Source organism: Calliphora vicina, chromosome 1, assembly GCF_958450345.1.
Source record: "Calliphora vicina chromosome 1, idCalVici1.1, whole genome shotgun sequence".
In the NCBI taxonomy this organism is placed as follows: domain Eukaryota; kingdom Metazoa; phylum Arthropoda; class Insecta; order Diptera; family Calliphoridae; genus Calliphora; species Calliphora vicina.
In genome coordinates this window covers 164,386,253-164,458,341 of record NC_088780.1, presented here as the reverse complement: position 1 = coordinate 164,458,341, position 72,089 = coordinate 164,386,253, and the positions used below count along the sequence as shown (strand labels likewise).

The following is a 72,089-nucleotide window of genomic DNA, read 5'->3' as shown; positions in this document are numbered from 1 at the left end:
CATCTTTTTTTATTCTCATACCATTGTGCGGCCCTCCGTATTTCTTTTTGGAGAATTGTTTATCCTTTGCAATTGTAAAGACGAACTATTAGAATTTGATCTGCACACAAACGATCTTCTAACTAAGAAAATTGTTTAGAAACTATGACTTCAGTTGAGCCATCACGGACCGATGATAATGACTAAAGTTTATCAATGGGTAAAGTTTATCGTTTCTAAAAAAAGCTCTGTAAAATTTCTATTTAATATCCTCACTTTTCCTTATTTCTCTACCTCTCACTGTTTTCATCATATCAAATAAATGCGAAAACATTTATTTGAACATTTCGTTTCTATTTTTTGCAGCCGCACACAAGCAAACCAGCAGAATAAAAGGGGGAAGTTAAAAAGTGATTTCTCATTTTCTTTTGACATGCAACACGAGGCAATTGAATAAATTTAAATTATTCATAACTTTACATTTAAGCTATTTTACTTATTAAGCAACGACTACAAACAATGGGGATTTTTAACTTTAATTACAAAAAGATTAATTACCAGCAAATTTATGAACAATGTTTACAAATTTGCAAAATGTCTTCAACTCAAATGCCATTCCTTACCACCATACAAAAGTGAATTGAAATGAAGACCGTTTTTTCGGCTTGAAATAATTTTTTTGTTTTAACAAAAATTAAAAAAATCTTCTGATACCTTTTTAAGTGTTCACCCCTCATCAAATTAAGTTTTCTGTTGTTGTATAATTTAAATATTCTCCAAATCACAAAATGAAAACGTCAAATTATATTATTGTTTAAACAGTAAATGTAGATAAAAGAAAACTTCCAAAATGACCCTTAAGTATTGTTGGCGAAGATTCTACCTCCCTTTTGAGGAAAAAATAAAAGAAATTTATAAATGTTTTTTTTTTATTTGTTTGTTTTGCCTTTTTTTATTATTTTCTTTTATATATTTCTTTTTTTTTGTGTGTTAAATATTAAATTTGTTTAACTGCAAAAGGTCAAATGGGAGTGGTAACACGTAGCTTAATATTGAAGAAGAAATGGAAATCTTTATAAGCTTTTTTTATTTATTTATTTATTCTTCGTTTTATTTTCAAGGATTTTCATTTTCATACATGAATATTTAACAGCATAAAGAATTTTTGCTTTTAAATGGCCAATGGAGGATTTAAATTAAATTCAATATTTTTAATCATAATTCAAAAGTTGGAATTGAAATCGAAAACAAAAGGAAAAGCTTTAATTAAGCAGTTCTAAGAAATAGTCCCGAACTAGTGATTTCACCCACTAAGTAGTTATTATGACTAAGTAGTTATTTTAACAGGGGTCAATTGACCATTTTTGATTACAATTAGACTGTCCGATAGCTGGTCCAAAGTAGTCAACGCATTGAATTCACATACTCGTTACATAGCGTCAGTTGCTTTACTAGTTACGGGTGCTAATTAACACCAAATAGTCATTTAAAAAGACATATCACAGACAGTCCAATAAACGATTGCTTGTAAACAACTGACAACTCTCCAATAGATTGCTTCTGGTGGGTAAAATAACTACTTTCTAAAGTGCAGTACAAAATAAACCTTTAAAGTGACTTCTCTATAGGTTACTAAGAGACACTAAAGTGACTGTTGTCTTCACGCTTTGTTACATGGGATATTAGTATACTTAAGCAAAAATAAACTGTACGAGAATCATATCAACACAATTTTTATAAAACCAGTTTGTACGAATTACTCACAAAGCAGTTTTAAAGTGACTACACTCTAGATTACTTAGAGACACTTAAGTGGTAATTGTCTTAACGCTAGATTACCTGGGATGTATAAAGTAACCAATTATCTTATCTCTGCACTACAAAGAGCACATACGTTTCAAATGACCCAAAATCTAGTCAGCCAAGAGATAAGACATTAGTGACAATTACTATCTATTTTGACTACTTACTTAACTGGTGGGATAAGACTGTTGAGATGAGTTCTTTTACATCAAAAATACAAAATCTGAATGCAAATTAATGCTTTTAAAAACTTAATCATTTAATCGATTCAAAATTCGGTCTTACACTATTTTTTTTGGATTCTGGAACACTTCTCTTGTCATTTCCATATTTTCATTATAAATTGTTGTAATGTGTTGAAATTATTATTTAAAAATCCTCTATTTTAAGTATATTAGTTGTTAGATAATTGAATACTCATATTTACATTTATTCCACTCGCATCAGGGTAGAGTAACCAACGAATAACCGAATCATTAAGTATAATTTGGTCATAAAAAATTGAAAATTTCCTTATGTTGACAGCCTAATGAGTTTGTATATGACATTTATTAATGTGTGTTTATTTTGTTCCAACTACTACTACTATGTATTGTATTATTAATATTTGTTGTTGGTTTATTTTTCCGAAAAAAAAATATTACAAAAAATGAGTAGAGAGTTTATTTACTTAACAAATAAACTGAAAAGTAACCACGGCATTAAATAGAATAATAACAATTAAATTTAAGTGGCAGACATTATGATTTTAGTTGTCGTTGTCGTTGCCGTTGGTTGACTACCACTGCCATATTTTGTTTAATTTTTATTAGTTCAGTTTTTTGTTGTTGTTTTGTATTGTATTTTTAATTTGTTTTCAGAGCATATGACAGTTGCTAGTCATTAGTATATTGTAGGTATAGTAAAAGCAAAAACAAAACTAACAAATTATAACTGTAGTAAACTGTAGGTTGTGATAAAAAGTACATCGAGCTCTGGAATGACAGTTATTTATGTATGGAGATTTTACTTGTAATCTCTTGTCCGCTACTCTAAATGTTTAAAAATATATTTTTTGTGTAAAAGCTAGGGTCATTCGAATATAAATTATTCGAATTATCGAGGAAAAACTAAATTTTTTATTCGAATAAATAAAATTTTTCAATATAGAATGAAAAATTATTCGATCAGTAATTGTCGTTTAATTGAATAAATTAGTTTTAAGTTAAAATTAAAACAAATAGTTTATTTTGACAAAACTATTTAAAAGAAACAATACAAATACATAGTTTATAATGTTATTCTAAGCTGATTACATTGGAAATTTTATTAGAAACTTTCTACATTCATTTTTCAATCATCTGATTAACATACCATGATCAGAACATTATGAAACTTAACTTAAAAACGAAAACCTTGTGTCAACTAAAGAACTAGGAGAGGTTAAAGTACCTGAAGTTGGAATGATTTTCCAATTAATAATAAACCATATAGATATAATTATAATCTATTTTAGTCAAACGCCTTAAAAATTTACTTTGGAATCTAAAGCCTTTCAGTCAACAATTACATTTGTTCAAATACATAAGAGAAAAATACAAAATATTCTCAAAAAACGAAAGAAATCCAATCAAAAGAAGTAAAATCGAAAAATATTGGGTGCATGAAATAATAATGCGGGATTTACTACAGATGGCCTATTTTTTGAACGCGGTTTTTAATAACCAGGGCAACCAAAAATATGCTCTAAAAAAAGAGTTTTATGCGCTAAAATATGCACTTAAAAACGAAAAATATGCTCTTAAAATATGAAAAATATGCACTTAAAAATAGTTGGTTATTGTTTGATTTCAAAATTTCATTAAAAATATATATATGAAGTAAATAAAATATTGAGCTCATAAATTAAAATTGGTTATTATAGGATTAAATATCGATTTTAGGGAATTTGGCACTACATGAAAATAGTTATATTGAATTCATTTTATTATATTTAGAAATAAATTACTTTGTGTTTACTTAAGTTCTAAAATTTTTTAACTAAATCTTTGTTTTAGATTTCCGAGTTTCTTAGACAATCATAATCAATTGATTTGTCTCATCTTTTAAACTGCTTAATACTTCAAACTTTTTTTTAGTAATTAGTGGCATAATATTTTACATTCTCAATCCATTCCCAATGTTTATAGGATCCCTACTGAGGATGTACCCAATAAGTTTCTCCAAATGCTTCTATTCTATATGAAGCTTTAAAAGCTTTTTTATCATTTGAATAATGTTTCAAAAACTCTGTGAATAGCGTGTAATTTTTTGGTAAAAAATTGCAAAGGATTTTGGAGCATTCATCATGTATCTAGATTAACATCTGAATTCGGCTTCTAAAATTTAAATAGAATTATAAAAGAGCCTTACAATAGTGGAATGATTAATTCTATTTAACACTGCGGCAATTAAAAAAACTTTTTGTTCAAGTTTTATCACTGGGACTCAAAATACCGTGACATTTCCTATGTTTCTTCCTTTCTCATCCATTGCATCGTTTATCGATAACCACGTATATTCTTTTTTAACGATTTCTTAATAATTTTTTTTACAAGTTGTGTAAATATATCAACGGGTTTTGAACGCGAGATTTTCGATAGATCTTAATATTCTCAACGTCTGTTGAATACTTGTTTTTTTTACATTAGTGGTAAACTATTAATGCCCAAACTGTCTCAAGCTGACTAAAATTCCTTCTTTTAAATGTATCCAACAATTTTTTAAGAAGTTGCCCATAATAACATACAATTTTGGAATTTTCTTTTAATTTTTTACGTATTTTTACTATTTGTTAAATTTTAATATTTGTGTATATATTTTTAATTTAATTGAAATATATGAAAACTAAGCTCCCTTAAATCAACGAAAACTCTGTGAATATAAGCGATTATGGGTACTCTATTTTTTATTTAAGTAACTTAGGCCAATTATCATTGGACCTTAACAAAATAGTAAAATATAGAAATGAAAAATTACAATACAAACAATAAAATTATATAAGGAAAATAAAATATTGAAAAATAAAAGAAAATATCCAACAAAAATATGCAGTTATGAGTTAAATATGCAAAAATATGCTATAAAACGCAAAATATGCCAAAATATGCAGTAAAGGGCAAAATATGCAAAAATATGCGCTAACAAATCGATGCCAAAATTCTTAAAATTGTCTGAAACGGATAAATACTAACTCATATGTTTATACGACGCACAGCAAAAAATATGATATTGCATATTTTTGGTTGCCCTGTTAATAACTTATGTATATGTCATTTTGAAGGGTATATATCTATCAAAAATGTTGTGCCAACAAAGCGTCATATGCGGAAGTTTTGCTTTACTTCTTTAATAAAAGTGGCGCTGAAGCACACCAATTGCTCATTTGCTTATGGTGAATGTGATCATCAGTTTCAACGTGCGAAAGATAGTTCGTGCGGTTCAGAAGTGGTGATTATGACACGGCAGACAAAGATCGCCCAGGCCAGCCAAAAAACTTTGAAGACCAATAACACTATACAACACCAAACAAAATTACGAGGTCCGACCAATAAATTTTGATAGAGGAGACAAAAAAGTTGAAAGTTTACATCTGAATTTCATTTGAGGGTGGGTTAAAGTTTCCCAACTCTGGTACCTTCTTATTGTTTATCGTCATAAGAAACCATGTGATCCTTACATTTTAGGTATAAAATGTGTTCAGCCAAGTTATGTAAAATGTTACGGAGAATATTTTTGTAGAATATTTTAACCCTCTAAATCCTCAAGGCATGGGTCTTTTTTGTCCTTCATTTAAAAATGAGCAAAAACACCATTACAACAGGGGTTTAAGGGGTTAAAATGTTCCGTAAAAATATTATCCGTAAAATTTTACTATAAGTCCCTAAATACACCAAAACGGAAAATTCAACCAGAAGGTCAGAAATAAGACACAACAAAAGAGAGCATTTATTAAAAAATCTACTATTTTTTTAATATTTAGGCCCTAATTTTGCAAATCACGTCACCAAAGTGATATTTATGTGGAAAGCAAAAGCAAAATTTTAAAAATTTGTTTTTGTTTTATATACACAATTTTCAAACTATGAAGGGCAAATCAACGCTTGAATTTTCGTGCGTTTGTTCTGTTAAGAATTTGTATATAAAACAAAAACAAATTTTTAAAATTTTGTTTTTGCTTTCCATATAAATATCACTTTGTGACGAGATTTACAAAATTAGGGCCTTAAATTGAAAATCGTTTATTTTTGGATCAATAACAAAAAAATTCGACTCCATTCGGTCCAAAATTAGACCTATATTTTTAAAATAGCGGGGCAAGGTATGGCCAAATTTTAAAATTTAAATTTTTAAATGCCTATAACTCGAAAATTAGAAGAGATAAATAGCATACGCAAGCATGTTTTTTGAAGATCTAGTCGAACGCTTTTCAAAAATATTAAAAATTTTAAAATCGTATGGGAAGCAGAAAAATGGCACGTGTTTAAAAATTGTACATGTCGAAGGTACCCTACTTTGAGCGCCCGTATCTACGCCCCTGGAGCATTTGTATGGCCCATTTTAATAACTTAAACTCGAATGCTCCTTGGCTACGTAAAATTTTATCCCGATCGGACCAGCAGTTTAGAAATGCCAGATATATTTCCAAAAAATTTCGATTCTGCTCCACTGTGCGCTCGGCCATATGTTGCAATATTTGTTAACAAGTACAGGCAAATCCCGGTATAACGAACGATATTTTGTCAGGCCCATTCGTTAAATTGAAAAATTCGTTATATCGAGATGGTTTTTTTTTTAATTTTGGACAACTTTTTCTATATTGGAATTTAACTAAGCATGAATATCGTCCAAATTTGTATATACATATTTAGTAGTTTTAACTAAATGTTCTTCTGGAGGATGGCTTGGTGCATTATACACGATTAATAAAAATAAAGCCTTCATTGTAAGGGATTTCGATTCGGAAAATGAAAATTAAACTCAGGGACAAACACTTTAAAAAAACAGATTTTGAAGATTCTAGATTCGACTTAATTTGTGTAAAGATAATTTACAGGAAACACTTAGACACGATAAAATGTTTTTTTTTCTTCAAAATACATGTTGAGAATTTCTAAAGTTTTCGCTTTTCTTTCAATGAAATTGTTCTACGGTTTCCCATATTTAATTCACGTGAATTATAGCCTGATTCACAATATCGAATGAATGATTTCGTTCGCATTCTAAGCGAAAGAAACCTAATTTTGGATTCCCTAACTTCATATTTATGTGAAGGAATCAGATTTCTTTCGCTTAGAATGCAAACGAAATCATTCATTCGATATTTTGAAAACAAGCAAATAAAACCACTATAGAAAAATTTACAGCACCTATTATTAACCAATGAAAAATTATTAACCACTGAAAACGGTACTGTAACGACTTATTTTCTTATTTTTATATTCTTTACAACTTTTGTTTTTTATACTTTTATATAAGGTTGTGAATGTTAAAAATTTGGTCGTTTGTTTGTTTGTTTTATCTCATCATTCGTTATATCGAGCATACAATTTTTGAAACGTTCGTTATATAAGGTGGTCAATGTTACGAATTCGATAATCAGTTTTTTTGGCTCGGTTAAAAATTTTAATAAATCCCGCATTTTTATGTCATACACCCAATATTCCTTATACATTTCCACCCGCTGGATCCGTGCCTGATAATCTGTTATATACTTACAAAAATCTTTGCTCCGGATTTAAACATATATAACACTCTAAAATTAAGATCAAATATTTAGATACACGCAGAGAAAAAATATAATTGGGCATGGTTACTGTAACCATTTAAATAGTGTTACAAGATTTTTAACAATATTATAGTCACAGTAACTATTTACATGATTGTGGTAACCATAATATGGTTAATTTATGATTCACATGATTGTATCAACCATATATATGGTTACAGTAAACAAATATATGTTTGTGGCAACCATATTTATGATGAATAATTTTATCATAATATGTTGTTCTCAGATTATGATAAGCCTTAAGCCGAGATCAACATAATATGATAAGTCCTTCATCATATGAATGGTTGTCACAAACATATATTTGTTTACTGTAACCATATATATGGTTGATACAATCATGTGAATCATAAATTAACCATATTATGGTTACCACAATCATGTAAATGGTTACTGTGACTATAATATAGTTAAAAAACTTACAATATTGAAATGGTTACAGTAACCATGCCCAAATATATTTTTTCTCTACGTGTATACACTTTCAAATATTCATTAATATTATTAAGCCTTTGTACGGCCCTAAAACGAGTCTCAGGTGTAACGTGTTACATTTTTAAAAAGGGTAATTTTCAATTTTATTTTCTTTTCATAACAGCTCCATGGTAATTTCCCCTTTTTTTTTGAAGACTTCTCCTAATGTGTCATGTGTTGTTCGTGCTCGTTGTCGTTCCCGTAAGTATATTTTTAACCATGTTAGAAAATTAGAATTTATGTTTTTCATTTTACTTTGTCCTCTTTAATATCGTAGCCAACAAAGTAAAATGGTTGACAATTTGTTTAATGTATTTGTTTTTGCTTTTAATGTTGTTGGTTTTATTTTTTTGAGCTTTCAACGTTATTTATTAGTATCATTTGTTTTTCAGCTGTCATTTAGAAAATCAAGCTTCTTTCACTCTACGTGACAGTTGGTTGAGTGATTTTAAGTTTTTTTTCTTGCTGTTGTTGTTGGCCATATTTTAGCTTTTTAGAATAATTATGACTTATAATTTAAATTAAATTTTATAAACAAATTAAATCTAATTGCTTTTAATATTAGAATGTTTACAGAAATGATTTATTACATTTATTTAATGGGATACATACATATGTATATAGTTTTTGCCAATATGTATGTATTTTATGTGAAATTCATTTATTCTATTAAATTTTAATAAAATGTTTCTTTGTATTAAAATTGCTTGTAACCTTAAACAAAATTGACAAGTATTAAGTAGAGCAATAGTAAAATAAAAAAGTAATTTATCATTTTAAATCCATTTCGTTTACATAAAAGAAAAACTACCTTATCTGTCCATCCATCCAATCTTTTGACCATAGTCCAAATCATATGAACAACCATAGCTATTGTATGTCCATCAAATTTCAACTTGGACACACGTGCTCTTGTTCATAAAGCAATATCATCTGATACATCTTTGGAGTGTGCTGCTACCTTTATTTAAATCTTCACCTACTCCTCCTTTTTTTCTTCTGTAGATTTTCGTTTGTGGATTCTGGTTAAAAAAGATATTCACTTTTAATTTATATTTTCCTCGTCATGTTAAAAAAGTCGAAAGCAAATAAAAGTAGAAAAAGTTTGTTCTTGTTTTTAACACATGTCTTCATTTTAACATACACAAAAGTTAATTCATCCATCCATCTATCCATTCATCCTTGATTGGTTAGTTTTCTTTCTTTCTTTATTTTTTGTGGCATTAAAATCAGCTCTTCTCCTCCTACTTGGCACATTCTTTGCAAAAGGATATGTGTCTGTGTTTGTGTTTTTGTACAACTTCTTTCAGATTACATTAAAAGGACATGTTTGTACATAAACAGATTAGTTTTACATGAAACTGTCCACAAGTTTGGTCAATAATCAATCAAATGCATTGATGAAGAATGATGTGGTTCTTTTAGTTTCTCTGATAGGAGTTTGGGTATGAGTTGAGATGTAAGCAGGTGAAAGGTATTGGCATGGTAGATTATTGAAGAAGCAAATGGAGATCTTTGATAATCCATTACCAATAATTAAAATTATTTCCTTAAATAATTGTTGAATATTTCAGGAATTCTTTCAGCTTGCCGACTCAAGCAAGTTACTTTAAATAACACCAATGAAAGAAGTCTTTAGTAGTGAAAATGGGAGATAATATAGAATGCATTACATCTAAAATTTAAAATAATTCCTTACAATCAAAATAGTTTGAAACTTTGTATTATTCGTCTTCTTTGGTTACCTATTAGGGTATTCATTCGATCCAATATTTCTTACGAATAATTATTCGAACAATTTAAAAATGGCCATTTTCGAATAACGAATAATTCGAACAATTTTATGTAGAATAATCGAATAAAACGAATAAATGTTCATATATATTTAAATTTATTAAATTGCTTAAAATTTTTCATAATTTCAAATTTAAATAAGTAATAATGACTCACAAAAATTGTATTGTTTCTAAAATTCTACAAAAAACTAAAGACAAAGGGACTTTCGATCACTGAGGATGAGTGTTCCGATAGCTCCTTCTATAAATATATAAATATTACTGCAAGAAGTTCCAATTCTAAAAACAAATCTACCAAATTTTTAACTTAGGACTTGATCCAATGAAAATAAAAGGTACGGAATAAAATATTTGTTATTTAGCTGGCGAAATATTAGAAGAATCGAAATTAATAATTAAAATATTAACTTAGATTAAAGTGGAGTTGAATGTGATGGAGAATGTGATTCTGAAATGGTCGTCGAAAGTGATATTGAGGATGATATTTATAATCCATGGTAGGCGTTCATATTGTTCAGGTTACGATGATTTTCGTCAAACAACCCGAATGTGAACAAAAGAGCGTAAAAATACACACAATGCGTTCAGTTTGTTGATGTTGTTGTGGATATTTTATTTTTTACCCAAAAGAGCACACAAATTAAATGCCTCTTTTTGCCTACCAATGTTTATAATGATTATATTGAAATAGATGAAGGCCATGATCTTAAAACAGTGATGTTCAAAAATAAAAATGAAGATGTATTGGTGAGAGAGCTACCCAGCAAACATAATGTCAAACACTTAAAATAATAACAAAATGAAGAAAGTTTAGATTTAGGATTTTTGTAAAATAAAACCAATTTATTAAATTAATGTAATTTAAATTTTAAGGAAATGAAAAAATATACATTGTAAGTCCGAAATTCACTTAAATTTTGTATTTATTTTTGACTTTGTTTTATTGTGTTCAATTGTAATTGAAACGCGTGTGTTTGCTATGCTTCGAACGAGAACAACCAACAACAATGCTTAATAAATTTCTGAAAAAAAATGACGATAGTCCGCCATATGTGTTTTCTTCGCATGCTCAGCGATGAATGAACAAAAGTATTTAAAAGAGCATAACAAATGTGTGTAAATTTTTCAAACAATTGTTGTATGGCGTGAACATTACTGTCTTAAAATATATGTATATAAGTGATAAACACAAATATTGCAAACTAACGTTTTGTTGCAAGAAAAGCATGGAGTTCGTCTTATACATGACATCTTTGTCAAACATGGTAATAAATTTTTCCGTATTTGTAAATGCGTCAATCATGCACTGCCTGACTTCAAATTAGCCACGTTCACTGACAATGATATCAAACTTAGGACAGCTTCCCTTTATTGTGTAATTCCCCAAGACCACTTTATTAAGCAAAGATTTGGCAACGTTGATAGAGCTTGATGTATAATACAAGTTTTTATAAATAATTTAGAAATAGTGAATAATTAATTTACTAAAGAATTAGTTACTCAATTTAAAACCCGAATTAATGAACGACATACAAAAGTTCATAATACGTTTATAATGTATTTGAATTTTTCCAAATTGTTTAAAGAATTGCTCCAAAACTAAAGGGTTTGCTAGTCAATGTTCGGGATTTAATATGATCAGAATATTTTTGATGAAAATTTAATGGTGGGCTTTGTTTTCGAATGTTTTTTAACATTATCAATAATTGAATTGTTAACTTTAACGTTATTTTTTGTTTTTCTTTAACAATAAAATATTAAAAAACCGACATAAAAACTTCATTCTTTACTTTTTAAACAAAAATTAAATTATTCGATAATTCGATTAATTTGTAATTTCTACATTTTTCATTTCCGACCCTATAAAGTATATATATTCTGGATCCTTATAGATAGCGGAGTCGATTAAGCCATGTCTGTCGGTCCGTCTGTCTGTTGAAATCAATTTCCCCAAATGGCTGAGATATGAGGAAAAAACCAGGACAACCTCGATTTTTTACCTATTTTTGACCTATATCTAGATTACTATATCATTAATATAGACAATATGGATATCTAATGATAGATATTTCAAAGACCTTTGCAATGACATATATAAGACCATAGTAAGTTGGACCAACAATGGGTCAAAATCGGAAAAAATATTTTTTAACCCGAATTTTTTTTCACCAAAAAAAAAAAAATTTAAAAACAAAAAAAATTTTTTTAAATTGAAAAAAAAAAATTTTAATTTAAAAAATTTAAAAAAACAACTCGAAATTTTTTTTTCAAAAAAATGAAAAAAAATTTTGTTCACCTAAAAATATTTAAATTTTTTATTTGAAGTATTAAGCGCTTATTTACAAAGTTATTAAGAATTTTAGATTTTTGGGCTATGCTTTGAATAGCATCAAAAGAGATTAATTTAGAGATTCTATTATTTTTGCAACTTATCTTAATTTTCTAATTAGCTTTCTATGCCAAGCTTAGAAATATTCCTTGTTAAGGCTTTTGCACACGCAGAGAAAAAATATAATTGGGCATGGTTACTGTAACCATTTAAATAGTGTTACAAGATTTTTTAACAATATTATAGTCACAGTAACCATTTAAATTAAATTAACCATAATATGGTTAATTTACGATTCACATGATTGTATCAACCATATATATGGTTACAGTAAACAAATATATGTTTGTGGCAACCATATTTATGATGAATAATTTTATCATAATATGTTGTTCTCAGATTATGATAAGCCTTAAGCCGAGTGCACCATAATATGATAAGTCCTTCATCATATGAATGGTTGTCACAAACATACATTTGTTTACTGTAACCATATACATATATGGTAGATACAATCATGTGAATCGTAAATTAACCATATTATGGTTACCACAATCATGTAAATGGTTACTGTGACTATAATATAGTTAAAAAACTTGTAACAATATTGAAATGGTTACAGTAACCATGCACAACCATATTCTGGATCCTTATAGATAGCGGAGTCGATTAAGCCATGTCCGTCCGTCTGTCGGTCTGTTGAAATCAATTTTCTGAAGACCCCTGATATCTTCGGGATCCAAATCTTCAATAATTCTGTCAGACATGCTTTCGAGAAGTTTGCTATTTAAAATCAGCAAAATCGGTCCCCAAATGGCTGAGATATGAGGAAAAAACCAGGACAACCTCGATTTTTTACCTTTTTTTGACCTATATCTGGATTACTATGTCATTAATATAGACAATATGGATATCTAATGATAGATATTTTTGAAAGACCTTTGCAACGACGTATATAAGACCATAGTAAGTTGGACCTACAATGGGTCAAAATAGGAAAAAATATTTTTTAACCCGAATTTTTTTTCACCAAAAAAAAAATTTAAAAAACAAAAAAAAAATTTTAAAATTTAAAAAAAAATTTTAATTTAAAAAATTTAGTTTTGTTCAGTGGAACGCGGAATAAACTTTTTGCAAAAGCCTTTCCATATTCGATAATTTGTAGGAAAATTTAAATCAAATATTTATTTTACCTCTATTCTGATCTCAGTTTTACCCAAAGACACGTTTAAACCTTTATGTATTTTCTAATGTTCGATGCATTCTGTCCACATTAGAAGCTGATGCCATGTCCCTTTACTGATTTTACAATCTACACTAAGCGTCTAGTTTCTGGCAATTAGTTTTTATAAGCCGGTTAATCGAAAAACCGGTTTTTCTTCGAAATGTCGGTTTTTTGCGAACCGGTTAATTTGAAATTTCGATTTTCGGTTAACCGGTTTATATCACTCGGTTAACCGGTTTTTAAAATTTGGTACAAAAATCAATAAATCTCATGTTTTTATGAAGTTTATATAGTCATTTATCAAACATTTGGTCTGATTTGAAAACTAAACTGCTGATATAGAATATAAAACCTCTTTCGATATAAATTTTTAAGAATTACAATGATTCTGAATAATAGAGGACGATGAGTTTATTTAAAAACTTCTTCAAAATCAATTACACACAATGAAACTATGAAAAATTAAATTCCGAATAATTCTAAGACAAACTTTACTAATGATTCATTAAAAACTAAGCGATGATTTTACTAAACGTTAAATTGAATTTGATGTTCATACCTTATTTCAATAAAAATTACTTCATGTTCAAAGTTCAGATATATGCAAAATTTTACTATTTATATGGAATAAATAGGTGAAACATGTTAACTTTCTGCATTATTTTCTAGAAATATGTAGATTTATTTATATTTTTGGAAATTAACCCTGTATCTCCTTTGGACCCAAAAACTGTATTATCGCCAAAATTTGGAAAAAATGCAAATTTTTCAGTTTTTGTAAAAATATTGCTACTAAATAAATAATTTTGCAATTGAATGCAAAATAATCGAAATGTGTACGTAATTATCGTTGTAATGAGATATAAATGACAAAATTTGGTTAAAAAATTTTAAAGTTATTACAAATTCGCCAGACCATTAACGTGTTTCAGGCCACTTGAACATAAAATTTAGAAAAAAAATTAACATATTTCGAGAAAATTTAAAATAAAAGCTAATTTTTATTTAAAATATATCCGAATTTACTTGTGTACAAGTTTTTGTCTTCGTAGGATATCGTTAACCTATTCGCTGGTATGGCCAAAAAAAAATATTTTTTTTAACGGCCGTTTCGAATCTCCATTTTCAAATTTTTAAAAATTTTGTTAAAGAAATTTCAGAATTTTTTGATCATAACATTGGGATTTATTGAGATCAAAATAGGGAATAAAAATATGAAAAAATTATGTCAATACCTCTTACAGTTTTTCCGTACCTGCGATTTAAATTTTGCGATTTTCAAGAAAAACAAATTTTTTATCCGTATTTAGGCGAATGAGCCCAATTTCCTTAATGTTATAAACTTTAACTAAAACCTATTCATAATATTATAGTCCTTGTAATTTTAAATATGGTCTGAAAGTTTTACTAAAATCGGAAAACGATAACCTTAAATCGTGAAGGTCAAAGTTCAAATTTTTCAATATTTGGAATTTCTAAAGAAAAGATAGCGAAATGTTATATATTTTTGGGCCGATTTTAATGAAACTTGAGCAAAATATACATTGGGGTCTAACATTTACAACAACAGTGCAAAAATGGATTTAGTCTTTTAAGAGCACTTGGGGTCAAAATGGCTGTGTTTTTCGTGATTTTAAATGTTGAGGGTAATTTGGACCCCAAGTGCTGCTAAGAGTTAAATTCCATTTTTGTGCCGTTATTTTAAATTCTGGACTTTAAGTTATACTTTCCTCAAGTCTCATTAAAATCGGCCCAAAAATATATAACATTTCGCCATCTTTTCTTTAGAAATTCAAAATATTGAAAAATTTGACCTTTGACCTTCACGATTTAAGGTTATTGTTTTCCGATTTTAGTAAAACTTTCAGACCATATTTAAAATTACAGGGACTATAATATTATGAATAGGTTTTAATTAAAATTTATAACATTAAGGAAATTGGGCTCATTCGCCTAAATATGGACAAAAAAATAGTTTTTCTTGAAAATCGCAAAATTTAAATCGCAGGTACGGAAAAACTGTAAGAGGTATTGACATAATTTTTTTATATTTTTATTCCCTATTTTGATCTCAATAAATCCCAATGTGATGATCAAAAAATTCTGAAATTTGTTTAACAAAATTTTTAAAAATTTGAAAATGGAGATTTGAAACAGCCGTTAAAAAAAATATTTTTTTTGGCCATACCTGCGAATAGGTTAACGGTATCCTACGAAGACAAAAACTCATACACAAGTAAATACGGACATATTTTAAATAAAAATTAGCTTTTTTTTTAATTTTTCTCGAAATATGTTAATTTTTTTTCCTAAATTTTTTGTTCAAGTGGCCTGAAACACGTTAATGGTCTGGCGAATTTGTAATAACTTTAACATTTTTTAACCAATTTTTTGTCATTTATATCTCATTACAACGATAATTACGTACACATTTCGATTATTTTGCATTCAATTGCAAAAGTATTTATTTAGTAGCAAAATTTTTAAAATATCTGAAAAATTTGCATTTTTCCTCAATTTTGGCAATAATACAGTTTTTGGGTCATTTTGACCCAAAGGAGATGCAGGGTTAACTTCCAAAAAATTTTTTTTAATGTAATATTCATTAATATAAATAAATCTATACATTTCTAGAAAACAATGCAGAAATTTAACGAGTTTCACCTATTTATTCCATATAAATAGTATAATTTTGCATATATCTGAACTTTGACCTCGATGCGCGTCCAGAAATCGTTGACCGATTTGGCTCAAATTTTCAGCACTTAACTTTTAGGCATAGTGTCACAATATTCCACCCGGCACTCTTCAAAATTTTAACAAAAAATTTTTTCCATACAACTGATTGTCACTCTAATGTACATACATACATATCGTCACCTTAAATGAAAGCGGACGTAACTACACAAAAATTTAAAATCGACTTATTGCGAGTATTATTGATTTTATAACGTATCCTGTAAAAACAATAAAAATGTAGTTACGTTCGTTTGCATTTAAGGCGACGATATATACTTTAAGTAAACTTATTTTATTTGTACTTCTAAAAACTTACTTAAAACAAAAGTAAGGTAAAAAAACTCAACTAAAAAAATTACTTCTTATGGAAAATTAAGGAAAAAATTTCAAATAAAAAAACAAAATATTCTAATACATAAAAGAGATCAAAACATAACATAAAATTCATAAAAATTTACGAAGTTTTCAAAAAAGAAATCTGTTATTCGCTTGTGTTTTTTTCATTTCCTGTTGTTTGTTGCCGCATTATATAAAAATCGTGTAAAAAAAGTCGCGTATTTGAAAAAATGGTTGCTAATTTGAGTTCGCGTTATATCGAATTCGCGTAAATAAAGTACCGCGTAAATAAAGTACAGCGTAAATGGAGGCTTACCTGTATACTGTATTGTTTAAACTTTTAAAATAATTCCTGTCAATGTCGGTTAACCGGTTTTTTCGAAGTCGGTTAACTGAAGAACCGGTTTTTTAAAAAGTCGGTTTTTTATAAACACTACTGGCAATAGACGATTTATTGGAATTGTTTTCTATTTCCATTTTGACAACGTTGCTCTTTTGAAACTGCTATGGTGATGTATGCAGAGTTATACGCTCCTGTTCTGTAAAACAAGTGAAATATTTACATATTAATGTTCTGCAAATTCCCCGATTTTGGATATTTAAACAGGTTTGTTTACTCGAAAGTAAAACGAAAAATTAAATTGATTCGATTTACAGGACACCAAAATATGTGAATTCATTTTTAAGACGAAAACGTTACTAGGATTCAGGTAATCATCGAATTTTTTTATTCGTTTGAAAGGCCTATCCATGCCATTATGTATGAAATACAACATCGTGCAAATGTCCGCCGTGTCTCCGTTGGGTGGGGCGCATCCGAAATGTCAAATTTTTCATGACTCTGTCGCATAAATCAGGCTGAATTTGACCGTTGGCATGGGTTATGTTGACTTTGAGAGCTGCTGTGGTTTGAGGCTTTTCTGCATTGACCTGCTACTTAAGAAAACAACACAAGAAAGCATCTAATCGTACTATCTCAGTGGATATATCTCATCATCTGTAAACAGTACGCTGCTCATGGATATTGGCATCGTCATAATTCGACAATTTTGTTTGTTGTCTTATTCATTCAACTATGAAATAGGCCTCAGAACACACATTTTTATAAAACAATTTTATAATTTGCGCGCGTTGTTAAAATCTTTATCCGTCCATGGTGATTTGGTAAAATAAACTGAATAAATGACAACCAATTCAACAAATGTAGCTGCAACAATATGTCCGCTATGGGAAGAGTCTTTACAATGTATATTAAATAATGTAAAGTTTACATTATTTAATATACAGGCCTGTCACAGATTTCCATTCCGATCAAAAGTGGAATTAGTTCCGTAATTTGCTTCTTCACAAAAAGTAAAACGAAAATTTCTTTCGGAATGAAACCACTTTCAGTTTTCAAATTGGAATTGATATTTGTTTGTGTTTATTTGATTTTCTTAAAATTCTATTCAATTTCTGTACCAAAAGCTTTAATTTTGTTTTAATATAAAAAAGGCTGTCAAATTAAAATTTGAAATAAAGAATTATTAAATATTTTTTGAATTATCAAATTACACGAAATCTGAAGAACCTAAAAAGAAATCGATCGGAATAAAAACTACGGAATTGAAACCATTCCGAAAGAAATGTGTGACAGGCCTGATAAAATATTTTTTATAATATTTATATAAAAAAAACATTTAAGGCCACTTCATGAATATCAGGATATAAAAAAGAACAACTACAAAAACATTTCACAAAACAACAAAAAAAATACTCAAAACTCTCACATAACAACAGATGGCGTGATCACACAACATGGGTTAAAGACAACGGAATAATTCATTTGAAATCAATTTGAACGAGTGTTGAACATATAATTAAACCATTTGAATTTCCTGTTTGTTTTTGCTGTTCAAATTCGTTAGTTAGAGATGGCTTAAATTAAAGATTTAATTAAGAGAAATTGTTTTTTTTATTTTATTTTTTTGCTTTAATATGTGTTGATAGTTTAAGGTGGAGTCGTTTGAAAATCAAAAAAGGTAACATTGCGTGCTGTAGGTATTTGTCTATTTATCTAGGAACGAGCGTGGGAATTCTAGAAATAAAACTGCCAATTTGTTAATTTTTTTTTCAAAGTAATTTTCTATATTTTTTTGTTTTAAAATTTTTAAGCATTTTTTCAATTATTTGTTTTTTGTTTTCATTGTCAAGATTTAAATTACAAGCAAATTATAAAGATCATTATGGTTTTAAGTAATTTCTATTTTGTTTAAATAAATGACTTACTTTTTTAAAACATTAAATACTAATCGTATATTTATTTTAAATATTCATTATTATTTTGCTTTCTATTTATTATTTAGTTTTATTTATTTTGTATTTATAATATTTTAAGTGCATTGCTATTGATTATCATTTAAGTTTTTATTTCTCATTTTTGTTCTTTACTATTGCTTTTATTAGGTTTATAGTTTAAATTTGTTCTTAATTTAATTAATAAAAATAACTTAAGAATACAACTTAATTAAACAACTAAAGTATTTATTTTACTATTTACAAATTGTTTGAAGAGATACAACAGCTGGGTTTTTTATTTTTATATTTTTACTTAAATTAAAAGGGAATTTTAAAAGTTTTTTTTAGCAAACCTAGTTTTAATGAAATCTACATTTTATTTTCTTAATTTTTTGTGATTTAATACAATTTTAGCCATTATTTTTTATTAGATTTCTTGTTTTAGTTTCTCAATTTTTTTATATACACTTTTGTTTTTATCACATGTGATTGAAGTTTTTTTGTTAAGATTCTATTTTTTGTCTTTAACAACCCGCTGCATGCGATGCCTCAGCCCAGGGTTGTAAACCATGTAATGCCGCCAGTGGTGCTCCATTGACAGTTTGTGACGATAGGGACGCAGATGGCGGTGGAGCAAAACCTTTACTTATGGCCTCTGCTTGTAGCGACAACATTAAACGATTGGCTGCCTGACGTTCGGCTTCACGCTCTTCAGCTGTTTGACGTCTAGAATTAAAAGAGAAAGGAGATATGTATTAGATTTGGATTTTAGTTGGAATTTTAATAATTAAACCTAATTTTTCGTTCAGTGTAGATTAAGACATGAATATCAAATGCTTTTAAAACTTTCTTAAAGTTTATCAAACTTCATATTTTATTGCTCTTTGAACAATCACTTCCCCTCCCCCTTACTGGTCATTTTCAATTTAATTTTTTATGTTTTACAGGCAGGGGTTTTAATCTGTTCAACTTAAAATAAATGATGATTATTTTTAAGATATTTTAAACTAAAGTTGTTGTGGTTAACACAAAAAACTTGAAAATCCTTTGTGGCTTTTTAGCCAACAAAATCATTTTAATTACCATCTTAGGTATTTTATAGGCAAAAGAAAACAAAAAACAACAGCAAAAAGTCTCTACGGAAATACTTGGGGAAAATTGGTTTTAGACTCATATGAAGAAGCATCTGTTTTCTAAACACTTTATACTTAGAAATCTATTATTAAAATGGTTTCTTAGAGTTTCCAGGGGAGTTTGAGAGCTTGTAATAACCTTTTTAAGTTAAGTAATGTTACATTAATGTTTTAAATTTAAATTATAGAGATAAAATTTAAAATTTAAATAGAGAATAGAATTTTGTTATGAGGATACATGACATTTTTATGTAAATCACTTTTTAAATCAAACATTTAAGCGATGATAAAGTTAAGTTTTGTTGTTGTCATTTTAGCACTACTTCCTATAGGTACCACATTTTCCATAACCTATTTGACTAACACCGACAAAATGCACTCCACGAGTAAAGGAAGAGCTTTCCCTGATAAGCACTCACAGAATGACTCCTACTCATACAAAGCATTGTGTTGGAACTAGGAAAATAAGTTAAGGGAGGGGGGAAAGAGGGATTAAAGAGGGAGGAAAGATAGTTTTCTCCCATACGACATTCGATTTGAACTTTCTTACATTGAAAATAACAAGAAAGACTCCAGCGGATTGATTGTTACACAGAACGAATTTTCCCTGTAGTGTAACCAATCGATTACAAAGGGATGTGTGCTTGATGAAAATGTTTATTACGTAAAAATCTGCTGGAACAAGTTCCCTAATTGTAGTACCAATAGAACAGTGAAATATAACCCACATTGCGTCGGTGCTCCAGCGAATCAATAGAGTTGGATACCCTATAATAATCACCTTCGCCCTCTCCTGTACGCTGTCGAGAAGCTGCAAAGAGATTTTGAAGCACCCATACATGGAACTTGTATTCCATTTTCGGTCAGAAGTAATTCCTATACCGTTTAAGAAAACCGAGACACTTGAATGCATCTTTCGATACTTGAAAAATATATTTTCATTGAATTATCATGCACAGAACATCAAGAGCGACTGATTCCACAATATTTACACCACCCATACATACAGATGAAGATACATGGTCTGTCGTTCGTTTTTTTTTTGTTAACATGCAACACTGAATCTTGCGAGCGTTGAAAGTGAACTTATTCACACTATCCTATTCTAAGATTGTCACAAGGTCCCGATTAAGGAAATCATTCATGTTTTGCCTCATTGCCGCAATCTTCGACAGGCTTGGTCTATAACTGAATAAATATGAATGGCAAAAGAATATATAGGATTGGAAGTTTGACGTAAAAGGTCATTTAGAAAAATAAGGTATCGAGTAGGAGAAAGAACGGAGCCTTGTGGTACTATTGAATTTATCTTGAACTCGTTTGATGAGAACCCATCTATATATAACAAATCATATAGTACGATATCTGGGAAAGCTCGATATAAATCGAGAGAAGTTACCGACACCAAAAGCAATAAGTTCTGATGAAAGTGGACCATGCCACACTCTATCGAAAGCCTGGGAAATATCTAGAGCCACCACTTTACTTTCGCTAAAACTGTGAATGGAACGACATCATTTCTGCGATAGGAAGGTTAACAAGACTCCATACTGAAAGCCATACTGGTTATTAAGGATATAGTTGGACTCCAAATATTTAACCAGATTTTTAGGAATTAGCATGACATAAGCAACCTTCCAGCGTACAGGAAATTCGTCGTCACGGATGAAGTGCTGAAAAGGTTAGCTACTGGACGAGTTAACGTCGAAGAGCACTGCTTCAAAACCAGCGCAGGCATGCCATCTGGCCCAGGAGACTTTTTTACGTTGAGATCCGATATAACCATTTTAACAGCACGAACTCGAAAGAATATACACGCACAGAAAAAATATAGTTGGGCATGGTTACTGTAACTATTTCAATATTGTTACAAGTTTTTTAACTATATTATAGTCACAGTAACCATTTGCATGATTGTGGTAACCATAATATGGTTAATTTACGATTAAAATGATTGTATCAACCATATATATGGTTACAGTAAACAAATATGTGTTTGTGACAATCATTCATATGATGAAGGACTTATCATATTATGGTGCTCTCGGCTTAAGGCTTATCATAATCTGAGAACAACATATTATGATAAAATTATTCATCATAAATATGGTTGCCACAAACATATATTTGTTTACTGTAACCATATATATGGTTGATACAATCATGTGAATCGTAAATTAACCATATTATGGTTACCACAATAATGTAAATGGTTACTGTGACTATAATATTGTTAAAAATCTTGTAACACTATTTAAATGGTTACAGTAACCATGCCCAATTATATTTTTTCTCTGTGTGTACTTGGCAGTAGTTGATCACTTTCCGAAAAGTGCGAATTACTTGCAATTAATTCAGCCAAAATGTTAGCTTTATCAACCGGGTCAGGAGGAACTAGCATTATCCTTTACTCTTTTAATGAAAAGCTTTTACTACCCCTTGACACTCTAGGACATTCTTTTGCACTCTTTAATATCCGTTGTAATATTTAAACACATATACTACATCAATCTATCGACAATCTGTCATAATTAAAATACACATGTTTATATAAAGACGAAGTTTGCCGCCATTACAGCTACCATCACGGCTACAAGACCACCGATGCCGAAGTAACCAACTTAAGCTCATTTCTATTTTCGTAGGCGACAAAGAACAAATCTATCGATTTGAAAAAGATGAACTATTACTCACATTGTTGAGAAATGATGCCATCAGCGCAAAAGTGGTGTAACCCAAAATTTTTTTTGGTTGATGTTCTGGTGTTACATACAGTCCTTATATTACCAACTATTAATACAAAAGTGGGGTATGATACCCTTTGGTATTCGAAAGCAGATGGAGCTGAAAAAAGTAATGTAGCAAAAGTGGTGTATGTTTAATATACCACTAAGTAAATAGTTTGGGGTTACACCACTTTTGCGCTGATAGCTTCAAATATAATTCGGGAGTTTCTAACAAGCTTACATTAAATGGGAATTTTAAAAGTTTTTTTAGCTAAGCTAGTTTAATTGAAATTACATGCTGAATTAAACAAAATTTACATACTTTATATCTTTCCTCGAGTGTCTAAAAACTAGTGTCTTTAACATTATTTAGTTTAAACTTTTCATATTGTCTGCATTTAAAATTACCAATTTTTTTTCAATAAATGTTTTACTATGTTTTTTTTTTTTTTTTTTTTGCAATTTAAAACATTTTTATCCATTGTTTATACCTTCCTTCATTCATACACTCTTTCATATCTTTCTTTCAGAATATTGTAGTGTTTGTTTTTAATTTTAACATTTCTATAGATTTTATTAAACTTTTTTCAAAGGCTTTGTGTTTGTTTTTCTTTTTTTTTTCATCTGGAAGTTGTTATCCACACGCAATAATTCATGTCGTACAACTTGATTAATAAAGACAAAAGCAAAAATAAAAACAGCAAAATTCAGAAAATAAAACACTCATTCATATTGTAGTAAATAATTGAACAAAAATACTGGTAGAAGAAAATCTTGGCCATAAATTGAAATGTTGTCTGTAGATTGAGGCAACAACTGTATTTATGCTTTCGTACTTGTAACTGGGCTAAAACAGTTTGGAATACCTTTAAATTATTTTGAAAGGGAACTAAATGCAATGTGAGTCATCCTATAACTCTTACGTTTAGTGGAGTTTAGGTTTTAGATATGGCAACATCGGATTGATCTTTCAACAAGAGCCAAATCCAATAAATGAGGTTCGTGCTCGAATCCATCATTAGTTTGATGGATTTTGAGGGAGTATTTTGCAATTATCTTAGCACCGTCCAAAAAGGCCAATATTGCCAAAATTTTGATTACACTAGTAACGTGAATGGTTTCTAGGCAGGGACCGTAAATAACGGTTATCCAAATAAATTTAAAAAAATTCCTACGTAAGAGTCAATGGAGAGCTTTACTGTTATATACCAATAGATTCGTATTGACGTGCTCTTTCAGAATCTATGAATCTGTGATATTCAAAAAATGATCTCAACTCCACAGTTAACAGTTATTTTTCAACGTAAAAATAAAAGTTCACATGAAACACTTAAAAAAGGAGTATAAATAGCCGTCATAAAAAAACTCATTTGAGGACTTTTATTTTTTTCCATCAGAAAAAAACTCATTTGAGGAGTTTTATTTTTACCATCATAAACTAAACGTCATTTGAGGAGTTTTATTTTTCCCGTCAAAAAATAAAACTCTTTTCGTTTATTTTCTACTTTTTTAAGAATCTTTCTTTATTAACTCTATCTGATTTAATGCTTGTAGTAATTTATTTATTTTTACTATCATAAACTAAAAGTCATTTGAGGAATTTTATTTTTCCCATCAGAAAATAAAACTCTTTTCGTTTATTTTCCACTTTTTTAAGAATCTTTCTTTATTAACTCTATCTAATTTAATGCTTGTAGTAATTTATTTGTTTAAGAAAAAAAAACAACAACATTTTGATAATAGGAATCAAACAATAACAAATTGAAATAAAACTTGATTTTATTTTAATGAAAGTTATTCAATTGCAATGCAAGGCGCTTTACAAATTGTAATGATCTGACCAGCGACAAGCTTAAGGTGTCAATTTACATAAAATGAGTTTTATTTTTGGCTGGAAAAATAAAACTCTTCAAATGATTTTTATTTTATGATGGACAAAATAAATGTCCTCAAATGAGTTTTTATTTATGACGGAAAAAATAAAACTCCTCAAATGAGTTTTTTTATGACGGCTATTTAAAACTCTTTTTAAGAGTTTCATGCGAACTTTTATTTTTGAGCTGAAAAATAACTGTTTTATATGGATTTTTTATTTTTAAAGTCACAAAATAACTGTTATAAAATAAGTTTTTTGATATCACTTATAACCGTTACGGTCCCTGGATAAGAGTTTATATCTACGAACTTAAAAAAACCTTATTGAATTTCCCAATGTCTCTTTAACGTAATTTAATACTATATGATATCTATAACTTTAATACATATTTCACAAATAACATAAATATCTTAACATTCCTAAAAGTAGTAGTATTTTAATAAATATTTAATCAAGTCACTATCTTCTCTATCAAATTAAAATTGAAAATAAGTTCTTATAAAACACATGCTTTTTATTAATTTACCTTTCACTCACTTTAGTTTTCCTTAATCCATAAACCATAGCTACTCGAAAGAATAATTAAATCCTGTTGAAATTGATATTTTTACTCATATGAGCATAAATAATTAAATAAGTTTTTATGAAATCCAGCTCATAAACTCATCGTTCATAAATGAATATATAATTAATTAATAAATAGTTTGGTTACAAAATTACACATTTTAACATGAAAACTTGTTGAAACCACTAGTAGTTTCACAATGAAAAGTATTATAAATACAATATACAATAGAAAAACTAAAACTATTTCTATATAATACTTATATACATATTTAAGACAAGTAAAAATCAAATAATATTCATTGTTAATTTAACAATACCAAAGTTTCCTATTAAAATGATTTACTTTTATTAAGAAAGTTTTATCTTTAAACTCCCCCTCCACCCCATCTGCTATCAAAAAAACCACAAAATTTTTGTTATTATTATGAAATATTCAATATGGCCTCAACTATCCCCTGAATTTACTAAATTTCTTGCCTGTTTTGAAAGCAACGAATATAAATGATGACTCCATTTATTTTTGTCTTTTCAGACAAAGTATATAACGATTAAATAATTATTATTTTTAATGCGCAAACTCCTGCTTTTTTTTTGTTTGGGTTTTATGTGTTGGAGAGCAGGGGTTGTTGAAAATATTCTGAAAGTTTTGTTTTAAGTAGTCGCTTACATTTAAAATATTATAATTAACCTTAAATTATTTATGAGGACATAAAAGTACTAATAGTCTCATAGAATTTGTTGTCTATTTTAAACGTTTAAGTATAATTATAGTATAATTATGTCTACTAAAGGATATTCAAATGGTTGAAGTTGTATTAACAGTATTTTGGTTTTTCTGGGAATATTATTGCGTAGTGTTTGAATTTAATGAATTTGCTTTCAATGTGAACAGAAAATGATTTAATCTGGACTAGGGAAATATTAAGAAAATCGGGTTTTAATGCTAAATTAAGCTAATTCGTTTCCAAATAGAAGTCATTTCTTTTCTCTGAGTATGAATATTCTTACCCCCATTAACCCGAAGTCTGGTTATATGTTAACTTATAGTTGTTACACATAGAAAACAGATTCGTGTTCACAACCGAATTTGGTGCCAATCCAATGATTCTGCCTTAGTGACCGAATTTTACAGCTGTGGCTACAAAATTTTGGAAGTGGCAACAAAAGTTTGGTTGCTTCAATCGAAATTCTTCTCTATCCACTGATTTTCTGTTACTAAAACCGAACAATTCTATGTGTACAACCGAATCATTCGATTGGCAACAAATTCGGTTGCTATTATGAATCTGTTTTCTGTGTGTAGATTTCGAGCCAAAAGAACTACGCATTTTTTGAGGCCGATCAAGCCAATATCGGTTACTCTGTTCCACAGTGAAGTGTATCCCAGAGAGAGCGTTCTGCATCGATCGAAACAAATAGTAGTCGGACAGGGCACGGTCTGGACTATAAAGCGGGTGATAGGAATAATACGGTTTCATGTTTGGCCTCATATTCTGACGAATCAATTGCGTTCGATACAGGTTCTCTGTGAAGGTGTGGCCGGATTTCAGCAGCTCACAACAGATAGGACCCTTTTGCTCCCACCAAATACAGAGAATTACCTTAGCGCCATGGATATTTGGAGTTGTTGTCGATTCGTCTGGTTGGCAGGCATTCACGAACGATCTCTTAATCTTAAACATCTGGTTATTGTAATTTTTAATTTTTCATCGCAAGTAATGATTCAATTCAAAAATTATTTTCTATTATAGTCTTTCAAGGTCCCACTTCCTGTGGTATCCAAAATCCCTGCTTTTGGATGAATCCTGCTGCTCGCAATAATTTTGAAATTGCTGCTTGAGTAGCTCCCAATGATTTTGCAAGTTCTTGTTGAGTTTTAAAACAATTTTCATGGATTAATGCCTCCAATTCTTGGTATTCAAAGTTTTTTTGGCTGTCCTGAACAAACCATCTCTCGCACGTTGAAACCGATGAAACACATTTACCATAAGCTTCGGTGAGCCATCGGTGTGCTCAAGCGGCACTTTTTTTCAAACTAGTATATCGCGGTGCACTTCGCTACCCCTATCCTAGTAAAATTAAACTACGTACAATGTAAAAAAAAATAACTCATATTAAGCTTCACTTTAACATTCCTTTATATGGGAGGCGTCATTCCAACTAAGCCGATCAAAGGATCAAGAATAATTTCGTTTTTAATATGGAAATAAATTGATTGATATACATTTTAAATACTTTTAGAATTATAGTTCTCCAGATATTCGAAATTAATTATTTACTTTGTATGAGAGGTGCCACCACTACTGCAATCCCGACCATTGTCAGCCAATCTCTGTAAAATGGTAATAACAAAGTTTGAAAAATCATGTAATTATAACTTTGTATGGGAGGTGACTCACATCCTTTTCCGGCCCTCCCATTTTGGTTCCCCAGACATTCGAAATTAATATTTACTTTGTATGGGAGGTGCTACGTCCTCTAATCTAATTTCGCCTATTTTCAGCTAACTCCGCACAGTAATAAGAAATTAATTCGTAAAAAGCTTAAACACTTTTATAATTGTAATAGTTCTCCAGATATTCGAAATTAAATATTTACTTTGTATAGGGTGTGCCACGCCCATTACTCCAATCCCGAAAATGTTCAGCGAAACTATGCAAAATGATAAAAGAGCCATATGACAAAGTTTGAAAAATCTTTACTCGCCACCTATTGCAATCCATCTCATTTTTGGTTAAACTTCATGCAGTGATAATAAATTGATTCGTATAAAGTTTAAAGCCCGTCACAATTATAGTTCTGCAGATATTATAAAATAACTATTTACTCACAATTACATATTGAGAAAATAAAAAAAAACCTTCAAAATATTTCTTTTAAGCGACTTTAAATTATTAAAATATTCTTCTTCATTGTTTTCTATAACAACTCTCACTTAAAACAGAGCGAAATCAATACTGTTTAATTGTTTCTCTTATTTATTTACAACAACAACACGCATTGCTTTGTTTACTTTTTAGCTTAATGTTCACATGTACACGTTTTTGCATATGTGTTAGTAACATATTTAAACGCGTATAACTCCTAAAAAACTGAACCGATTTTAATAAAATATATATTCTGCACTTCTGTGAATAAATCCATTTAAAATGGTATATTTCTTGCCCAAATTAAATGTATAATGTGAGAGTAACAGGGGTCTAAAGAAATCGACTTGCCTATTAATATTATGATTAAAGAAGTAAAGCAAAACTTCCCGAATATGACGCTACACGCAGAGAAAAAATATAATTGGGCATGGTTACTGTAACCATTTATATAGTGTTACAAGTTTTTTAACTATATTATAGTCACATTAACCATTTACATGATTGTGGTAACCATAATATGGTTAACTTACGATTCACATGATTGTCTCAACCATATATATGGTTACAGTAAACATATATATGTTTGTGGCAACCATATTTATGATGAATAATTTTATCATAATATGTTGTTCTCAGATTATGATAAGCCTTAAGCCGAGAGCACCATAATATGATAAGTCCTTCATCATATAAATGGTTGTCACAAACATATATATGTTTACTGTAACCATATATATGGTTGAGACAATAATGTGAATCGTAAGTTAACCATATTATGGTTACCACAATCATGTAAATGGTTACTGTGACTATAATATAGTTAAAAAACTTGTAACAATATTGAAATGGTTACAGTAACTATGCCCAACTATATTTTTTCTCTGCGTGTATGTTGGTACAAAAAAGAACTCAATAACTAAGTGAGAATAAATGACAGAATATGTAGCCTTCAAAATCACATATACATAAGTTATTAAAAACAAAAACCTTGTTCGAAAGATACACCATTCAAGTTGCCTGTTCTCTGTATGCCGACCACTGATTTGGTTTCCTTCATAAATTGATTTGCTGGTAACTGTTCTAGGCCAATTTCAAATATTTTGTTATTATAAACATTTTAATTACTTTAAGTTTTTTTTTTCACACATAAATCTGCATCATTTTGATTTATAGAAAAACTATTTGTGGTTTTAAAGTGTTTTCTTCCACCCTTAAAACTAAAAATATTAAAATCATTTTTCACTGCTCCATTTACAAACAAAATTTTACTCAAAACTCATTTATAATGGTTGCCAAAAAAAGCAACTAAAACTTTACCAATTTAACCATAAACTTGTATAAATTTTTAATTAGAAATTTATTTGAAATTTTCAACACCACATCCTTGTAATAAAATGCTTCCACACTCAACTCCTTACAGCAACAGCATACTTTCTCTTAGAGATGTGTATTACAATTAAGCTCCTTTTTCCTTTTGTTTTTGCTCAGAAGATAAATAATAGTTGCAAGATTTTCAGGTGGAAAATTATTTGTGTGTACTTATACAAACATTTTTTATACACAAGTAAGTATAAATATGTATATGTATTTGAGAAAATATATGTTTTGACTAATTAAATTGTTTCCGTTTTCCTTGCTTTTTCCTGGAGCCACTGCAAAGTTTAAGAAGATTTATTTCTTTTAAGGGGAAAAACAAACAAACAGGCTTCCAGGCTAACATAAGCAATAACAATTATATTTAATTATATTAAATGTTATAACAACAGCAAACATACTACAATCATGACATATAACAGATCTAAAGCTGTCAAATTGAGAGACATTAACATTTGTAATCAGCAGGAACGAAAAGCAGCATAAATATTTTCGTTTTAAGGGTAGTAAATTTAAATGTATGCGAGCGTTATGCTTGAAATCTTTAGCTTTTGTTTATTTTATTATGCCTTCGTTACTTAAATAAAATCATGTCATTAAATTATTGATTTAAATGTCTACTGCCATGAGCTTGTTTTTTTATTTTTGTTTGGGTTTTTTCATTTAAATTAAAGAAAATCGCGTGTTACAATATACATTGTTTTATTTTTATTCATATTGAAAAGGCAGTGATTGCTGGCCATTGTATTAATTAAATTAAAATAATAATAAGATATTTTGCCCACTGCAATTATTTATAAAGAGTTAATTGAAATTCATTTAATTGAATTACATAGTACTTAATAAAATCTTTAGAATTTTAACAATAAATTTGCAAGAATTTGAACTGATAGCTATTTAAATATGGATTTTCTTGATTTTTAGTATGCTCAACAAAATGTTATAAAAGAAATTTATTTTGAATCAAAGGGTACATATCTGTCATTTATTCTCACTTAGTTATTAAACATTATAGTGTAAACAACAAAGTTTTGTTTTGCTACGAAAATGTATAATTTTGTATCAACACAGCGACATATGCGGGAAGTTTTACTTTACTTCTTTAATTTGAAAAAAAGTGCCGCTGAATAACACCTATTGCTCACCAAAACATACGGTGAATGTGTCCCATCGGTTTCAACGTGCGAAAGATGTATTGTGCGGACAGGGAAGAAGACCAAGAATTGGAGGCATTACACCATGAAGATTGTTTTAAAACTAAACGAGATCTTTCAAAATCATTGGGAGCTACTCAGGATATCTTGCTGTAAGTCAACCATACAGTGTAAATTATTTTAGTCTGCTCAGCTCAGATGGTCTAATTTGACAAATTGCTCGATATCGAGACTCACTTGGCCCGTATTTGACCATCATAGGTCAAAGTCCCTCACGGGGCTACCTCGGACTAGGCTACGAGCTCTGATATCAGTGCTCACCGGCCATTGCTTGATAGGTGAGCATGCTAGGAGATTGAATACTCCATACAATGACTTCTGTAGGAGTTGCCATGATGAAGACGAAGATGAGACGATTGAACATCTCCTCTGTCTTTGCACTGCCCTAGCAGGGGTGCGGACTGCGACAATAGGTAGTCCATTTTTGCACGGCCTAGCGGATCTATCTACTCTGGATGTCAGGAGGTTGGATTCGTTCATTCGTGCGTCAGGTTGGTTCGGCATTGAACCCATTTCTGACATGTGAAGGACCTCTTGAGGCCCTGAGCATGATCCTTAGGGTAACACAAAGGGACCAATTTAATGGACCCAAGTGAGCTGATAGATAACTAGCTGCCTTTATAACCTAACCTACTCAATATCAGGATTCATCCAAAAGCAGAAAAAGTGGGTACCATACGAATTAAAGGCAAGAGAATTTGAAAGACAATTTTGCATTTCTGAAGTGCTGCTTGAACGCTATAAAAGAAAATTATTTATGCACCCAATAATTCCATGCGATGAAAAATGGATCTATTACGATCGTACGTGAAGCCTGACCAATCAGCCGAATCGACACCAAAGCCAAATATCCATGGCGCTGAGGTAATGTTCTGTATTTGGTGGGGAAAAAGGGGTCCTGTGGATCTGACCAGACTATCCAGACTATATACCGAACGTAGCTGATTCGTTTGAAGCGAGCATTGGCCGAAAAAGCTCAGAATATTCCGCCAGACATGAAACCGTAATATTCCATCATGACAACGCTCGGTCACATGTTGCAATATCTGTTAAGTTTTTTGGAAGGTGAATAATATTTGTTTGGATCGATGCAGAACGCTCTCTCTGAGATACGCTTCACTTTGGAACAGAGTATCCTATATTGGCTGGATTCGTTCTACGCCTCAAAAGATGAGTAGTTCTTACTGACTCGGAATCCATATGTTGCCAGAAAGATGGGAAAAGGTTATGGTAACAATGGCCAATACATAATTCTTCTGTATGTATATAGAGACCAGGAACTGTACTGTAATAGAATCGTAGAAATAGAAATCTGAAGTGATCCTCAAAATTAATTCCAGTTGCAAACAAAAAACACTGATGTTAGAACTAGTTCTGGAACCATTTCAAATCATAGGTTAACTCTTACGAATAACTAAATTTGAGAGTAACTATTTAAAGGAAAAGTTTTTTATTTAAGAACTGGTTCCTGAACCATTCCAAGGAAAGGTTCTGTAAAACATCCCTACAACTTGTTCAAATAACAAATACTGGCTTTAATCATGTGTTCTAGAACAAGAAAATGTAAATTTTTTATGATTTGTTTAATTTTTTTGAGGTATGATTCAGTTTAAAGCGATATAATTCAGCTTTAATTATTGTCCTTAACTTTCTATACATTTTGGAAATTATTTTGGTGGCATGTCGCGACATGTCCCATTTTACTTAAAATATATAATTTTTTTTAAGTGTAGGAAAAATAATGTCAATAAAAAACACATGCTTTATTTACATATTTTCTAAAAAAATAAATGAAATAAAATTAACAAAACAACCCTCATTAGTGCTAATGAAACATAATAAAACGAAATGGGGGTGGACGGACGCGTTAAAGGTTTCCATTTTTTGTCATTCATGATTTAACAATTTTTTTTTTCTAGAATTTAAATAAATAAAGAAAAACAAAATGGCAGCGGATTAACTTGTAGTGGAGTTCTATTGTTAGAAAACTAGATGGCGATATGAATCGTTGAAATAATCGTTTTAATAATTTAAGCTTAATTGAGTTGTTTCTTATCAAAATAGATTCTAATGGCAAATGGTCATTCCATTTGCTCGTTTACAAGGGAAAATCAATAATGTTAAATGATTTAATACATGCATTTTAGACATTTAGAAATAAATAATCGTAGTTCTATTTACATATCCATACATACGTACTATGTATTTAGTATGCATGTCATTTTAATATAACATCATTGAATGTGAGTTTAGCTGTATTTCAATTAAACATTTCAAATATTTTAACTGATATTGTCAACATGATAGAGGAATTTATTACCATTCAAACAAAAAAAATATAGAAACCAGCAATTGAATCATTATTTAATCGGTTTTTGTATGTGTTCAATGCTATAAACTAAAATTAACAATTTATGGTTAATGATAATTAGTTGGATTTTCCATATGACATTTATTTATTGTATTTATTGTATTTATATGTATATGTATTTGTTGTTATAAAATCTAAAACTATAGAAATTATAATTTATTAAATATAATGAAAGTAAATACAATTTAATTGCTAAATAATATCCAAATAATCGTAATCATGTCTTCCTCCATTTGAACAAAACTCAAATGTTTAATTGAAATTATGGCATTTCGTGCAGTTCACAAATTATTTTCATTAAAAATTTTCCTATGCCTGTTCACTATGACTATGAATATTTTGTTTAATTTATTAATTTATTTATTTATACATAAGGAGTGAGATCGAAAAATTCTTAACATACATATATGTTTATAAAAAAGAAACCACTAAACTTACAGCTTTAATTTTTTTTTTATTTGATTGAAATTATTATTACAATTTACAAAAAAAATTATTTTTATAGTTTTAATCACTAGTGATGAAATTTTGAACCTTTTTCGGAAACCCTTCCATTAACGTTTTTATAGTGCTTTCTGTCACTTTGCTCGAACATGTAGTCCATCTCCGTTTAAAATCTACCACACTTTTGGACACCTTTTTTGTACTCTTCAAATCTCTTTTAACAAGAGCCCAATATCTCTCCACTGGCCTTAGCTCCGGGCAGTTTGGAGGATTTGCCTCTCTTGGTACAAATACCACATTATTGTTCTTGTACCACTCAAGGGCTTGTTTGCCATAGTGACAGGATGCCAAGTCAGGCCAAAAATAAGTGGACACATTATGAAGTCTTATGAATGGAAGCAGCCTTTTTTGTAAACATTCCTTGATGTAAATTTCGGTATTTATAGAGCCCGTTGTAACAAATGAGTGGCTTCTTTTGCCGCAACTGCATATTGCTTGCCATACCAAGAACTTTCTGGGAAATTTTGTCTGCTTTTGGGTCCTAAACTTTTCTTCAACATTCCCTCGAGCATCAGCAACATAAAATTTTTGACCTGGAAGTTGCGAAAAATCTGCCAGAACATACGTTTCGTCATCCATTATGCAGCAAGAATATTTTTTTATAAAACTTGACTTCAATTTCCGTGCTCTGTTTTTGGCCTCTAAATTTTTAGTAGCGTTCCTGTCAGGAACTTTTTGAGCCTTGTATGTTTTTAAACCTGCATTAGCTTTAACTTTTCGTACCAAATAGTCCGAGCACTGAGCTAACCGGGCTGCTTTCCTACCGGATGTGTTGGGAGCTCTTTTGAAAATGCGTTCTATTTTTTTGGCTTTAGAAACATCATGTGGACCATTCCTTCTACCTGAACCAGGTTTTCTATCAACTGACAAGTTCTCCCGGTACTGTTTAATAACATTGGAAACAGTTTGACGGCAGACCTTTGTATGCTTGGCCAACTTTTTGTAAGACCAAGTTGGGTTTTGTTGAAAATATTTAATAATTTCAGTACGCACTTTTTTCTGGTCACTCATTTTAATCAGATTAACAAAAAAATTAATATAATTGACATTACACATAATAACTGACATGTTTTTCAAAGGTAACTTGATCAAAAAAAAATTCAAATAATACTTGGGTTAAAAAATGTAATGAAAAACGTGTGTTAAGAATTTTTCGATCTCACTCCTTATGTATTGTATGTTTATTAATCAGTTGTTGTAAAATTTAGTTTTAAGCGTGTAAATTTCAAATTCAAATTTTCATATAGTTTTTGAACATTAATTGTGGCTGTATTTAAATGAGTTTTGATATGTTTTTAATTATTTAATTATTATTATTGTTAACAAATCAAATGTTTGTGATTAATTTTTCGAAAGTGCTTAATAAAAGTTAATGAGCCGTATTAATTTTTAGAGGTGATTAATGCCATATTGCAAGGGAGAACTGTTGTGAACTGAACTGTTCTGGAACTACTCAGCAAAAACTTGGTAATGACTTGCAATTACTGAACAACTTAACAATAACTATTTCATAACATCTGCATTACTTAGAAATAGTATAGTAATGGCTGATATATAATTTCATATATAAGTACATACTTGTTTGAATGATTACATTTTAGTTAATTTAAATTCAATCCAAATTTATTTAAAATATTCATTCTTCAATTATTTTAATTTTTTATACCCTACACCACCATAGTGGGGAGGGTATAATGCGTTTGTGCAGATGTTTGTAACGCCCAAAAATATTGGTCTAAAGGTATACCGATCGACTTTCTGAGTCGATTAAACGATGTCCGTCCGTCCGTCTGGATGGTTGGCTGGCTGTCAATGTAAACCTTGTGCGCAGAGTACAGGTCGCAATTTTTAAGATATTTTGATAAAATTTGGTACATATTACTTTTTCGGCTCAAGGACAAAGCCTATTGAAACTGGCTGAAATCGGTCCATTATTTCACCTAGCCCACATACAAATGTCCTCTCGAAATTGGACTTTATCGGTCATAAATGTTTAATTTATATATGTATCAACACAAATTCCGCTCCAAATAAGTTTTATATAAACGGAATTCATGTCACCAAATTTTGTTACGATCGGTCCATAATTAGTCATAGCTCCCATATAGACCCGCTTCCGAAAATCACTTTAACGTGCATAAATCGCTTAAAAATTTCGGTATACACACAAAATTCAACATAGTTAACTTTCATATAGACATAAATCACACGACCTTATTTTATGGTGATCGGTCCATAATTGGTCATATCTCGCATATAAAGCCCACTTCCGAAAATCACTCAAAAATAAAAATTATTTAAATTTTAATAGAAAAATATTTTTCCTCTTTTACTTAGTGTAGGGTATTATATGGCTTTCTTACTTGTTTTTTTTTTGAATCTCATTATTTTCAATTTCATTTAATTTAAGTGTTTGTTCTAGAAAGCCTGATTAAAACAAGTATTTGTTATACAAGAGTGGGTCATTAAGACCGCGACTTTTTGAATTTCCCTGTTCTTAACTGAGTTGACTCCTGTCAAAATTTGAAGAAGCTGCATCATTTAGTTTGTGTTTGGCAGCCATTGATATCAGACTACCTCGTGGCTTGAGGAGAAAAGGGAATTTCGTCTGCTCTGAAAATGCGGGAGATTGTGGAAGCCATAGGCATCTCATATGGCTCAATGGTTTCAATATTGAATGATCACTTGGGTATGATAAAGCTTTCCGCAAAGATGGCTGCCGCGTCGTGTGCACAAAATGGTATACATGTGCATTTTCCATGAATTAGGCTATGAAATGCTCTCTCTTTCACCCTATTCTCCGCATTTAGCACCGGGTGACTTTTTTTTGTTTCCAAACCTAAGGAAATATCTCGAAGGTAAGTAATTTGACTCCAACAATGAAATCATCTCACAAAAAATATCCATTTTGATGACCTAAACAAATCTTATTTTTGGAAGGGATAAAAAATAGGAGAAATGTTGGACGAAATGAAAAATAAATACGACCTATGATTTTTATCTGAAATTATCATATTTTACGGTGACATTAGAAAGCTATTACCCATAATTTTTATATGTTTTAGAACCATTCGTGTAACCAATGATTTTGTTTCAAATTGTTACCTTCTGAACAAGTTCTGTGGAAGCGTTAACCAGCAAGCACTCATTCTTTGGAGCGATATTTGATCTGGATTTGTTTTTGAAATTTCTATGAAGGAATGAACATCTGATTATTGTTTGAAAATTCCAGTTTCAAAACTAGTTCTGTGGAAGCATTAGTTCACAGAAAACACTAATTCTTTAGAAGAATATTTGAACTAGTTTAATCAGAGTTTTTTGTTAGCATAAAAATAAGTTGTTTTTTTACTCTAGGGTCCATTCTGGAACCAGTTCTTTCATCAATGAATTTTGTTATAAATTTCCACCGCCGAAACTACTTACAGAGTTAGGAAGCGTTAGGAAGCTAACACAGATTCTTTGAAACGGTTATAGCACTCAATGGCTTTTGTTCAAAATTGACATCTTCAAATTAACTTCTTTGAATCAAAGGATATAAAGCTGTTAGGTAACCAAAATGTGAATCACAGAAGTAGTAAATAAATAATAAACAACCACTCTTTAGAATTAATTTCGAATTTCAATACAAGAAGTGGGTGCAGCACCACTAATTCCAAGTATGATGTGGTTTGGATTAGCGGACGGTAGCGTTTGCATTATGATGTTGGTCTGGGACTGCGGTTTGAGTCTCCTAAATAACATAACCGCACCCTCTAACGCAGGCACGGATCCAGGTTAACCAAATTATTTTACATTTTCCTTTTTTATATTAAAACTTTTCGGTTCTGGAGGGATTTACTTCACCCACATGGATCCGTACTTGCCCTAACGTATGTTCTCTATGATATTATATCAGACCAAATGATGGTAATAACGCATCTGAGTGGCATCCTGGAGCGGCAGTATTTTTTCAACTATGGAAAAAAACCAATCACCTCCCCCTCTGAAATGTCGAAGAAAGAAGATGGCACTATGTATATGGTCGAAGGTGCTAAAACCTTCAATGGTAATTCCACTGGAGTGACTGCGAAGAACGACATACCAGACAATGCTACTGGGATTGACAAATCGGACAGATTTTTAACAAGACAGGATAGAGTAACTTCTTGAGTTTATCAATTATGAACAAAAAGTTCTCATTCATTTATTAATAAAGGCATAGATTATATTATTAAAATATCCCGATGACTCTTTCGGATCGACAAGTGCTGTGAAAGTCATCATTCAACTAATTTAAAATTTGAAGCTGAGTGTTAATATTGCTAAAGGAAACCCCATTTTCTAAAGAATTAAAAAAAGTAGAATTAACAATTCGGAAGTGGCGAAAATAGGCAGCATTAAATCTGAAGTGGTGCTCTTAATATTAGGAAAATGGCTTCGCCGATATCCTTTTTTATGTAAAGAAGATGTAAATAGACGTCAATTTAGTAATTTTCATAATGAATATTTCATTTAAATTCGTATTAAAGTACTATGCTAAGAATTTCTATAGACTTTTTTGAAATTCTCACAAATTACTTTCAAAATCAACAATCTGTGGACATGTAGTTCTCATCAAATTACTTAAAATGTCTAAAACTCCATAATTTTTATTTTCTCAAAACTCACCTCCATTTCGTTCTTCGATTTTGAAACCACGTTTTCACCTGAGCATCAGTCATTTTTAAACCCCTCGCCAAAGCAGCTCTCTCCGCAGATGCCAAATATTTTTGCTTGTGAAATCTTTTCTCCAATTCGGCCACCTGTATGCGTGTAAACGATGTCCTGGGCTTTTTCCTCTTTGGTGGTGTGCGATTCTGATAGGGATGGCCAATGCGACGGGCAATGGGAAAGGCAGCTGTAAACAAACAAATAATAAATGTGAAACCACACATAAGACAAATTTTTTCAATAAAAAATTAAAATTATACAACTTAATAAACGAAAGTCCCCAAAAAAGTGTTTAACGAAATTAAAAAAGAAAAACTGATCCTTTAATTGTTTTCTACAAAAAAAAGGTAAAAACAATTAACGCAACTATAAATTTTCCCAGATAACAAGCAATTTCCGATATTTACTTCCGGACTTCATTAAAACAACAACAAATAGCCAGAGTGTATAGCCGCTACCTGGGGTGCGTGAACAAGTGTTTGAGAGAGGACATTAAGGAGTTTACAGCAGAAAACGAAACTATTTAAGTGGTTACACATACAAACATTGTGATACCGATGCACACACATATTGACTTAATTACTACTAGTAACGTTTCTAAACATTAGTTTTAGGAGTTGAAGAAGGAGTAGCAGAGGAGTGAGTGACTGACTCTACCTGCTGTGAAATCAATTAGACGTTTAACTAGCCTACAAACGATAAAGCGAGTGCTAGTATTTAGTATTTACCCATTTGAAATGGTCTACAATATCCTAATTGTTATTGTTGGTTGTGTAGAAATATGAAAAATATCCTGCTTAAAGTGCCACTTTCCAAGTGTTTAATTTATGTTGTTGTTGTTGTTTGGGCATTAACGCACGCGACAATATTCGTTGTCGCGTAATGTTTGCTGATGCCTGCAGTTGAGTCATTTGTTGGTGACAAAAAATACAACAACATTCATGAAACAAATGAATGAATGGAATGAATGACTGGCTGGTTAGTTGGCTGGCTGACTGACTGACCCAGACTTTTGTTTATGGCAGTACATGCTAATGCAGTGAGTGCTGAGAACAGGCGTGCAACCATTGATGGCTGGCTGGCTGGCTGATGGTAAGACGGACGGATAGACAGACAGACTGGGCAACCTTTTAAAATTCTTTAATATCGTGGCTGTGTTGTGTTTCTTGACGTCGTCGTCATCATTATTGTCGCAGTTTTATACGTTTGGCTTTTATTAGGTGCGATAAGAAACGCGTAGAGGCATTTTTTGTTTGTATAATAAGAATATTTAGCTAGAGTTGCCAGCAATGTCTTAGTTTCTAATTGGTTATTGGGAGGAAACCAATATTTTCGACCAGGCATCGGACCTTACCCATTCCAAATTTGTTAAAACTTGGTATACAGGGTCTTTATGGTCATACACAATTTTAAGTTGCCCAAAATTCTCTTCTTTTGAACACAGGATATTGTACCAAACAATTATCCTTGAACAAATCATGCCTTAAATCTGACAAAGCACACATTCAAACAGTTTATGAAACTGCCAATGCTTTTTTCAAACAGTGCACAGTGGTTTAGAAACATTTGAGCTCAAGAAACAAGATATCTAAAATTTTACAAATTCAAAGCAGAGATATTGCTTTCCACCAGCCCCACCCAAGTACGAAACCCAGCTCTGGATTCGTAAAATTTCATTAAAAATTATTCCAAACTAAAATATTTCTCTAACCACTGTGCAGTGTTTCATGTGCATATTTTTCGTTTGACTTCACAAATTTGCCATTTTTATTAAAGAGTCTTCAAAACAAACGACATTTACAAAATGTTTTACAATTAATAAAATATTAAATTCTTCATTATAACGCTACGCTTGAAGAAACGCCACGACTTCTACTTCATCTTCCCCATGAGTTGTTTCTCATTCTTATTCATATTGTTTGTTTCATTATCTGCTGTGGGTTTTCTTTTCTTTTCAGTTTTATTTTTTTAAGTTTTTGGGTTATGTAGTTGTGTCCTCTGGTAGTGTTTTGTCGCCAGCTTATCTTAATAGCTCCGTCGAAGTACAATAATTGGCGCCTCCGCGGAAATTGTATGGATTTGTATAGTAAACAGCTAAACAAATGTATAAACGCATACTGCTCGTATAAGCTGATGGTGCTGTTTTGGTCAAAAGCATTTTTTTTGTTGGGTTATTTAGACAATTTTGTTGTTGGTAGTTTGTTGCATTGCAGTCTGAAGTGGTTGCTTAAACGATACATTGACATCGAACAATTAATTATGAAAGCGTTGTAAAATAAAGAAAAAGTGAATGGAGGTTTCGATAGTGATAATGAATATTTTGTTTTATTTTTTTTTTCTGTATAAAAAACCTTTTTTGCTGAAACTTTTGTTTATATTGCACAAAGATGGTTGTAGTATTTTAAGCTTAAGGCCAGCTAAAGTCAAGTTAATTGAAAGGAAGACAAATTTTGTTAACTTCTTTTTTTAAAGTATTGTTCATCCCTTTATTCAGGGAAAGATGTAGGGAAAAATGTTCCGTGAATACTTTTTTTTAGAAAATCCCGGGAATTCCATTATATGTTGCAATCTTAACAGATTTATTGCGATTTGTTGCCATTTGAAATATTCGAATAGCCACTGTTAACAATGACCTTTTCCCATCTTTCTTGGAACATATGGATTACGAGCCAAAAGAACTGCTCATCTTTTGGGGTCAAGAACGAATCATGCCAATATCGTATACTGTGTTCCAAAGTGAAACGTATCAAAAAGAGAGCATTCTGCATAGATCGAAGCAAATAGTAGTCGGACGGAGCATCGTCAGGACTATAAAGCAGGTGAGGCAAAACATCCAAACCACTTCATTCTAAATAATTTTTAACAGATATCGCAACATGTGGACCAGCGTTGTCATGATGGAATATTACGGTTTCATGCTTCAAACGAATCAGATTTCAGCTGCTTATAATATACATAACCCTTTTTCTCTCATCAAATACAGAGCATTACCTAAGCGCCATGAATATTTGGCTGGTTGACCGGGCTTCGGGTTATTGTAATGGATCTATTTTTCATCGCAAGTTCTGATCCGGTGCAAAAATGATTTTCTTTTTTAGCATTCAAGCGTCATTTCTCTCGGCTTCAAATCGTATGATACCCAATTTCCCTTCTTTTGGATGAATCCTGCTGCTCGAAGAAGTTTTTAAATTGCTGCTTAAATAGCTCCTAATGATTTTGCAAGCTCTTGTTGAGTTTGACAACAATCTTCATAGAGCAATGCCTCCAATTCGTGGTCTTCATCTTTGTCTTCCGTGTCAAAATCACAACTTCAGAACCACACTAACCATCTCTCGCACTTGGAAACCGATGAAATACATTCACCATAAGCTTTGGCGAGCAATCGGTGCACAGTGGTATGAGAAAAAAAAGATGAAAATAAATCTGTAACTTCTAAATCCTTAGTCCGATTTGAATGAAATTTCACATGCGCAAAGAGATAATTGATAGTTACGGCGAGGTTTTATGTAGTGCTCGGCAAGAAGATTCTATATGTGTAATTTTTTTGAAATCGGAACACAAACGCAGTAATAGGATAATTTTAAAAATTTAACATAGCTGAGGTGTCCTACTTTGGGGACCCCTGGCCCAGCTCCTATTGGGGTTATGAGGTCCAAGTTCAAAACTTAAACTCAACAACACTTCCTCTTTGCGCATGTGAAATTTCATTCAAATTGGACTAAGGATTTAGAAGTTACAATTTATTTCCATCTTTTTTTTCTCATACCACTGTGCGGTGTGCTTCAGCGGCACATTGTTCAAATTAAGAAGTAAAGCAAAACTTCCCCCATTTGACGCTGTTGGTACAAAATTCTAGAATATGATATCACTTTATAAGAGAATAAAACCAACATTTCTGTGAACGACAAGGAATGAAATTGTAAAAGTTTCCACATAAAATTCGATTTTCTTAAGTTAAACTTTGCGAAGGCAAATGTGAAAATCAGTCACATACTGCTTTGATTTCGACAAATGTGAACTTAGTTTTAGTTATAGAGGAATCCAATTTTCCTTTAAGATCGAGTGACAGGCCTTTTGCTTTATAAACTCTTGATAATATTAACATTTTATCGCTTGTTTTTGGTTGACAAATTATAATTCAACAGAAGTAATGAATTATTAGACAATTTCTATTTGGAGCATACAAGTAGTGAAAGTTCTACTTATAGATAAATATACATAGAGCAGAATCTCTCCTCCCAAAGACCTAACTCAGTTGTCGAAAACCTAAATCTATGTGAAAACAAAAAAATCGTATGTGTGCCCTTTTTGAGTGCCCTTTTATCTATGTTTCTACTCATAGAGAAACAACATAGAGCGGAAACTAGAAGAAAACCCAAACCAAAATTTTACTCACACTAATCTCACATACGAGTGTTGTTTTTGTTTTCACAAAGATTTTTTACTAATACATTCTCACCACCCAGGTTTTTGACAACTGAGTTAGGCCTTTGACAGTAGAGATTCCGTTCTATGTATATTTATCTATGGTTCTACTTTCGAATAAAAATTTTTAAAAACTGGTTTCATAGTTTAAAGTAGATTTTTTTTTACAATACTTTTTCTAATTGTATAACTGTTTCATCTTCTTTCCGTGTATTCACATTTAATGTTAAATATTTATATTGCGTACATTAATTTCAAATTCTAACCCCTTCATGCAAGTGTTAAACTGACAAATCATGTTGTTTATTAAGGTTTTCTTCGTTGTTAGAAAATGTTTATTAAAAATTTAACAAGTCAAACACATAAAAATCAATATTGATGTTTAAACACTGCACGTTTTTATTTATTTCCTAAGCTCTTATTTTAACTAAAATATCAATTTCAATAAAAAAACATTTTAGCCATAAATATAAACAACACATCAAATCATAAGCACATGATCTGCTAACGTATCGGTAACTCAAACAACCCAATAAAAAAGGGTTTTACATATAAATTCCTAAGTATTTATTTCATAAGAGAAGATGTTACAACCACATATGATTATGTGAGACCGACATAAGTGTAGCAGGCAGTTTGGGGGGATTTAAAGCTCTTTTTTCTAAATATAAAAAAACTTAAATTTGAAAATGTATTTCTGGTTGTTATTTTTGAAAAAAATAAAAAAATAAGGGGGGTGGTTTTTTTACTTATAACTTACAAGTTGCTGTTAAACATAAAGTTTTTTCTTCTCTGTAAAATATTCCAAAGGGATGTTTTACGACTGTTTTAAGAAAAGTTGAATGTTTTAAAACAAACAAAAAAAAATAAGCGTTTCGTGTTAGATGTAGATGTGGTTATAAACCATAAGCCAAGTTAGTATCCGTAATGGAAAAAGCTTTTAACATGAATTATAAATATGCATGTTTATGCCAAGAAATATACTTCATCTAGTTACAAATACTTATAAAGAAACATGTATACTTTTATATCTATGTACATATCTATATGATGTATTTAAGGTTAAGAAATTCATATAGTTATGGTTATAAAAATATTGTAAATTTGCCGGAAGTATTAGATTTTGCAGGAAATATTTTAAATCAAAAAAAAAAATATATTAAATTTGATGGAAAATAAAGAATTTTGTTTATTGATTAAAAATTTCAATGTGGTTATAAATTTCATTCTTAAGTTTTTGAAACATTAAATATTGATACAATGAGTTTAATAAGAATGAATTTGTATACCCCTCACAAAACACAGCAGTTTTACAAGTACACAATGTATTGCTTAAATACAGTAATTTTCTCTAATGTCTGATCACTTGGCTGACTCCTTTTTAAATAATTTGGATCATTTGATACATATGTATGTGCTTTCTGTAGTGCATGGAGAAGTCAATTGGTTACTTTAAGCATCCCTGGTAGTCTAACGTGAAGTCAAATGTCACTTAAGTGTATCTAAGTAATCTAGAGTGTAGTCACCTTAAACATTAACATAACTAGTTATTTTAACATGCTAAGCAGAAGCTAATAGTCAGTTAAAAACATCTCCTGATAGCCCAGTAACCGATTGTTTGTAAACAAACCTTCCTCCGACTACTCTGCAATTGATTATATTTGGTGGGTAAAATAGCTACTTTTTAAAGTGTAGTACAAAATAGACTTTTAAGGTGACTACACTCTAGATTACTTAGATACACTTAAGTGACAACTGACTCACGCAATTACCTGGGATGAAAAATCAATTGTGGGCCGATTTTTACTAAATTTTATTTGACTTTTTTATATAAACACACTCTCAAAAGTGAGTAAACACCCGTGAATTTTTTGATTTTTTAAGACCATAAAAATCATTATAGTCCGACTTAAATCTTTTTTTTCAGAACCGAATCTATTATTCAGTCAAATCTTCAACAAACTGAAACTTTTAAATTTTAATCAATGAATAGATTTTAGGATTTTCATTATCTTAAAAAAAATAAATAATTTTTGAGGTGTGTGTATGGGGATTTTCAAAATTTAAATCGCAAAACCACTGTTCAGGGAGGACAATCGATCACAACCAAATGAAATAGAGTTGAAATTTGTGGAAAAATTATGACAAAAATGTGGAAAATGTTAATGATTTGAGCCAAATTTTCAAATATTAGCTTTAAACTTTGGATCACAATGTTAACATGGACAGCCAACCAGCTTTTCAGAGGAATGTACAGCGCTTAATAGACTCCGAAAGTGATTCTAAATTGATTGATATGGAGGGAATATCTGATCAGCTATTGATTGTAATTTGTGTTCATTCTTTTATAATTTTTATGAACTTCGTAGACATTCGTTTTGATCATGTTTGACCCCTAGTGGATATGAGATCCGAACACAGCTCTCATAGCCACACCCAATAATTTTGGGTTTTACAAACATCTGCACTAAAGCAATGGCCATTTTAATGCCATTTTAAATTCTTTTGTATTCTACGAATTCGTTTGTAAATTTTTAATACTCACAGGTAGGGGAGTCGATTTAACTGTCTTCTATTGAAATCAATCAAGTTTAAGGCAGTGGTGGGCATAAAGAGAACATGTAGCATGAATTATAACGACATTTAATTCATTTCTGATCAGCTGTTAACTGTGATTTTTGTTTCTTATTGGGTAATTTGTATGAACTTCGTGTTCTGCACTTGGTGGCTATGAGTGCCGGACACTGGTTTAAGGATTCCAAATACATTAAGGACATATATACATGAAGCATCGTATCTAGTATCTAGTTTGTTCTTGAGAATTTTTGCATTTAAAATTAGTCAGGCACGAATCCTGGTCAATCATTACATTGTTAAATAAAGTAAAATTTATTTAAAATTTTTCTTCCTTTTTATACCCTTCCACGTCCGTCTGTCTGTTGAAATCAATTTTCTGAAGACCCCAGATATCTTCGGGATCCAAATCTTCAATAATTCTGCCAGACATGCTTTCGAGAAGTTTCCTATTTAAAATCAACAAAATCGGTCCACAAATGGCTGAGATATGAGGAAAAAACCAGGACAACCTCGATTTTTGACCTATATCTGGATTACTAAGTCATTAATACAGACAATATGGATATCTAATATATCTGATAGATATTTCAAAGACCTTTGCAATGACGTATATAAAACCATAGTAAGTTGGACCTACAATGGATCAAAATCGGAAAAAATATTTTTTAACCCAATTTTTTTTTTTCACCAAAAGTTTTTTTCGCTAAATTTAAAAAAAATAGAAAAAAAAATTAAAAATTTAGAAATTTAAAAAAAAAATTTTAAAACAATTCGAAAAATTTTCAAAAAATTAAAAAACTGCCAAAAAAATTAATTTTGTTTACCTAAAAATATTTAAAAATTTGTGTTTTGAAGTATAATTTGGTGAAGGGTATATAAGATTGGGCACAGCCGAATATAGCTCTCTTACTTGTTTATATTAACTCTTTCAGCCATGCTTTTTTGTGTACATATAAGTTTTAAATCAAAACAATTGCATTTTTACATTAATCCAGGTTAGTTCATTATAAAAAATAAGATAAAATAAATTAAAATATAAAAAAACCACCACATTCCAAGGGTTTTATGGAGTGAAGTGGTTAGTTTACTAACCACCGTGATGGTTTTTTAGAAATCGAATATTTTTGACTAAATTTTCTGACCAAACAAACGAAATAGCAAAGAAACACTCTGTGGTTTTTTTTATTGAATGCGTTAAAGTCTCTTAAACAAAACTGATTTTTACAATATTTTCTAATTAATATATTTATCTAACCAGAGCATCCTGAAAACAACGTTTTGCAAACAAACATAAACGATGACTTCAAAAAACATAATTGTTTAGCAAAATGCCAATAGATGCCAATACACTATGTTTTAAAGACTATAGAAAAGGTGGTTAGTAAAGTGACCACTAAACCGCAAAGAGTTAAAACTTTCCTGGATCCGCACCTGCACTTAGCTTATATATGATATAAATTTAAACTGCTCCAGTTATTTTATTTTTATTATGAGTGTTGTGTATTTTTTGAATTGCAAAATCAACAACACAATCAACTTAATGCCATATACAACAAAATACAAAGGAATGTGAAATAATTGGAAAGAGTATAAATGATTTTTTGTGTTTGATGAGGGGCAAAAAAATCGAGTTATCGCACGAAAATAGTACTATTACTTGTTATTAATAGTTTTTTAATAGAAACAAACATCAAAAGTAACTACTAAAATGGGAATTTAATAAAAAATGTATTTCAAAATTCATATCTTAGATTATTTTAGTTACTTATGAATTTGTTCTGTTTTTGTAATTTTGTCAACATTGACTACTTCCTACAATTACGTAATGCTATTTGAAAGATCACTTTGCCAAAAGCAGTTTAAAAATTTACATTTAATTATGTTAATGTGACAGAGACGTTAAAATGTCGACTAGTGCAACGCATCTGTAGCAAAATGAAAGAAAGATAAATTAGATAGATGTTGATGGGATTCTTTAACGTTTATTTTCTTCTTATTTTTTTTCATTTTGTTGCCCCATTCTGCTATTTAGATCCTCTTACGAGTACCAGTATTTGCCTTTCATTATTTGCTTCAAACAGCATCTGTACATTTAAAATCACGTGCAACGTGTGCCACAAACATTAACAGCACTCAGACAATATACAACAAAAAATAAAATAAAACTCGCATAAAATGAATAAAAAAACGCCAAAGAATATAAATGAACGTTAGCGTTGTTGTTCTTTTAAAAGCGTATATTGCTACTGTATTTTGCAACAGAAGCGCAAGTACTTGAAGCCAAGAAGCAAGTTAGGTAGTGGCAGTAAATTCCAAACTAACACCACATACATCAATGTGAATGCCAGGCCAGGCACAATGCGTTTGTAGGCCAAACAAATAAAACAGGCACAAATACGTAAGAAAACATTAAAGACAAGCCACAATGATTGCCACATAGCACGCACTCAATAAAATCGAAAAAAATAAAACAACAATTACCACAAAACAAACCCTTGGTACTGGATTGCAGCACCAGCAACAAACTCAAGCTCATTTCAACAGGCTGGTTGTAGAAACAACAACCAAAACAAACATACGACCAATTTCGTTTTTCAAAATGTTAAACTTATTAAAATTGTTGCAAATCTATAATACTCCTTGCCTCAGCCTCATCTTCAGCTTCTGCTTCAGCTTGCCTTTAAAATCGTATATATTTAGTGCTTTTGTTTCTGCTAATAAGTATGATCAGAGAAGTCTTTTAAGGTAACAAGCATATCGGCATGTCATACGCTTGGTTGAAAAAAATAAAAACTAATACCCGATCACTGCCACAGAAGTACCTACAGGGAAGCTTGGTGGACTCTTTGCACTTGTGCCGTAGTATTCTACATTTATTAAAGTATATCCTTTTAATGTTTATTGTCGTTGTTGCATTTTGTACGAATGTATGCATGTATTTTTATTTAAAAATCCTTTTGCTCATTGAGTAAAGTAGGAAAACATGTTTGCTTTCAGTATACAATCTCACCTTTATTTAAGCCTGATACTTTAAACCGCCCAGAAGTTTTACATGGTTGTTTTTTTTGTTTACTTCTCTTCTGGTCTTCTTTTATAAATAAACAAAATTTGCATAATGTTGTAGATCGTTTAAAAGCACTTGTTTAAATCATGAGACATACAGTGGTGCTTGGTAAAGAAAAAAAAAAGAAATGGATCTTTTCATAGCTAAAAAAACAAACTTTAAAGAAAATTTAATTAATTATGAAGTGTCACAGCAACTGTTGTCATATTTGACGATATAACGATTTGTCATTTTGAGTTTTGTAATTTTAAAAATTTCTAAACATGAAAATTCTACATCACTATAGTAGGGATCTTATTATCAGTGATGATCTCTGTAAAGTAGTCAATGTATCCCTTATAAACAGTAATTGTCACTACCGTGTGATCACTTGGCTGACTCCAATTATATATTTTGGGTCATTTGACAAGAATGTTGCTCTTTGTAGTGCAGAGAGAAGACAATTGATTACTTTATACATCCCAGGTAATCTAGTGTAAAGACATTTGCCACTTAAGTGTCTCTAAGCAATCTAGAGTGTAGTCACTTTAAACGTCTTGTATGTAATTCGTACAAACTGGTTTTATACAAATTGATATAATTCTCATACAGTTTATTTTTATACCCTACACCCCCATAGTGGGGAGGTTATAATGCGTTTCTGCAGATGTTTGTAACGCCCAAAAATATTAGTCTAACACCCACCTTAAAGTATACCGATCGACTTAGAATCACTTTCTGATTAAACGATGTCCGTCCGTCTGGCTGGCTGGTCGGCTGGCTGTCCATGTAAACCTTGTGCGCAGAGTACAGGTCGAAATTTTGAAGATATTTTGATTAAATTTTGTACATATTATTTTTTCGGCCCAAGGACCAAGCCTATTGAAACTGGCTGAAATCGGTCCATTATTTCACCTAGCCCCCATACAAATGTCCTTCCGAAATTGGACTTTATCGGTCATAAATGTTTAATTTATATATGTATCTGCACAAATTTCGCTCCAAATAAGTTTTATATATACAAAATTCATGTCACCAAATTTTGTTACGATGGGTCCATAATTAGTCATAGCTCCCATATAGACCCGCTTCCGAAAATCACTTTAACGTGCATAAATCGCTTAAAAATGTTGGTATACACACAAAATTCAACAAAGTTAACTTTAATATAGACATAAATCACTCGACCTAATTTCATGGTGATCGGTTCATAATTGGTCATAGCTTCCATATAAGGCCCACTTCCGAAAATCACTCAAAAATATAAATTATTGAAATTTTAAAAGAAAAATGTTTTTGCTCTTTTACTTAGTGTAGGGTATTATATGGTCGGGCTTGACTGACCATACTTTCTTACTTGTTTGAATTGCTCATATCCCATGTAACATAGCATGAAGTCAATTGTCACTTTAGTGTCTCTTAGTAATCTATAGTGAAGTCACTTTAAACGTTTATATTACCCACCTGTAGGAATGTTTGTTTACAAGCAATCGTTTATTGGACTGTCTATGATATGTCTTTTTAGCTAACTATTTGAGGTCAATTAGTAAATGTATATGTTAAAATAACTAGTTATGTAGCTGATCATGTAACCAGTTAGGTAGATAGTAGCTGTATGTAACCGGTATGTAACTACTTTGGACCAGCTATCAGACAGTTACTAGTTCCCATTCCATCACTAATTCGAGACTGTCTCCTGGAACTGCTGGGTAGTTTGATTCAAAATCATTTTTAGACTCGTTTAAACTATGTACGTTTGTCCGTCCGTCTGTCTGGCTGTTTTTAATGGTTAAAATCATTTAAAAATATTAATATCCACACAAATAAGTTTTGTTCACAAAACAATTATATAACCAGATTTTAGATCAAAGAATCGGTGCATCGTAAGAGGCTCACTTCCGAAAAAAAAAACATATTTTGTGCCAAACAAAACTCTCATTACATGGAAAATGTATGCGAGGATCGGACCATATCTGATTACAACAGAGAAAGAAAGTGCATAACAGTTGCTACAATTCATGGCCCAAACTGTTATTTAAATCGTTGTTGATTTAAATCGACTCCCCTTTGACCAAAACACACCTTATATCAGTGTTCGGCTGTCATAGCCTGCAAGGGGCAACCATGATTGGTTCTTTATGTAGCTGTAAACAAAACGAATGTCAACGAACTTCGTAAAAATGATCGAATAAGCAACACAAATTAGAATTTAAATTAGTCTGTTATTTTAATCGATTTCTGAGACGATTTAACATTGTTCCTCCGTCTTGTTGGATGACTGTTTGTCACATGTAAAACTGATGATGAAATTGCAGCTCACAACTTTTTTGAAAAAAATTAATTTATTTTCAAAATTTCCGAAACAATTAAAATAATTTGGCATTAGAGATTTTCTCCATTTTTTATTAAAGTCATCGGATTCAAATAAATGGAATCAGCACAGTATTAGAAGTTTAAAAAATGCATATTAGTCTAGTTTTTTGTTTCTTTTAAATCTACAAAAATGTTCTTCTAAACCACTGTTTACACCCTAAATTTGCAATAACTCCATACCAATCAAATTGTTTTAATTTGCAGCCATTTCATTCATTCACTCATTTATTCATTTGTTAAATGATAATTTGTTGTAGAATAAGCTTCAATTGTATCAATATTGAAATGACAATGTTCCGAATAAATCCTCAATGTGACCTCCATGATGGTAAAGATAAAACAAGGTTTTTAAATTTTTATCAGTATCAGTATTATACCACAAGGCACATTTAAGCTCTACTTTAATGCTTCAATAAACATATTTGTATTGATTTGAATAAAGAACGAATTAAAAACAGCAACAGCAACAAATAAAGCTTCCTTTCAAAAACAGCACACAAAAACTTAAGGTATCAAACATTTGCCGCTTTAACCGATTTGACATAAAGTGTCGGCTTGATGCTCATGCACACACACACACACAGTCGCTATGGCTGTGGCATCCACAATGTAGACCTGATTTGCTTTTTATTAATTTGCATACAACAGCCTTTAAATCAAGCAATATTTTTTTTCTCTCTCATTTGCTTAATTTCGATACAGTGTTTGTTTTTATTTTATTTTTTTGCAACTATTTTAATGATGTGATTAACATGACTTTTTAATTTCAACCTGTATACCGAATTAATTACCATTTGGGCGGTCGTTTTATACGATTTCCAGTAAAATATTATGAAATGACGTTAGGTTTTGCTAACGTGACTGTGGAAGATTTCAGCATCGACGGTGTCAGTTTCAAATACAAATATTGAAAAGTGTAAGTTGTAGATTTCTATATATTTGAATGCGGAGCTTTTTTTTTGGATTTCAAAAGAAATGTCAAATGTATTAATACTTAATGTTTGTTAGTTTGTTTTTATTAAATGGCTGCCTTTCCAATTTTTGTCTTGGTTTACTGGTCATTAAAGGGTTAATGCCTTATCACTTAACTACTTGCATGAAATGTTAATGTGTGAGTGTATTCCTTGACTGGGATTTTAAACCTTTAAAGGTTGTATAAGTATTTTTTATGGTGCCGTATTGATAAGCTGGCGCCTTTGGCTTATTTTTTTCATTTCTCTTGTATATGTTTTCATTCTTTAGCTTCCATAAACTGTATTGACTCTTTGTCGAAAATGATTTATGAGCAGTTGTATTTTGTTTTGTTTAAATAATAAACTTATGTAGGTGGTCATGATGGAGATGCTGTTGGTAGCATTGGTAGACAATTTAAATGGATTTTTTTGTCATTCTCCTAAATGATAAACGGAAGTTATTGGAGATTGCTTCATTTGTATGTGGAGACACAGCTGAAAGTATTAATTTGTCATAGCCTAATTATCATTCTTAAGGGGTTATTTTTTTTAAAAAAGACAATAAATTTAACACCCAACTTTAAAGTTTGGTTTTTAGCTAAATTTCCCTTTAAAACAAAACTAGATATTAATTGCTTTAGTAATAAATAAAAATTTAAAAATAAATATTAAATTTTAAATAAAACAAATATGTATATAATATCTGTAGACAAGATTATAGTCAATACTATAATCCAGACAACAGACAATATTGTGGACAAGACAAGACTATAGTCAATTCTATATATCAAGACTATAGCCAAGACTATGGACGAGACCATGGACAATTCTATAATCAAGACAACAGACAAGACTATAGACAATACTATAATAATGACTATAGTCAAAACTATGGACAATTCTATAGTCACGACTATAGTCAAAACTATAATCAACACTATAGTCAATGCTATAGTCGAGACTATAGCAAAGACTACAGCCAATTCTATAGTCAAGGCTATAGTCACTTCTATAGTCAAGACTATAGTCAATTCTATAGTGAAGACTATGGACAATTTTGGGGACAAGACTATAGTCAATTCTATAGTCAAGACTATAGCCAAAACTACAGCCAAAACTACAGCCAAAACTACAGCCAAGACTATGGACAAGACAATGGCCAATACCATGGGCAATTCTATAATCAAGAAAACAGACAAGACTATAGTCAAGACTATAGTCAAGACTATAATCATGACTATAGTCAAGACTATGGACAATTCTATAGTTAATTCTATAGTCATGACTATAGTCAAGATTAAAGTCAATTATATAGTCACGACTATAGCATATAGTCTTTGCTATATAATCAACACTATAGTCAATGCTATAGTCGAAAATATAGCAAAGACTACAGCCAATTCTATAGTCAAGACTATAGTGAATTCTATAGTGAAGACTATGGACAATTTTGGGGACAAGACTATAGTCAATTCTATAGCCAAGACTATAGTCACGACTATGGACAATTCTATATTCACGAATATAGTCAATTCTATAGTCACGACTATATTCAATTCTATAGTCACGACTATAGTCAATTCTTTAGTCAAGACTATAGCCAATACTACAGTCAAGACTATAGCCAAGAGCCATGATAGGCGTTCATATTGTTTAGGTTACGATGATTTTCGTCAAACAACCCGAATGTGAACAAAAGAGCGTAATAGAGCTTAAAAATACACACAATTCATTCAGTTTCTTGATCTTGTTGTTTATATTTTATTTTTTACCCAAAAGAGCACACAAATTAAATGCCTCTTTTTGCCTACCAATGGCCAAGAGTATAGTCACGACTATAGTCAAGACTATAGCCAACTGTTATAGTTAAGACTATAGACAAGACTATAGTCTTGACTATAGTCAAGACTATTGTCAAGACTATTGTCAAGACTATTGTCAAGACTATTGTCAAGACTATTGTCAAGACTATTGTCAAGACTATTGTCAAGACTATTGTCAAGACTATTGTCAAGACTATTGTCAAGACTATAGTCAAGACTATTGTCAAGACAATGGCTAAGACTATTGTCAAGACAATGGCTAAGACCATAGATAATTCTATAATGAAGACAACAGTCAAGACTATAGACAGTACTATAATAATGACTATAATCACGACTGTAGTCAAGACTATTGTCAATTCTATAGTTAAGACTATAGTCAATTCTATAGTTAAGACTATAGTTAAGACTATAGTTAAGACTATAGTCAATTCTATAGTCAAGACTATAGTGAAGACTATGGACAATTTTGGGGACAAGAATATAGTCACGACTATGAATAATTCTATTGTCAAGACTATGGACAAGAATAAATTAATTACTTAACAGTGTCTTTCTAAGCTATTTGTTCAAGTAGCCCTTTTTATTAACATTTATATTTTTTATGATATCTTTGTACAGAACACATTTTTAATAACCAGGCTCACATCCGTTAAAACACGAAACCAAAATATGTATAGCAATTTTATACTTTTCTGCGCCAATAAATACTGACTACCAACAGCCAAATTTTAGATAAACTCTGATACATACTTTAAGACATAAAAAAGTAAATGTTTTACGAGATACATATTTAAATATGCCTGATGGTAACTTGCTGAAATGCGCAAAATACCGCATATTTCTTTGACATAATTAAAAAAAAAAACATCCCAATGCTGATGGCACCCCACTGCGAGAAGCGGGCTTGGTTGTCCAAACATTAACACACATTAGTAGCTCATTAACAATATTTACGTTTATGTCTTACTCATTTAATTTAATGTAAAATAACTAAAACCTGTAACCAAAAACTCCAAATAAATTATTTTAACTCACCTGCCAGTCTATCCTTAACGGCCTGATGCGCCAGCGCAGCATGATGCAATGGCGGTAAAGCCCAGGTTAGTTGTGTCCGTTGAGGTGGCACTCGTAAGACATGACCCGCAGCTGCTGCTGCCGCTGAGGGATAGAGATGTGGATATGAGTAAAGTGCAGTAGCACCGCCGTATGTTGATGAGGCCAAACTTGTGGCCAATTTATAGGCAGCTAAATCATGTTCGTTTTGTAAATCTTGTTCACTCAATTTATTGCTATTGTTGTTATTGTTGTTGTGGTGTATGTTGTTGTTGTGCTCGAAGGGTTTGGAAAGCAGGCGTGATATACTAAAAGGCAGATTTTCACTAGACGAGGAACGGGTTTGTTCTGACTGGGTTTCACTGTTAAAATAAAATATAAAATTTTGAATTTCAAATGAAAAAAGTATAAATTATAGTATAAAATTATGCTGGGTTGTTATTGACGCAATAGCTAGCGCTTCAATTGTCAACAAAAAATCGTGTTATGTATGATTTGTTTATTTTTAGTAAATGTTTCAGTCTAGCTTGTATTAAAAGTAGTTTTATTTAATAAAACTATAAATCAAAAAAAGCTTTTAAAATTTGTTTTCGAAGAAAACGTGACCAAAAAAACTTAAATTGATTTTTTTTTGCTTCACAAATATTGCGTGTTCTTTTCCCTTGAAACTCATAAAAAAAAGTTTCATTTATTAGCGTTCATTTACACAAACAAACAGAAATTAATGAGTTTTACAAGAACTGTCACAGATAAAAAAAACAAATTCATATAAATTTGGATTTTTGTTTTCATTTTGTATCGATCATAAGATGCATGTTTAAATGTGTGTTTAAGTACGAGTTTATACATGTGACACAAAAACATGTTAGGAGAATAACCAAAACAACAAATTTATTAATTAAGTTTGTTATTTTTAAGCGCGAATGCAGAACAAAAACAAATTGTAAACAAATGGCACTGCAATTGAAGTGTGATTCTACTAATCTATGCATGCAGTCGTGCATGCATGTGATTATGCGAGTGTTGTCTTGTTTACATATTTACAAACAAACAAACATTTTCTTTTTTTTTTCTCTGAGAGTCAGACAAACACTCACACAATTAGATTTAACTGTGTTTGCCTATCAAGCAAATGGAAACCCACGCAACTCTTGTATGGAAGAGAGATAACGGTGTATAATTGTATGTATGTATGAATGTTTGCACAATAATGGCAGTTCTTGAAACTTAATGTTATTGTTGTTGTTTTTAATGGTGAATAATGCAAAAACAAGAAGGAAAAACATCACAATAACAACATGTAGTGATCATGATTGCTTAATACAGTAGCAAACAGCAACAATTTATAAAGATTTATGTTTGAAATGAAATTGAGACATTTGCGTGACCATTGATGGATTAAATCTGTATTTGTTTTTTTGTTTAGTGTTTTATTTATTTATGAATTAAATGCTTTTTTTTCTTCTCTTAATTCTGAAGGTTATAATGATGAATGAATAATACTATTACGACTACTTAGTAGGTATACTACTACATACTATTAAATTAACTGATTGAGTGAGACTATATTTAAAAATAAAGTGAATGAATCTGAAAAAGAAAAATTTAAATGAACTCGATTAAAAGCAATAAAATTAAATTAATTTATTACCTTCTTCCTGAGTAAAAAAAACAAACTCTCTAATATGAAACAGAAAACGTAATTTCGCTGATGATATTAACATGTAATAAAATTAGCTTTTTTGGTAATAAAATTTGAAAGTTTGTCATAACAATAGTCAGGGATGGAAAATTCTTTTAAACAGCTCAAAATTTCACAGCAATTTTCAGAGTAGAAAAACATCCCAAAGCTATAATTCAATGAATTAATTTAAAATTTTTTTTATCAACTTTTAAAATTTCTAAGATTCATATACCGTTTACCCATTCTACAATTTATACAATATTGCATACCTACACTATTTAAAAATTCGATTTATTACTTCATTACTACATGAATATTGTTTTAAAACCCAACACGAGCTTGCAAAATCATTTGGAGCTGCTCAAACAGCAATATCAAAACTTTTGCCGAGAGACCTTGAAAGACGATTTTGCATGTCCGAAATGATGCTTGAACACTTTAAAAGAAAATAATTTTTGTACCGAATCATTACGTGCGATGAAAAATGGATCCATTAAGATAACCCGAAGGGTAAGAGATCGTATGTGAAGCCCGGCCAACCAGCCGAATCGACACCAAAGCCAGTCTCTGTATTTGGTGGGAGCAAAAGGGTCCTATATAGTATGAGCTGTTGAAATCTAACCAGACCATCTTAGGGAACCTGTGCCGATCGCAACTGATTCGTTGGAAGCGAGTATTGGCCGAAAAAAGCCCTGAATATGCGGCCAGACATGAAAACGTAATATAACATCATGACAACGCTCGGCCAAATGTTGCAATACCTGATAAAAAGTATTTAGAACGAAGTGGTTGGGATGTTTTGACTCATGCGCTTTATAGTCCAGATAGATGCAGAACGCTGTCTCTGGGATACTTTGCAACAGAGTATCCGAAAATGGATTGATTGGTTCTTGGCCGCAAAAGATGAGCAGTTCTTTTGGCTCGGAATCCAATAGCCAATTCTTTGAGTTAATTTATATTGTACAAATGTTTCAAAATAAAAGCTAAAAAAAAATTAAAAAATACTGCAATTTTAAATTCTTAAAGGAATTATTAAGATGCTTAACACTAAAACTTGTAAGGATATTCATAAATAGAAAAAATATTTTTGTCATCTCAACTAAAATTGTTTAACCACAACAGAAAAATTCAGTTATTTACACTGGATCTCAGAATTTTTTTTATTTAAAACAGGAAAATTAACATTTATAGTAGATTCATTTTGAACATTTAAGGAATTATTAAGATTTCTCATGATATTGAAACTTCTAATGATATTCTTATTTAGAGACAATACTGGTTTAGATTTCAAAAAGTTCTCTTCTAAAACGAACTTTTCCAGATTTAATTTAGTCAGACCTCTTAAATCGTTTAATGAAAGTACATTTATACTTTTATTATTGAATATTTACAGATTTTTTGAAAAATGTTGCTGGTTCTTGTTTTAATTTAGTATTAAAATAATCTGAGAAATGAAAAAACCTAGAAACCCTAATTAATATTAAAAAATATTATTATTTTGTCTTCTTAAAAAAAGTACTTAAAAATTACAATAGTATTATATTATCCATCTCTGTTATAAACTCACTCTAATACTCGTAAATTAAACATTTTACTGCAATTTCATTCAATCTAACATTCTCGTACACAGCTCCACAAACACAGCAATTAAAATGTTAATCTTACATTGTTTTTAACAGTTTTTCTAAGATAACAAACACACACAAACTTATACTCTCACCATCCACATTCACACAGATTGACACCTTTCAGTCAGTGTTATTGTTTTAGATCTTTTACGAGATCATTATAATCATTTAAAAAGATCTTTTAAACATCTTTTATAGTTTTCGTTATTCATTCATGTTTTATTTATTTATTTTTTCTAAAGATTTCTTATCTCTGTAAAACTAATAATTTTGTAATTTTATTGATCGTTAGAAAAACCGTTTGATTTTATTTTAATTTATTTTTAAGTTGTAGGTTTTTTCTTTTATAAATTTTAAATAATACTATTAAAATAACATCAGTTTGCCATTAGAAGCCATTGATTTTGACATATTCAGTACATCCAATTTGTTTTAGATTTTATTGTTTTGTTTTTTCCATACTCGTATTTTATGGGTTTTTTAAAAACATTTTTGTTTTTTTAATTTCAATTTAATTATTAACAGACTTATTTATGTATTCATAGTGGTGTTCCGTTCGTAGTACATTGTTTTGTGTTGTCTTGTCTTAAGTGTCAATCGTATTAATTATATTGCAGTTTTAAAGCTGGTTTTAATTTAATGTCTTGCTTTTATTTTCTGCTGTTGCTTTTGTGCGGTTGTTGCTTTTTCTAATGTTTATTAAAAAATCATAAGTTTATAATCGCTTAATACAAGTTAAATCATTATTTTAATAAAACTCAAATAACAAACAACAAAAATAATGCGATTTTAAAAACAATGTTGTTAATGTTATTGATAGATACGAGTAATACATATACATACGTAGGAGTGTTGTCAACTAGTTTATTAAGTAGGCATATTAAGGGTATTTATTGAAATGTATTAATAAATTACTTTTTGACACTATTTTCTATCATGAATGAATTATGCCAATTATGTTTAATTGTTTTATAAAAAAAAAATATAAATTTGTCCGATACCTGATTTTTCGCAAATAATTTTTACATTAATAACACGATTGTCTACAGAAACGCTATGTGAATACCCTTAAAAACAAAAAGCTTTGCGAACAGCAGGATTGATAGAAAGGCAGGAAAATTAGGTACTATACGAATTGAAGCCGAAAGACCGAAAGCCAGAAATGCTATAAAAGAAAATAATTTTTGCACCGAATCATTACTTGCGATGAAAAATGGATCCATTACAATAATCCGAAGAGTAAGGGATCGTATGTGAAGTCCGCCACACCAGCCGAATCGGCAGCAAAGCCAAATATCCATGGTGCTAAGTTAAATCTCTGTATTTGGTGGGAGCAAAAGGGTCCTATCTATTATAAGCTGCTGAAATCTGACCAGACCATCACAAGCAACTTGTACCGAAGCGAGCATTGGCCGCAAATAGCCCAGAATATGCGGACAGACATGAAACCGTTATATTCCATCACGACAACGTTGCAATAACTGTAAAAACTATTTAACTATGAACTGGTTGGGAAGTTTATAGACCAGACCGTGTGCCGTCCAACTACTATTTGTTTCGATTGATGCAGAACGCTCTCTCTGGAATATGTTTCACTTTGGAACAGAGTATTCGATATTGATTCTAATCTTTTCGTTCTTGGCCGCAAAAGAAGAGCAGTTCTTTTGGCTCGGAATCCATATGTACCCAGAAATATGGGAAAATGTCATATGTAGCTAACAATTGCCAAAACTTTGAGTAAATTAATATTGTACAAATGTTTCTAAACAAAAGCAAAAATATTAAAAAATCTGTTCATTCAAAGGAATTTTTTAATACTAACTAAGCCATAAACCAGTAAAATTTTTCTAATAAAAGCATAATTCGTTTCGAGATAGAACTTTTTCAAATCCAAAGCAGTATCATGTCATTATTTCTCTAAATATGAAATACTTAGAAGTTTTAAAATTTCAAATAGAAAAGTTATTTTCTTTGTTCTGGACAAAAATTAGCTTATTTTAATCGTAATTTTTCTGTGTCAACATATTTTCCGTTTCTAGAATCGAAAAAATCTATGATTATAATTCTTCGATTGGCATCAAATCACAACGAATCTGTTTTATCTGTGTAGAAAAAAATATGTAACTTTAAGAAGAAAACTTATAAAACAAATTACCAAAATTTCCCGACAAAAATTTCCTGTGACTTTCACAAAAAATATTCCCAGGAAAGATTACCCGATTAGCAACTCTAGGAACAAAAATAATTATGCCCCAACAAAAACTTGGTAATAACTGTTCAATGTCTACTACCTATCATCTATTACTGTCGATTTTGAGATGTCCTTCTATCAGTGTATTGGTTTAAATAGGTTTTAGGAAGTCCCCAGATAACCTATGGATCCATATATGATATCAATATTTCAAATATATTAATGAAACTTTTGGAATTGAAAATCAGCAAAATCTATCCATAAATGACCCACGACTTCCTCCATTTCTTACCCAAAATTTAACTTTTGGAAGTTACTAGATTGGAGCTCAAATCTGTCAGAAATATGTATTTTCTGAATTGTCATCCAAATCTATTCATAGATGAACGAGATATAACAGAGACACCGGTTTTACAGTTATAGTGAAATATATTACAAAAAAACTAAAAATTATTTATTGACAACGCATTCTTTTGGATATTCGTGGCTTTTAATTTGCAAAGATTTTTTTCCAATATCTCGGATACTAAGTTCTGTACATTGGCAATATCAAATGAACTGCATTTCAAGAGTCTTTCCTACGATGTATAAAGCAAATTATAATAAGCAAAATTCAATTTTACAATAAATACTTAACATTATTGATATAGGAAAAACAGCAAAAACCCTGTGATTTGCTATTAGTTATAAAACCAAAATTTGATGTGTTTTGATAGGTGCCCCGGTAGGCTAGTCAGTCGGAGGTTGTGGGTTAGATTATTACCAGATTCCCTTCGTAATTTTGTGAATTGATTAGCACTCTATTATCACTTAACTTATGGAATTTTAATAACCTTTTTAGAAATTGATATTTAAAGTCTCGGTAAAAGCCCACATTTTTTGCTAATCTGAAATTTAGGATACATTTTGTTCAAGAATTTTCTCTTCAGATTATTCGGAACGGCTCCCTATAAATTAAAAGATATTGATTTTAATTCTATATTAGCGCCTCGCTAATTTAGTCATGACTTTTGTATTATTGATTTTGAAACGCAGTTTAATCCTATAAATTACAATTTAATGAAATGAGTTTTGAAGCAGTTCAATCTTAATGTAGAAGGATTGAAATAAATATATTTCAATAAATTAATTGTATTAATGAATCTATATAAAATCTGTAACATTTTCCGTCGGTCAATTCTGATCAAATATGATTTGAGTATTTTTAATATAGGTAGTAATAAGTTGTTCAACGTAACCGACGGCAGTTTATAATAGTCCATAGAAAGCAGCCGAACAGTATTTCTATACTTCATTTACATGTACAAATTATGAATTTTTCTATTTGTCAAAAACAATTGTTATTTATCTTTGTAACATCATTAAGATCCTTTATAAGCTGATCTTACCTTAAAGGAGCTTCAGATTCATCATAACAACTGCCACCATCCATATCGATATCTGAGCCCGTGCCACATGATAAACGGGAATCAGAATCAACATCGACGTGTATCTCTTGATCCTCAATGTCATCGCGATCATCTTCTTCATGTGAGGATGACATACTGGAGCTGTAGGGAGCCAATTTGCACAATTTGTTTAACAAAAACTTGTTAAAAAATAAAACTTTTATAGGTATTTCAAGTGTTTTGTATTTTATTTGTTTATCAATTTATTTTAATTTTTAATAAAATATTTTTTTTTTATTTGTTTTCTTTTTATATTTATTTATTTATACTTAAGTATTTTGTAAATATTTATAAAATCATTTCATATTTATTTTTGTTAATTAATTTCCACTTTTATTTTAAGTTAAAAAAGCCGACGCTTTTTGCTGTGTCTTAGTTTCGTTTAAATTAATCTAAAATTTAAGCGTTTCTTTATGCGTATCCGAAATTTTTTAAATATTAATCCGTTTAATTTAAATGGGTTTGTGTCGGTTGGTTTGTGTTTTTATATTGAATTGATACTTTGTTTTGGGGGCAAATAAAAAGAACCGTTTAACATTTAAGCGCTTTAACGAACTCGACAAATTGAGGTGTTAACGCCAACTGAATGGTAAACTTCCCCGTTGCAAAACATTAACCGACCGTATACAGTTTAAACCACACACCACTCTATACCAGCCACCACCAGCAGCTACCAAATTGTATACCAATACCACTGCAACAACGAAAAAATAAAATAATAAAAACAAACAAAATAAAAACTCACACAACTACTTCCATCCATTTACTTACAAATCAACATTGAATCTTGTCTTGTTAGCAAAGCTAATGATGTTTAATATTACTGGTGTTGTTGTTGTTTTTGTTGCTGGTATTTTCTTCTTGTTTAACTAACTACCACTACCATCGCCGTCGTAGTTTAAAAAGGCAAAACGAAAAAATAAAATAAACACCAACAATCGTCATCATCATTCACAAATACCGGCAGCTCTTTAGCTTGTTAGACCAGTTTAACTGCTTCCTTCCTTGGTTTAAGTGCTGTTGTTGTAGTTGTTGTTATTGTGCTACGAGTGCAGCTGAGTTAAACCTAACCTACGGTAATAATGGCACTTGCTTTATGCATGTTTGTACACATGTACAATGATTACAATAGCAATTGCCTTAACTCTATACACGAAAACTCCGCCCTCAATTTTACAAACAAGAGAGTGTTTTTATGTGTTTCCTAAGCACTCTCATTCACCAAGAGAATAAACAGGTTTATGTTTTTAACATAAACTTGGCATCACTTTTCACTATTAATGGGGCGTTGCTTATTTGCAATTGGTTGTACGCAGGCGTGTAAATATGTTTGTGTTTGCTGTTGTATTTTTTTGTTATTTTTAAGATGTTTTTGTTTAACAAGCTAATGACCTGTATGTATGGCTTTTTATTTTAATAAGGGGTAGTGTTTGTTGTAGTAGTTGTTGGTGTTTATTTTTAAATACATACTTCTTATTGAGTATTGCCTCTATTCATATGGTGTTGGGTATTCGGGGAACATTACATCAATTAATGGAGTTTAGGAATTCAATGAGAAATGTATGCGAAATTTTCTAGAATATGCCATAGTATTTTATCGGTTGTAGTTAAATTATTCATTTCCCATTCATACCTATTATGGTTGTAGTACAACTATATTATGGTCGAACTATCCATTTAAAAATGGCGAATTTTGAGAGTGATTTATATATAGGTTAGAGAAACTGTTATAACTTTATAACTAATAAATGCCAAAAAATCATTTGATGTTTATTAACGCTTAAATATTAAATTAGTAAACCATTGTAAAATCAATGTAAATATCCAATTTCACAAAATTCTTAAAAAAACGTAAAATTATAAAATTTACAATTTTAAAAAATGCTAAAATTTTAAAAATATTACCAATTTTACAAAAATGTTAAATTTTGTTTAAAAAATTAGCAATTTTTTAGGCTAAAATTGCGGCCAAAACTAGGCCTTGTAGTATGAAATGAATTTGACTCTGATTGTTTTTTTGCTATTGTCAAATTGTTTATTGAAACTGAATGTACTATATTTTGTATTAATTTTTTTAGTTCTTGTATACATACAGTGGTTGAAAAAACAATGGAAACTTTTCCAAATATTTCATTAGTGGCCTAACATCTGAAATTAAAAAATTTTAACATTTTTGTAGTATGTATTTTATTTGTATACTTTTATTAAATTAATTTAACAAAAAACAAAGGACATAATTAAATTCTAAAAATGAGAAAACAAAATTAAACGATTTCTTTATTACGGCATTGACAAAACAATGGAAACTTAGGTATTATTTTAACAAATATGTGTCTAAACCAGACATCGGCAGAGCGTAAAATTGCCTTTGCACACTAACACCACTTTGCGTTTTTTGAGTAGCGCTCTCTGGCATTCAGTGCACTGATACAAAGGTTTGTAAGAATGATTTCCTTTAATTTTTTTTGCCAATTACGTACGTGTGAAAGAAAATAAAACCAGAGAGCTCTTAAGGTGGCTCTTTGCCGATGTCTGGTCTAAACTGTGCAATAACTCAATATTTTGTTTGGTATCCCTTATTTTTTATAACTGCATTGAACCAATTAAAGAGTCAATGGTCTCCTTTGAGACCATTATTTTACGATCTACAATTTCCCATAGATTTTCTATGGGATTGAGATCTGGCGATTGGGCAGGCCACTTCAAAACACGTACCTCGTTGGATTGTAACCACTCGGTTACAACCCTAGAGGTGTGTTTCGGGTCGTTGTCGTGTTGGAATCTCCAAACTAGTGGCATATTTTCCTCAGCGTATGGATACATAATGGATACGTCGTTTAATATGGTTCTGTATCCTATACCTGTCATGGTATCTTTTATAATATGAATTGGGCCCATGCCTTGCCCTTAAAAACATCTCCATACCATAATATTGCCACCGCCAAACTTTACAGTCTTATTTGTGTACTTTGGATCTAATCTTTTTCCCTTTGATCGTCTTACAAATGTTCTGCCATCACTGCCTCTTACATTGTATTTGGATTCGTCGGAAAAGAGTACAGTATTCCATTTCTGTATCGACCAGTTTAAATGATCCCTGGCAAATTGTTTCTTTTTAGAAATGAGTGGTTTTTTCACAGGACGATAGCAACCAATACCAGCCTCATTTGCCCTGCGACTAACTGTTCGGGTACTTATTTCTAATTTTAGGCTATTAACAACCTCTCGAGGAGCTATTTTTGGAAATTTCTTGAACTCTCTCGCTATTAAATTATCTTGTCTAGCAGTAGTCTTACGAGGTCTTCCACCTAAATGTTGAGTTTTTACAGAACCGGTCTCACGAAATTTCTTTATAATTTTTGAAACTGCTGATTTATTTATTGAATATTTGTCACAGATACTTTTTTGTTTTAAACCAGCTTTAAAATCGTTAATTATTTTATTTTCTAAGTCTTCACAAATCTTAACTTTAGCCATTTTCGTTAACTTTGAAAAAAGCAATTATGCGAAAAACTTACAAAAAGAAAATGTGAAAAATTACCAGAATTTAAAAATAAAATAACTGTAAACAGGATGCTTTTTAAATATTATTTTCGTTTTACACTTCTTTCATGCAGATGTTTAAAAGTTTCCATTGTTTTGTCAGTAGCGAAATAGTGTATATTTTTAATTTTGTTCCCTTTTTTCAGAATATAATTAATTATGTTGTTTGTTTTTCAGTTAATTTATATAAATAAAACTAAACAAGTAAAATACTAAAAAAAATTTTTATTTTAAAAAAATATTTTAAATTTTGGGTTACATTAACAGAATATATATTGTTTTATTATATGAGAAAAATATGTCACGTACGGTATGTCACGTACAATATTAAATTTTATTTATTATAAAATCACCCAAGGTTGTTTTTATTTAAATATGACGGATTGTAAAGGAAAAATATTTCGTTTAGTGTAAGAAATTAAAAGAAAACTAACGCCTCTCACGATTCGAATATTTTCGCATATTTCTACATGTTCCTCAAAATGAGTTCCTTATTTCGCTCAATATTTTGGACAACAATATTTCGAAAGAACTTTTTATTATTATAAAATATAGTACCCTCTGTATGGAACATAAAGACCAAATTATTTTTCAGATACATACTCTTATTTTTGCAAAATCTATTCCAATCTATAGGCGTACTAATGTTACGTACGATGATATGGAATTGCCCTTATGTGGATCCAAAATACGAAAATTATATTGCTATTTAATGGCATTCTTTTGCCTATTTTGTTATGCATACGAAGCCATGGTATTTTGGGTAATATATTTTAATTAAAACTTAGCAACCCTATTCCACTTAAAGTTTTCTTGTTTCGCATTGTTGTCCCGTGAAAGTGTATGAATGTGTGTGTGTAAATTTGTCTTACTGTGACGACATTTTAAATAGAAAACGTTTTGCTTTTGGGGTTTTTCTTTTTTTTGTCCAACACACACTCTCATACACGCCTGTATCTGTGTAAATGTTTGTGTTCTTTTGGGTGGGAGTTGTTCTATTTGTGTTCTTTCATTACAAGATCTTTGAAATTGAGTAAATATTTTTTTGTTGGTATCTATCTATTTTGCTTTTATTGCTGTGCTTTTAACATAGTCTTTCGAGGAAGGAGCCTGGATGGGATTGTAGTTTAAACGTTGAAATTGTTGTGGAAAGTGCAAATGTGGCAGATTAATAGCACAATTGGTAATAGCAGCATTTTGTCAGTACATTTTTTTTGCTTTTTTCTTTTGTAGTTTTTGTTCTTTTTTATTTTTTGCTGGGGTGCGAATCATTTAAGAGCCACTTGGTATAAATGGGTTGGGTTTGCAACATAGTTAACTTGAAGTGTATCTGTGTGTGTAGTACTTTGGTTTATTAGCGAATGTGTGTAAAAGTGTCTGTCTATCGATTTGGTTTTTATGTTGTTATCTGTGATTGAACAATTTTCTGTCTAACATGCGTTTAAATTATACACAAATACCACAATATATACACAAACTAATGGATACATAGACATACATACATATTTATATATTGATGAGATAATACAAACGACCGACAGCCTGAAAAGTTGTTAGAAAAAAAAAATAGATGAAAAGATTTATAAAATCAAGCTAAGTTTTTCTTTAAACTTAAAATTTTCTACAAAACAATGTCTATTATACCTACATACATACTTTCAATTCGTTTTTCAATTAGAAAATATTCTTTGGAGATTTATGGTGCCCAATAAGGACACTTGGCTGGATTACTATCAAATACTCCTTAAAAGTAGAGACGTAGTATGTGAAATTTCAATTTGTTTAACATACTTTTCCGTATGTCCTCGTAGCACTCACAAATTGTACAACTTTATACCATTTTGTTAAGGTTCTCTACTTCCCCTCCTTGCCGCTTCTATTTAGTAAATTCATTCATTGTCGTTTTATTTTATTATTTTTGCAATTTTATGCTCAAATGTCTTTCTTTTTAAGATCTTCATTGGTTAAATACCGGAACCATGTCTTTTAACTCGATTGTTTTTTCTTACAACATATTGCTGTTTTCTAATGGTCTTGTTATTTAGTTTTGTTTTTTTTTGAATATTTTTCACATTTCTAATCTCCAAACTATTGGCATTCAGTTGATAGTCAAATAAATAAACTGAAACAAAACCTCTAAGATACATTTACAATATTTATTTGCAATATGTATATGGTTATTCATTCATTTAGATGTATGTAAGTGAATGTATTATCATGGCTTTTTACTAAAAGTGTTTTCTAATTGAGATGCGTCGTTATTTGCAGGATTTTGTTTTTTATTTGTTTAATTTATTTAAATCAACCGTTATTTGTTGTGAAATGTGGTCGATTCATTGGTTTGTTTTATCAATATGTTTCCAACATCACTGGGTCTTCTTCAAGGGGATTTGGGAAAGAGAATGACATAATTGCTGTTTATTGGAGTAATTATATGTCTTTTGCTAATGTCATTAGAAAAATATAAATTTGCAAAATTTCATTGGACGGCCCAAACTTTTGGGTATCAATTCGAATATGAAATGTTCTTTTGAATAATCGAACAATTTTCAATATGTAATTACATAGTGATACATCGATCACTTCGTTTAAGTGAGATAACGGTATTCAAAAACTTACAACTTCAAAATATCATAAATATTTTAATTTATAACTCATTTTCAAATTATTTCTTTTGTCTGAAAGACATAAGTTTTGTCTGTTATGTCTGGCTATGAAAAAACCGAAAAAGTAAAAAAATTAGTATAACTTATTAATTTTTTAATTGATTTTTATTTACTAGGGTATACGAATTATTCGATTTTTCTCTTGATCGAATAAAACGAATAATTCGAATAAGAGATTTAAAATTAATCGAATTATTCGAATAATTTAAATTTTTTTAAAAAAGTAAAGAACGAAGTTGATGTCGGTTTTTTAATATTTTATTTTTAAAGAAAAACAAAAAATAACGTTAAAGTTAACAATTCAAGTATTGATAATGTTAAAAAACAGTCGAAAACAAAGTCCATCTTTAAATTTTCAACAGATATATTCTGATCAGAATAACTCCCGAACAATCTGCAAAACAATTAGCAAACTTTAGTTTCCGTTTTGGAGCTATGCTTTAAAAAATTTGAGGTAGTTGGACATAATCCTGAATTCAAATACAATATAAACGTATTAAGAACTTTTTTATGTCGTTCATTAATTCGGGTTTTAAATTGTATTATACATCAAGCTCTATCAATGTTGCGAATCTTTGCTTAATAAAGCGGTCTTGGGGAATTACACAATAAAGGGAATCTGACCAAAGTTTGATGTCATTGTCAGTGAACGTGACTAATTTGAAGTCAGGCAATACATGATTGACGCATTTAGAAATACGAAAAAAGTTCATTACCATGTTAGATAAAGATGTTCAACGATGTTCAAAATCATGTATAAGACGAACTCCATGCTTTTCTTGCAACAAAACGTTAGTTTGCAATATTTGTGTTTATCATTCGATTTATTAAATATTTTGCAACACTTACGTACACGGTTAATAACATCACTTATAATAATATATTTTAAGATCATGGCCTTCATCTATTTCAATGTAATCATAATAAATGTCATCCTCAATATCACTTTCGACGACCGTTTCAAAATCACATTCTCCATCACATTCAACTTTAATCTAAGTTAATATTTTGCGATTCTTTTAATATTTCGCCAGCTAAATAACAAATATTTTCTTCCGTACCGTTAAATTTCATTGGTTCAAGTCCTAAGTTAAAAATGTTTAAAGATTTGTTTTTAGAATTGTAACTTCTTGCAGTAATATTTATATATTTATAGAAGGAGCTATCGGAACACTCATCTACAGTGGTCGAAAGTTCCTTTGTCTTTAGTTATTTGTCGAATTTCAGAAACAATACAATTTCTGTGAGTCATTATTACTTATTTAAATTTGAAATTATGAAAGATTTTAAGCAATTTAATAAATTTAAATATAAATGAACATTTATTCGTTTTTTTCGATTATTCTACATAAAATTGTTCGAATTATTCGTTATTGGAAAATGGCCATTTTTAAATTGTTCGAATAATTATTCGTAAGAAATTATTCGATTAATCGAACGATCATTAGTCGAATTATTTACGTATGTATTTTGTGACACGATCAACAGACAATTAAAAATTGTTTGAAAAATGTGCATTTTTGAAACTTAAAAAAACTTTTCCAGCCAATATTCAAAAAATCACTTCACATTATAGTGTAAACATATGTATGTGAAGTGAAGTAATGTGGAAAGGTTTGGCTGGATTCTTTTTAATGTGAAAAAGTGCCGCTGAAGCACACCGATTGCTAACCGAAGCTTATGGTGAATGTGTCCCATCGGTTACATCATGCGGTTTGTGCGGTTCAGAAGTGGTGGTTTTGATACGGAAGAAAATTATCGCTCAACAAGGACCAAAAAAGTTCTATCTTTAATGAGCTACTGAAATTTGGCCAGACCATCCCAGGGAAGCTGTACCGAACTGATTCGTTCGAAGCGAGCATTGGCCGAAAAACGATCAGAATAAGCGGCCAGACACATAATACTCCATCATGACAATGCTAGGCCACATTTTGCAATACCTGTTAAAAACTATTTAGAAACAAGTGGTTGAGAAGTTTTGCCTCACCCGCGTTATAGTCCAGACATTGCCCCGTTTGATCCGAAATTGATTGATTCGTTCTTAGCCTTATAAGATAACTTTGAATAAATTTTTATTACTCAAATGTTTCAAAATAAAAGCTAAAAAATTGAAAATATTTTAAGTCATACACCCAATATTTAAATTAAAATAATTTTATTGAATCGATTATTCAAAAAAAAATTTATTTCAATTAAATATATTAAAAAAAAAAATACAATTGTGAAGTCAACGTATAACGGGGCGGCTGTAATGTTTCATTTATTCAAATAATTCGATTAATTTTAAATGTGTGATTGAATTATTCGAACAAGTTAAAATATTTTATTCGAATTATTCCAAGGAGAATTTATATCAGGTGGTGGTATAAATTAGTTGTATTTTATTTGTTGAGAATGTCAAACATCATATATTAAGTAACTATTCGAAATAAAGAAAAATCTAATAATTTGGATTCCCTATATATACAAAATTAGGTGTTACAGGAACCCTGGAAAGGTACATAATTGATTTTGTTGGCATGGATAGTATTAATGGGAACTATGTATGCCAATCTCGACCTTGAATTTAGTGAAAAATCCCGATTAATAATTTAGCGTTGACTGTGGACATTGTTATTCGTCAGGTCCATAAATTGAATAATATTAATTTTATTTTATTGTATTTGTTATAAATCCAAACAATAATTTTGTATTTTAAACTTTATGACAATAACAAAAATTAACAAATATATTCATTCGGTGCTAAATCCGGAAAATAGAACGGAAGAGGGAGCATTTCGTAGTGTACACTTTTGTGTACAAATGCAGCAGCCATCTTGCGGAAAGCTTTATCATATCCAAGTGATCATTCAAAATTGAAACCAATCTCCAAACGGCCAACATCTTGTCGTGATTTTTTTTCAATTGTTTCGGCTGTAGAAACCTCAACTGGGCAACCAGAACGTTCGGCACCTTCCGTGTTTGTACGGCCACAACGAAATTCAGTGCACTACTTTTTTACCATTGAAATTGATGGTGCAGAGTTCCCATAGTATTTATCAAGTTAAGCCTCTGTTTAAGTGATGGTTTTTTCCTCAAAAAATAATGATCACACGAAATTATTTTCTGACGGAAAAAATAAAACTCGTCAAATGACTTTTATTTTATGACGGAAATAATAAAAGACCTCAAATGAGTTTTTTTTATGACGGATTTAAAACTCTTTTTTTTAATAGTTTCATGCGAACTTTTAGACTGATTTTTATTTTTAAAGTCACAAAATAACTGTACAATTTTTTTTTATATCCCTTATAAACGTTACGGTCCCTGATATAAACACAACGAAACATCGGCCATAAGCCCTTAAAAGTATATATTTTCTGGTTATGAAATTTTGCATAATTATCAAACAGAATTGCAAATTAGAAAATTCAGTTCACCAGAAAAAAAATTAAAGCAAGTCCGTCCGTCCAACACCAATTTAGGGGCTGTATAAATGAGGAAAACCAGAAACGCCACGTGGGAAAAATAATGGTGAAAATAGAGACAAATGTTTCTTGGTAAAGAGGAAAGAAAGTATCGAAATAAAATTCACTTTGAAATTTTAAAGGGATTATTTAATTCCCAATTTCCCTTTTGAAATAAATGTACTTACTGTGAGATAACACTTTTTTAAACACACATGTTTATTAAGTGTAAAGCATCTGTTGACTACTAATTAAATAAATTAACTTACGGTATCATAATTTATTTAAATTAGCTACAATGCCATTTTGATAACTAAAAGTACATAGTAGCTATGAAACTTTAACATTTTAATTTAAACCAACAAAAATATTAACTTGCTTCTCTCTTAATTTTCGCTAACATTATCTCGTATTTTTAAAAATTATTTCAGCAATTTATTGTTTTTAATATATTGTTGTCGAATTATGTATCTGATACATTACTATGTAGTATGTACTTTTTTTTCTTGCTAAAGTCCACCATTATCCATCCACTCATTCGCATTCATTTCGTATTCATTTGCAACGGTGCAATATTTATAGAAATAAATTCAGAAATTTAATTTAAATAATTTTCCAATTATGCACAACAACAACAACAAAAACAACAGCAGCAGCAACAGCAACAGCAACATTTGCCTGCAGATGTTTTCAATTAACTACAACAACAATGTTGCTGTTGTTATTGTTATTGCTTTATGGTGGCAGAGTTGAGCTTTTTTTGTTGCGTTTTCGTTTGAAGTCAACAAATAAAATTGAATTTCCAACCATTTATACGTGAGACCATAAAACATTTAATGTGTTGTGAAGGTAAAATAAGACAAACAAGATACAACATACATACAATAAAGCAACAAATGTAAAATTGAAAAAAAAAAACAAAAATGGGGGAAACATTACATTGAATTGAATTGGATACACAACAACAGAAAGACGAAAGCTCACATTTACACATTTTAAAATACATATATATGGATTTACGTATCCACACCACCTACGTACGAACGCAAGAATGAGTGACTGTGCATCTAAACAGTGTATTCGCAATTCGGTTTAAATTTCAAAAATAAATTTGTTGAAAAAAAGCAATCAGAGCTTAAGTA

The 72,089-nt window shown here is 30.4% G+C and overlaps 1 protein-coding gene across 1 annotated transcript; it reads right to left on the bottom strand.

The window, feature by feature from the left end:
• Positions 1–19,145: 19,145 nt before the first annotated feature.
• Positions 19,146–61,475, bottom strand: C15 (homeobox protein C15). Its single transcript, XM_065511349.1, has 4 exons — positions 61,233–61,475; positions 54,324–54,703; positions 38,050–38,278; positions 19,146–19,493 (listed from the first exon to the last, which is right to left on the bottom strand). The coding sequence occupies exons 1-4, from the start codon at positions 61,385–61,387 to the stop codon at positions 19,292–19,294; spliced, it is 966 nt and encodes a 321-aa protein (XP_065367421.1). The 5' UTR covers positions 61,388–61,475; the 3' UTR covers positions 19,146–19,291.
• Between the last annotated feature and the right edge of the window lie 10,614 nt (positions 61,476–72,089).

Excerpts from the sequence above, each read along its gene's own strand:
- C15 (XM_065511349.1), bottom strand. The coding sequence starts at position 61,387 with ATGTCATCCTCACATGAAGAAGATGATCGCGATGACATTGAGGATCAA. Across the intron at positions 54,704-61,232 it reads GAATCTGAAGCTCCTTTAAG|TGAAACCCAGTCAGAACAAA; the intron begins GTAAGATCAGCT and ends TTATTTTAACAG. Across the intron at positions 38,279-54,323 it reads CGTTAAGGATAGACTGGCAG|CTGCCTTTCCCATTGCCCGT; the intron begins GTGAGTTAAAAT and ends GTTTGTTTACAG.